Source organism: Physella acuta, unplaced genomic scaffold (genome assembly GCF_028476545.2).
Source record: "Physella acuta isolate Inbredline_101_S28 unplaced genomic scaffold, ASM2847654v3 ptg001273l, whole genome shotgun sequence".
NCBI lineage: Eukaryota > Metazoa > Mollusca > Gastropoda > Physidae > Physella > Physella acuta.
In genome coordinates this window covers 30,255-102,343 of record NW_026732788.1, presented here as the reverse complement: position 1 = coordinate 102,343, position 72,089 = coordinate 30,255, and the positions used below count along the sequence as shown (strand labels likewise).

The window sequence follows — 72,089 nt, the reverse complement described above, 5'->3', positions numbered from 1 at the left end:
TCAATTACTCTACCACAATCAACACTGCCATCCACATCACCACCACAACCAGCCCTACCAACAACATCTGCATCATCTACAACACCAAGACCGTGTCTATTTAACCCTTGTGAGAACCTTGGCCAGTGCATGTCGACGTCTCCAGTCAAATGTCTGTGTGTTGAAGACTTCGGTGGAGAGACTTGCCAGATTGTAAGTAATAGTCCATTTTTCTTCAGACAGTTGTTCACACAAAATTTAAACACATACACACACACACTGCCACACATACACAAACACACACATTGAGCAGGTTTGAGTATTAGGTTAACTTATGTTTTTATTTGTTGTATACATTTATGAAAATGAAATTGTATCCGATTAACGATTTTGTGGTTACAGACCTATAACAGCTAGAATGCGTGGGTACCTAATTATTTTTTGAGCTTGTTAGTGTTTTAATCATTTTTAAACAGCAATTAGCGCACGGTTATGATAAGATCGATGTTAATTATTCAAACGATATTTAACGTGCGGAGAAATCGGATATAGAGTGTGTTGGTGTGTGGCGAAGTATGTGTGGGTGGGTTTTGGTGTGGTATGTGTCCGTTCTTAGTGTGGGATGTGTGGGTGTTTGGTGGGTGTAATTAGCTATGTTTTTATATTTTCTATGGCATGTGTTAATAAGCAGTGTATAATAAAGGTCGTAGTACGTGTATGCATTATGTATGCACTACTCTCCCTTGTTCCATGTTCTACTAATGTTCCCTACTTTCCTAATTTTCCCTACTGCCCTAATGTTTCCTACTTTCCTACTTTCCCATACTTTTCCATTGTTCCCTACTTTCCTAATTTTCCCTACTTTCGTGATGTTCCATTCTTTCCTAGTGTTCCCTACTTTCCTAATGTTCCCTACTTTCCTAATTTTCCCTAATTTTTTAATTTTACCTAATTTTCTAATGTTCCCTACTTTTCTTAATTTTCCCTACTTTCCTAATTTTCCCTACTTTCCTAATTTTCCCTACTTTCCTAATTTTCCCTACTTTTCTAATGTTCATTACTTTCCTAATGTTCCCTACTTTCCTAATGTTCCCTACTTCCTAATGTTCCCTACTTTCCTAATGTTCCCTGCTGTCCACATGTTCCCCACAGAACCTGCTACTATATGAGGTCAAGAGCTGGAACTTTACCTGTATCCCTGTAACACCTGACCAGGTACAGGCGCTGATTGACAGAGCATTACGTCAGTTCTCAGTGTCTTCCACGTTCATTTTTGTGAGTAGCGATTTGTGTGTCTTATAGCAGTCAGCCCTGCCTATACCTATATACATACATATATACATATACATAGTTTTAAATATGTACACATATACATTATGTTTATATATATAACTATATATATATATATAACTATATATATATATATAACTATATATATAACTATATAACTATATATATATATATATATATATATATATATATATTTATTTATTTATATATATATATATATATATATATATATATATATATATATATATATATATATATATATATATATATATATATATACAAAATATACAAGACTATAAAATTTAAATTACGGCAATCGCAAGAAAACCCATAAAGCATTGTTTCAGAAGGGGCTAAGAAAATAATAATTCTATCAACGTCACGGTAAACAAATAGTGCATGATCTAAAAATAGAATTTTTCACCACCGACGCAAAGTACTCAATCTTATGGTATCGATACTATCATTACACTGAGGCGTTCAACCGAATAATCGATACTACGGTATCGATACAATGTTTACACGAAGCAATCAATCAAAGAGTCAGCCAGAATGCTGGACTTCTGAAGTTTCACTTTCAATAATTAATTAAAACCACGATCCAATCTAGATAGAAAAAACTAATTAATTTTAAATTTGTTTTAATGCATTGGTAGCTCTAAGAAGATGTTTAAAAGCCGTGAACTATTCCAGGAATAGCAATCTTTACGATGTTGTTTACCAACCTTCACCCCCCTACACGCAATATCTGCGTCATCCTGCACACCAACCTACCCACCGTCAATTAAATCTACAAATGTACCAAGCAAACCTTCCATGAGCTACTCTACCAAGACACCTACACATCAACCTAACCATCTAGCAACCTACACATCAACCTAACCATCTAGCAACCTACCGATCAACCTAACCATCTAGCAACCTACTCATTCACCAACTCTTTCGATCAGAAATTAACTCACCATGTTCAAACACCAACCGTGTCACCTAATTATTCGCTAACCAACCAAGCAACCCACCAACCAATCCACCAACCAATACACCAACCAATACACCAACCAATACACCAACTAATCCACCAACCAAACCACCAACCAATACACCAACCAATCCACCAACCAATACACCAACCAATACACCAACTAATCTACCAACCAATACACCAACCAATACACCAACCAATCCACCAACCAATACACCAACCAATACTCCAACCATTACACCAACCAATACACCAACCAATACACCAACCAATACACCAACCAATACACCAACCAATACACCAACCAATCCACCAACCAATACACCAACCAATCCACCAACCAATCCACCAACCAATCCACCAACCAATCTACCAACCAAACCACCAACCAATACACCAACCAATACACCAACCAATTCACCAACCAATACACCAACCAATACACAAACCAATACACCAACCAATACAACAACCAATACACCAACTAATACACCAACCAATCCACCAACCAATACACCAACCAATACACCAACCAATACAACAACCAATACACCAACCAATACACCAACCAATACAACAACCAATACACCAACTAATACACCAACCAATACACCAACCAATACACCAACCAATACACCAACCAATACAACAACCAATACACCAACTAATACACCAACCAATCCACCAACCAATACACCAACCAATACACCAAGCAATACAACAACCAATACACCAACCAATACACCAACCAATACAACAACCAATACACCAACTAATACACCAACCAATACACCAACCAATACACCAACCAGCCCAAACTCCAATCCACCAGCCAATCCCACGAACAATCCCTGATACATGCAGCACCAAATCCACCAACCAATCAATCAACCAATCCATACACCTAACCATTACCACACCCATTTACTAATTGACTCACTACCTACCTGTACACATGATAATCCTAGATGACCTCTGAGATTATCCTCACGGCATCCAGTAGAGCGGAGACCTCAGCAATAAGCTCATCGACAGCTGTCAACATAAGCACAAGTAAGTCCCCCACAATCACAATCATTAGTAACAATAAAGTAACCACAATCACAATCATTAGCATTAGTAAGTTTTTCACAATAACATGCAATAGCATGTGTAAGTTTCCCACAATCGCAATCATTAACACCAATTAGTTTCATATAATAGCAATCATTAGCGGCATTAGGTTTGAAACAATCACAATCATTAGCACCAATAAAGTTCCCCACAAACATTACAGCTCTTCAGCTGCTCACAATCACAATCACCCGTAAGTTCTAGAAAATCCATATTTTTGCTTAAAGCAAACATTTCGCCATAAACAGATAGACAAAACTAGTACATCAAGTTCTGCCTTTAGTTGTGTTGTAAACCAATTTTATACTGCTCAGGTTTGCTGGCTGCTGTCAACGAAATCGCTCAACGTCTTGGCTCAACCAACTGTTCCAGTACCGCTGCTATAAAATCTTGCCAGGTACGGCAGTTTCAGGTGTTTGGGGGAGATTTCTATTTTTACTTTCTCGTATATACGAAGTATAGAGAAATTCTTGTAATCGTGAAAAAAAAATCGAGATTTTAACAAATCTCGACCTTTTACACCTCACTGATACGGAAAAACATAATTTTGCAATCTTGTCCGTATGTGTGTGTGTCTGTGTGTCTGTCTGTCTGTGTGTAAAAACGATAACTTGAGTACCTTTACAGCTAGGTTGTTGAAATTTCATATATAAGTATTTTATCAAAATCGTAGATCCTGATCAACTTTTGAGCGATTTCCGATAACCGGAAGTGGTCATTTTTCTACTTTGAATTTTTCAAAAGCCTATAACTTGAGTACTATTTTAGATAGATAAATGAAATTTCACATTTAAGTAAAAGATCTAATTCTCTACCGTCTGTCAAATTTTGAGTAATGTCCGTTGACCGGAAGAACTAATTTACGCTATTTCCGATTTCTCAAAAAACGCATGTAAATTTATAAAGTACTAATATAATTCTTTTTTCTATGAGATTCTATTCTATTTTTAAAAGTTTAAGTAATTAAAAATCATGTCTATATTCCAAGTTATATAAGAATATTCGAGAAAGTTTAGGGGAGATCACTACCGGTTTATTTTTAGTGGGCTAAGTTAACTACGGTGTGACGAGTTATTAGGCGGGGGGCGGGGGGCGTGGCATATCACAAGTAATTTGTTGTTGACCTATGTTTGCTTTTAAAGGAATCTATAAGTCTTTTTCAATATTCTGTGTGTATGAGACATGCAGAACAAAACTTGAAAGGTGTGTAAATGTATAGTTTGGGGATGTTAGTATGTAGAACCAATGCATTTACCCAGCTCTGTACCCCTTGCTATACATGACCACCCCCACTACGGAATTAACATATCGATTAGTAGTACTTAGTACAAATAGTTATTTAGTACAATGGAATATAAAGATCGAAAACATTTTTTTTATGAGAATTATTCTTTTTTAGGAATATAGTTATATAATTCATATTGACATACATGTTTACCTAAGTCATGCCTTTCAAGTGTTTTTTTATATATCCTGCAACCGTCCTACCGATATCCATTAAATATCTTTCAATGTCCTCTTGTTGATTTTTTAATGTATTTTGACGATTTATTTTTCTATAAGTATCATGTAATAATAGCACTATCTAACTTACAGAATGTTACAGTAAACATTGACGAGTCTCTCGTTGCCATTGGCAACATTATGGCGTCAGCTATTGATACCAGTGGCACTACATCTATAAGTAAGTGTTCGTACCTACTTTCAATTGTTAAGAAGTTAAAATAATAAGTAGGCTATATTGTGTGGTATAGTATTAACTGTTTTTATAAGTAGACATATTTGTATAGTTATATAAATAACCTTAGTTTTTGATTTAATATTGTTTAAACTAAATTCAACAAATATACTAAAGAAATTTTAACTGTTTATGTACACGAGTTTTACTTTTGCTGATAATAAGCATTAATAACTTTGGTGTTTGGAATGTTCACATTAGGATCATTTACTTTCAGGGCTCATAACTTTCCCCCAATTAACTTTATGGGCTATAACCTTTGACCCAATGAACTAGAGGCAATTAAGTTTCACCCAATTAATTTTGTGGGTAATTAGCATCAGGCAATCGGTTTAGGAGTTAAAGAAATCTAGCAAAACCTCATGTCACACGAAAAAAAGTGAATATTTAAACAAATTATATCACTGGGCGCTATACATTTTGGGAATTTAAAGTTCCATTTTTACTTAAAGACACTACTCTCTAATTAACTCTGACAGTCCGCACTCTTTAAGCAAACTCTCCTGTGAGAGCTAGGTGTGTATGTTATGTCATCTTGATCTTGTGCGCAGGCGCAGTGGACGCACGTGTCACGGTGTCTAAATTCAATGACGTCACGAAGAGCGCTGGACAGAAGCTGGAGAGCTCTGACGTCATCGTCACACTTCCAGACAGCCTGCAGGACAGCGATGAGAAAGACGGGGTCATTGTCCAGGTGAGGTCAGACAAACAACTGCGATAATAACAGCAACCACAAACAGCTGTAACAATAACAGCAACCACAAAAAGTTCTAGCAATAACACCAACCACAAACAGCTGAAACAATAACAGCAACCACAAACAACTGTGACAACAACAGCAACCACAAACAGCTGTAACAATAACAGCAACCACAAGCAACTGTGACAACAACAGCAACCACAAATAGCTGTAACAGTAACAACAACCCCAAACAGCTGTAACAATAACAACAACCACAAACAGCTGTAACAATAACAGCAACCACAAAAAGTTCTAGCAATAACACCAACCACAAACAGCTGAAACAATAACAGCAACCACAAACAACTGTGACAATAACAGCAACCACAAACAACTGTGACAATAACATCAACCACAAACAGCTGTAACAATAACAGCAACCACAAACAGCTGTAACAATAACAGCATCCACAAACAACTGTAACAACAACAACAGCAACAACAAACAGCTGTAACAATAACATCAACCACAAACAACTGTGATAACAATAGCAACCACAAAAAGTTCTAACAATAACAGCAAACACAAACAGCGCTAAAAATAACAGCAACCACAAACAGCTATCATGAAACAGCTCTCTAAAATTGCTCTCTTGAAACGGCTCTTTGAAACTACTTACACATATATCCCCTAACCTTTGACCTCTCAATAGTCTCCACCTGACATACTTTTAACCTCTATCTTGTTATCCACAGATCTCTACGACATATTCATAATAATATGTATTCATTGATCTCCCTGTAATCTCCCCATGACCTCCCTAATCTCCTTCTGACCTCCACTTAATCTCCCACTAATCTTCCTAAGACCTTCCCTGATCTCCCTCTGACCTCCCCTTAATATCTCCCTTGTCTTAATCTTACTCCCCCCCCCCCCCCAATCTCTTTCTAACCTGCCTTTCATCTCCACCTTAATATCCCCATAACCTTCCCCTAATCTCCCTCTGACCTCCCCTTAATCTCCCCCTAATCTCCCTCTCAAGCTGTCCGTGCTAGAACACAACCTACTCAGCCAAGCCTCTGGACCCCTGAGTCCCGTGGACAAACTAGTCACACTGCGCTTGATCACCACGAAGGGGGTGGAGCTAGCTGTGGACAAAACGGATCCCTTCTTCATCCACTTCGGACATTACTCTGGTAATATTTTAAAAAATACTTTGTTACAAACTTAATGGATTATTCACTTGATGTAAAAAACTCAATGGATTATGCATATATATTATCCATCTCATTACTTGAACACTTTTGAGCTATTATACCTTGCATAATGATATTTACTACATCAGTGGTTCAAAACCTTTTTTAAGGTACCGAACCCCACCTGTTTCAAATACGCATTCACGAACACTTCTTAATAGTTCTGTCGTCCGCACCGACAAAATCCGATCGTGAATCAAATGAGACGGGTGTGGGTCTTGACCTCCGCCAATCACATGAGATGGACTCATCAAAACCCTGGGGTTCCATCGAACACATCACACATCAAACAATGTACCAGTTTCTGACACCATCTCACAACGCAATTAGCTTTTTAAAGAAACGCAATGTCAAGCCAAAAAGAAACAGGAATCCTTTTTTTATTTGATGTCTAAAAAGATTTCGTATTTTATTTTATTTAACACTTTACTTTACAAGTTAGTATTTCTTTTTCTTATTCTATGGTCTGAACTATACATAGTACTAATTAAATAATGATGCATTATTGTTGTATTTTAGATATTCATTTTATTTCTCTTCCTTTTAGAGCGTGTATAAATGTTTATTTTTTAAGTTTATTTTTTTCTCTCTTCATTTCGTACCATTTCTACATAAAGCATAAATCTGCTGAATCTGTGAAAGAAAAAAAAAAGATTTAAAAAAAAAAATTTCTTTCTTAAATTTTCTCAACACTAAACTGCTGCCTCTCAAAAAAAGTTTGCCTAGTTCCAAGCACTAAGCCAATGTAAAGTTGAAAAGGATAATTTTCCTAATTTTAAATCCTGAACTGCTTTTTATTGAAAAAAAAATGCCTAAAAAAAAAGTCCTAATCTTTGACTTTAAAAATAAATTATCCTTACTCTAGGCCCTAAATTTCTACTTTAAAAAAATAATCCTAATTCTAGGCCCTAAACTTCTACTTAAAAAAATTATCCAAATTGTAGGCTATATACTTCTACTTAAAAAAAATATCCAAATTCTAGGCCCTTAACTTCTACTTTAAAAAAGTATCCAAATTCTAGGCCCTAAACTTCTACTTTAAAAAAAAAAATTCCCCAAATTGTATCAGCCTCGAGACATCCTTCCGGTGGAGCACACTCACACAGCTTTGAGGCCGCGGCAGCTCTAGACATCCGCCAGACTGACGAGTACACACACTTTCCTAAATGGTGCGGTACTATGTATCAACCGCCCGAAATGGAGTCACCCGCACAGTTTCTGAAACTGTTTGGAGCTCTGTACATCCTTCAGAATAATTCTCAAGGCACTTTTTCTTGGTTTTTTAGGTGTTAATAGAAAATGCGCGTACGTTCAAGAACGCGCAACTTTTTAAATGCCGCGGCCCCTGATCAAAATCTGCATATAAAATATAACTAGAATACCCGTCATCCGTTGGATAACTGTGGGCTTCGGGGGTCATCCATCAAAAAACATCACGTCTGTCACTCAGAGGCATAGCGACCCTTCCCGGCGCCCGGGGACAAACTTTTCGATTTTAACCCCCCCCCCCAGATTTCGATTTTCAACCCCCCCCCCCCCTCAAACTTTTGATGTGCACCCCCCCCCCCCCCCATTCAAACTTTCGATTTGAACCCCCCTCAACCTTTCAATTTATTTTTCCAAACCATTTTGGCGCCCCAACATATGTCCCCCCGCCCCTCCCCTTCCCCCTCCACCTCCCCCCACCTCCCCTACCCCCCCCCCCCCCCGCCTCCCCTCCCGCCCCCCCCCCCCTCCTCGCTACGCTACTGCAGTGTCACTTATCGTCACAAAAAACAGACCCCACATTCAAAAATGTTTCTTATCTTTTAAAAACACCGAAAACACCGATTTCGGGCTATCCCTTCATATAGTGACGTCACATGTGACCTACTCAACTCTACTTCACCTGCCCAGTGTCCCGCCAAGTCTCAGACAACATGTTTTTATCGTTTAAAAAACGATTCCAGCCGAGCATGTCTCTGACCACACTATCCTTTCATATGCTTAGGACAAAGAAACAGATGAACTCTACTTCACCTGCCCTGTATGCTGCCAAGTTCAGATAGGCAACTTTATCATTCACATCTAAAAAAAAATTGAAAAAAAATATCATTGACATATTGGTCTAGAACCTGTGCCACCCGCATGAGAGCGGACTACGCTACCAACTTACCTATTTACTCGTGACGTCACAAATGAATTTTTATACTATACTTTTGAGTCTCCGCGCATAGATCTAGATCTAAGTGTAGCAGTAGTAACTTTCAAATTAAATTTTATCTTAAATTAGCCAAACAAAGATTTATATAAAATAATTAAGGCCTGAAATAGATTCTAGATGTATTAAGGCCTGAAATAGATTCTAGATGTAGAATTTACATTAAGTCTAGATCTAGAATTTACATTGAGTCTAGTGACCTAGATCTAGGCTAGATCTAGATCTAGGCTAGATTCATAACTTTCCTTCGACAGCTGATCTTTAGATCTAGAGAAATTTATTGTAAAACTAAATGAAAAAAGACAGTTGAAAATGGATATAAGTGTTGGAACGTAATAAATACAGCAAACGGACGTATTGTTAAAGTTATGACCGACAGAAAATTAGATTTAGAACGCGTTAAACTTTTGAATGGGAACACAATTTTCTTCGATAGACGCCGCCATTTTATTGTACTAAAGAGTAAACAAAAACCTGTGACGTCACTATTCCCACAAAGTTTAGTCAATGTTTTAACATTTTAAAAAAAAAATGGGTTACTCTGCGTATGAATAAATCAATAAATTAATTAACGTCTTTAAATAAATGTGTGATTAACAGTCTGTCTTAAAACAAAAAATTTTCTCTACCTACATACTATTTTACAGCTCTCCACGATGAGTGCAACCATGCGAGATAGTCAATCAGCCAAACAAACAAACAAACAAAAAAATAAATATTCAAACATGTAAACAAACTTGACTTTTAGTAGTATATAGATAGATAGATAGATTATCTAAACACTAGTTTAAACCGGCCAACCAAAATACGACTTCTCGACCGTCCGCGCCCAATGAGACCCGGAAGGACAAGCTACCTCGGCTTATATTATAGATTTTTAGTAACAACTGTTTATGTATGCACTAAATCGATTTTAAAAAGAAGATTTCTATTTTTTAAAATTAAATAAACCGGGAGTGATCTCCCCTAAACTTTCTCGAATATTCTTAGATAAAACAACAGGGGATGGGAAATCGGGCTATAGACATGATTTTTAATCCATTTTAAATACTTACAGTTTTAAAAATAGAATAAAATCTCGTAGACAAAAGAATTGCACACCAAGTGAACGCCAAATAAAAAAGTGCATAATAGTGCGCAAAATTATTAGTACTCAAAAAAATTACCTAAGTTTTTTTTAAAAAATCGGAAGTAGCGTAAATTACTACTTCCGGTCAATGGAAATTACTCAAAATTTAACAGAAGGTAGAGAATTAGATCTTTTACTTACATGTGAAATTTCATTTATCTATCTGAAATAGTACTCAAGTTATAGGCTTTCGAAAAATTCAAAGTAGAAAAAGTACCACTTCGGTTATCGGAAATCGCTCAAAAGTTGAAACGGATCTACGATTTTGATAAAAATACTTATATATGAAATTTCATCAACCTAGCTGTAACGGTACTCAAGTTATCGTGTTTACACACGGACAGACAGACAGACACACAGACATACGGACAGAATTGCATAGCCCAGTTTTTCAGACTGGATTACGCATAAAACCTCTTAAATTTGATAAATCTGGATTGATAATTTTTGCCCGATTAAGATAAGTCCTCTATACTTCGGATGTGATGAAGGACTGAGGTGTAATACGGTGAACATTGTTAAAATTTCAAGTGATTTTTGTGCACGATTACAATACTTTCTCTATACTTCGTATATACGAGAAAGTAAAATACATTCAAAATGTTTTCATAACATTGCAGGAGTGAAACAATTGCGCACTAAATTAATGCGAAAAAAAAGTGCCCATAAGAGCACAGTAACATAGTACTTATTAGTGTAGGACAATTTCATTAATTCTTTTAAATTATTTAAGCATCCTATTAAGTTAATTTTATATCAGATTGCATTGTCATCGGGTCTTGACCCACGTACAAAGTTTCACAGTAATTGGTCAAATAGGAGTGGTCGAAATTTCGATCGATCACGGACGAGAGACAAAGCACATTCAAAAGGCCGGTAGATATATAAAGGAATCAAGTTAAATCAAAGATTGCAATTTAAAAAAAAAAGTATATTTATACTCAATACAAAAAGTTTAGTGTCTATTTAAACTTTGAGAAATTTTTTTAATACTTGGCAATATTTTCTGATGATTTGTCCCTAGTCAAAACGGAAGAAATCAGCATGACCTCTGATGAAAGTTTTAGCGTCCAAGTTCAAGGCCAGGAGGTTTTCTCTGCCCGTTTTTCTGTAGGACTCGGGGACTTTGTCCTGGAGGCCAGGTTTGACCAGTGGCCAGTGTACAACAAACATGACCTGAGGGTCGCCATCACGGCGGGGAGGGTAAGGCTGGATTTGTTATCTTTCATTTGATTGGTTCTCTGGCCTTAGATAGACTGGTGAATTGTTTTGATGTGATTGGTTCATTTAGGACATGTAAAATTCGATTGGTTATAGTCAGTTCATTCGTGTAGGACATATGATATAAAATTGGTTCAATTAGGACATGTTAATTTTTAAAATTGTCTTCAGACAGTTAAGTTGACATTAACTTATTTAAATCATATTCAATTAGTTTAATTAGTATTTCTAAAATGCAATTAATTAATTAATTAAAGACCACATTGATTACAATAAGAAGGAGAACATTGGTGATTCGATGAGTTCATTATTGATTATAGGAGTTAAAATGTTATCTAACCTTACAAAATACACAACATTATACATTTAGATACAACTCTAACCATAACTAACGAAACATCATATGACCCACCCTTCACCTAACCATAACTATCGAAACATCATATGACCCACCCTTGACTTAACCATAACTATCGAAACATCATATGATCCACACTTGACCTAACCCTAACTATGTAAACATCATATGACCCACCCTTGACCTAACCCTAACTAACAAAACATCATATGACCCACCCTTGACCTAACCCTAACTATCAAAACATCATATGACCCACCCTTGACCTAACCCTATCTAAACATATGACCCACCCTTGACCTAACCCTAACTAACAAAACATCATATGACCCACCCTTGACCTAACCCTAACTATCAAAACATCATATGACCCACCCTTGACCAAACCCTATCTAAACATATGACCCACCCTTGACCTAACCCTAACTAACAAAACATCATATGACCCACCCTTGACCTAACCATAACTAACAAAACATCATATGACCCACCCTTGACCTAACCTTAACTATCAAAACATCATATGACCCACCCTTGACCAAACCCTATCTAAACATATGACCCACCCTTGACCTAACCCTAACTAACAAAACATCATATGACCCACCCTTGACCTAACCCTAACTAACAAAACATCATGTGACCTACCCTTGACCTAACCCTAACCCCGGCAGATGACCACCTACAAGACACGCCACCTGAGTGCTGACGTCACACTGGTCAGCAACGAGCTCCATGTGAACATTTACAAAGCTGGGAGCTGTGGACAGACTTTGAACATCAGAATTTCATACACGCCTTCAGTGGTCCAACCTATAGGTAGGTCGGGCTAGTGGGGGGGGGGGGGGGAGATGGGGGAGTAAGTAGAGAGGGGGGGTTGGGTTGAGGAGAAACGTAGAGAGAGTATAGAGGGATTTTGGAAGGCGTAAGGAGGGGACACGGTATGGGGAGATTGGATGGAGTAAGAAAGATGAGGATACATGTTAGGATAAAGGTTAGGATAAAGGTTAGGATAAAGTTTTCTATGGAGTGTTAGGAAGAGATGATCCAAGGATAAAATGATGATGGATTAAGGAATTAAAAGGTTAGGAGGAAATGGATTATAGAAGTGTTGATTTGGTGGATGCTGATAACTGGGTCAGGTAGGAACTACGTGTATATATATTACGAGCCGGCCCGCGGCATAACATACGCCGCTATTTAGTTGTTTCTAATTTTCAATAATTCATAATTTGTGAATTCGACAGTACCAACGCTGACACTGAAAATATTTCTTTAAAACACTATAAGTAGCTCGTTAAGGACCATAACCCCCCCCCCCTTCCTTCCCTCCCCCCCCCCCTCCTCCCCCCCCTACGTTTAAAATCGTTGGCTCTGCTTGTAAACATTTAGAGTGAACACAGCTCACTAAAACCATGTAGGGGTGGGGAGGTAGGGAGAGCGTTTGCAGCTTGTTTTCTAACGGCTCGAAGAAGAGAATTATATATATAGATTTTAGTCATACTGGATTACTGCTGACCACAGTTGTTTTTTTTTTTAAATTTAAAAAGCTATAAACTTCAATGGAAAAATAAAAAACTCGTGATTTCATTTTAAATTGAAATGGTTCATGTTCACTGAGAACAGGTATTTACCTGCGTTATACATTAACTTGAAATGTTTACCAAGATTGAGTAATGAAACAACAATTGTCTCACCTGTCTCTCCTGTCTCACCTGTCTCACTCGTCCCACCATTCTCACCTGTCTCACCTGTCTCACCTGTCTCACCTGTCCCACCTGTCTGACCTGTCTGACCTGTCTCATCTGTCTCACCTGTCTCACCTGTCTGACCTGTCTGACCTGTCTGACCTGTCTCACCTGTCTGACCTGTCTCACCTGTCTCAACTGTCTCACCTGTCTCACCTGTCTCACCTGTCTCACCTGTCTCACCTGTCTCACCTGTCTCACCTGTCTCACCTGTCTCACCTGTCTCACCTGTCTCACCTGTCCTACCTGTCTGACCTGTCTCACCTTACAGGTAACTCAACAAGTCGCAGACTTCTGGCAGACACCACTGCCCTCCCCGCCTCCATGAGTCTGTTGTCTGCCATCCACTGGAACAAGGCGTGTCTTTGTTGGTCGACCAGTCCAGATGTAGAGGTACTTTAGTCGATGGTACTTTAGTCGATGGTACTTTAGTCGATGGTACTTTAGTCGATGGTACTTTAGTCGATGGTACTTTAGTCGATGGTACTTTAGTCGATGGTACTTTAGTCGATGGTACCTTGGTCGATGGTACTTTAGTCGATGGTACTTTAGTCGATGGTACTTTGGTCGATGGTACTTTGGTCGATGGTACTTTGGTCGATGGTACTTTTGTCGATGGTACTTTGGTCGATGGTACTTTGGTCGATGGTACTTTGGTCGATGGTGCTTTACTCGATGGTACTTTGGTCGATTGTACTTTGGTCGAATGTACTTTAGTTAATAGTTCTTCAGTCGATAGTACTTTTGTCATAATAATTTATTTAATAGTAGTTTAATCAATTATACGTTAGTCAGTGCTTCTTTTGTTGAAGGTACTTTAATAAATAGAACATTTAGCCAACGCTACTTTAGTTGAAGGCACTTTAGTGAATAGTACATTTAGCCAACGCTACTTTAATTGAAGGCACTTTAGTGAATAGTACTCCTAGCCAATGCTACTTTACTCTTACATTTAATAAATAAATAAGATATCATATTATTCCTATTTTGCTTTATTTAGTCTTTCCTGTAACCAGATTGACTATATAATCCCCCCTATATTCCCCTATAATCCCCAACTTAATCCCCATCTTAATCCCCTCCTCCCCTCAGCTGACCCATGTGACCAGCACCAACAACGTGACCTTTAAGACCAACTTTTTCGGCAAGTTTTCTCTCAGCCAGCTACTGGTGGCACCAAACACCATCGACTTTAACGCCGTCTTCCTCAACTTCTCGGCCAAGCTGGAGAGCTCACCGCACGTGTTGGCCTTGAACCTTGTGGTTCTATTTTTAGCCGTGGGGGTGTTGGTGATGTTGAGGCGGTTGGACAACAAAGACGCTTACATGGTAAGCTGTTTAAGCTGCTTACATAGGGTCAATTTTAGATGCTTACATAGGGTCAATTTTAGATGATTACATAGGGTTAATTTTAGCTGCTTACATAGGGTTAATTTTAGCTGCTTACATAGGGATAGTCTTTGCTAATTACCTAGAGGCAGGTTTAGACGCCTTCATAGAGCCAGTTTTTAGCTGCTTACATAAAGCAAGTTTTAGCTGCTTACATAGGGCCATTTACTTACATCGGACCAGTTTTTAGCTGCTTACATAGGGCCATTTAGCTCCTTACATAGCGCCAGTGTTATTACTTACGTAGAAGCAAATTTAGCTGAATACATATATCCATTTTTAGCTGCTTACATCTTTTATAGAGCCGACAAAATATTGAAGTTATCAGAACTTCCGTATTAAACATTTGTTAAAAAGAAGTTTGGAACATCTAAATAATAATATTAAACAATTTGTAATCGTCTGTGCAGTGGAAGTACCTGCCGTTGCTAGGCAACAGGAGAAGAGACAAATGGTACTACGCCGTCTCTGTGAAGACGTCAGCCGGATCACCTGGACGTCTGGACGTCGTGCCGCGTCTTGTGTTGACTGGTCAGCTGGCCGAGAGCAGGTGTGTTTACCTTCAGGACGGTGCCAGACAGGTAGGTCAAGGTCAAAGATTTGTTTTATTAATGCAACGATCGCAGAAGTATAAATTGTTACGCGGCAATAAATGAAAGGTTTAATTAACTCTAGCATACAATCTCTGACGCGACAATCAATGAAAGATCAAGTACCATAAGATTAACTTTTTTTTAAAAAATGATTTACAGGGGTGACACCAAAATGAAATTTAACTTTAAAAAAAAAATTAATTACAGAACTTCCAGAGCGGTTGCACGAACAATTTTTTAATGTCGAGTGAAAAGCGGCTGGGTACGCTATTGCAGCTGAGCGTGTGGCTCGGCACGGGTCAGTTCAAGGGAGATCACGTTTGTAATAGAAAGGGGAACAACTCTTCAGGGGACATCAAGCTTAAGTGTGGTTGGAAGGTGGACCACATCACCGTCGTGGACCTACAAACTGGAGACAAGTAAGCCTTGAAACCACGCCTTCTTGTTGTGTAACCACGCCCATATGTCACTTGACAAGGTAAAATATGCTTAAGACCATATTCAGGTTTCATAACCCAACCTCCAATTGATGGAAACATGGCTGTAATAAGACAACTGTCAAAAATAGTACACTGATCCTGGTACTACCCTATATTCCTGTGTTCTAAAATATTTATTGATTTATATCTAATCAAAGACATAGAAGTACACGATTTTATATTCTAGAAATATTTTGTATTATTTTACTTTTTAAAAGTAACGGCTGTTGTTAGGATCTAGTTAGGATCTCGTTATAATATATTTAAACTTCTCTCGTATCACACTCTAACATTCGTCATCCCGTATCACACTGGAGTTTAAAAAAAAAATTTAGGGTGACAGGAAAGATGCGCAATGGAAAACTCCACACACAAAAAAGTGCGCAAAAGCATTATTTTCAAGAATATATCATTTAAAGATATTAACAAAGAATGACATCAGGGCATTGTTGCATAATAAAACATATTTCCACGAAATAGCATTAAATTAAAGTATATTAGTATAATTATGTTGTATTTGCGCATGTTTCTGCTTGCGCAATTTTCTGTTGCGCAGTTTTCAGATTGCGCATTATTCTGAGAACCCATTTTTAGAAATAAGCAAAGTTTATGTCAGTGGTGTAACTCATTCTATTGGTGTATACATCTTTAATCAGCTAATATTCTAGCTTGAAAAAGCAAATTTTATCATTAAAATTAGCTTAATTTCGTTTTGGTGTCACCCCCGTAAATGGTGTCACCTCGTGCGGTTTACCCCCACGCACTGTAAAGCCATTGAGCTGTAAAGACTTTTCAAATCATTCATTGATAGGCAATTCAGAAAGAAAAACACTAACACAACAAATGCTAATTAGAAATCATGAATATTAGACTAATGTACCTTTGTTGGCAATCTCGCTACGATCAGCATTATTTATAATTAAAAGTAGTCAACTGTGTGTGACGAACAACGTCAGTGCCATGTATAAATAAAACCAATGGGGGCGTGGTTATAGTGATCTACCTTGCTGATCTAGACAAAAGCTGATCCACCCGCTCACCAGATTAGGATCAACTGGGCTAATCTTGAAACCCTGATTCACCCCCGCACACATATTGTAACATACATTGTTCATCTAGACCCACACTAACCCCCCACCCCCATATCATGACTCATGTGTTAACCAAGACTTACCCTTACCCCCACCCCCATATTTTGACCCATGTGCTAACCCACACTGACCCCCCCCCCCTCCCCATATTTTGACCCATGTTTTAACCTAGACCCACCCTGACCCCCCACCCCCATATTGTGACCCATGTGATAACCTAGACCCACCCTGACCCCCCACCCCCATATTGTGACTCATGGGTTAACCCTGACCCCCCACCCCCATATTGTGACCTATGTGTTAACCTAGACCCACCCTGACCCCCCACCCCCATATTGTGACCATTGGTTAACCTAGACCCACCCTGACCCCCCACCCCCATATTGTGACCCATGTGTTAACCTAGACCCACCCTGACCCCCCACCCACATATTGTGACCCATGTGTTAACCTAGACCCGCCCTGACCCCCCCAGCCCCATATTGTGACTCATGGGTTAACCCTGACCCCCCCCCCCCACCCCCATATTGTGACCCATGTGCTAACCTAGACCCACCCTGACCCCCGCCTCCCACATATTGTGACCCATGTGTTAACCTTGACCCTCTGACCCCCACCCCCTATTGTGACCCATGTGTTAACCTTGACCCCCTGACCCCCCACCCCCTATTGTGACCCATGTGTTAACCTAGCCCCACCCTGACCCCCCACCCCCTTATTGTGACCAATGTGTTAACCTAGCCCCACCCTGACCCCCGCCTCCCCCTTATTGTGACCAATGTGTTAACCTTGACCCCCTGACCCCCCACCCCCTATTGTGACCCATGTGTTAACCTAGCCCCACCCTGACCCCCGCCTCCCCCTTATTGTGACCAATGTGTTAACCTTGACCCCCTGACCCCCCACCCCCTATTGTGACCCATGTGTTAACCTAGCCCCACCCTGACCCCCCACCCCCTTATTGTGACCAATGTGTTAACCTAGCCCCACCCTGACCCCCCACCCCCTTATTGTGACCAATGTGTTAACCTTGACCCCCTGACCCCCCACCCCCTATTGTGACCCATGTGTTAACCTAGCCCCACCCTGACCCCCCACCCCCTTATTGTGACCAATGTGTTAACCTTGACCCACCCTGAACCCCCCCCCCCCCTCCTACTACCACAGATCCACATTCCTCATCAAAAACTGGCTCTCCTCGACCCACGGGGACGGCTTGACCTTCCGGCACGTGCCCGTCCTTGAACCCAACATGGCCGACACCGGCACCCTGTTTGACCTCATCTCCGCGAAGAAGCTCTACGACGACCACCTGTGGCTGTCGGTTGCTAGGCGACCAGGTTACAGCGTCTTCACGCGCGTGCAGCGGTTCTGCTGTGCCCTGGCTCTGCTCTACCTGGCCATGATCACCAACGCCATGTGGTATCGAATCCCCAGAGAACCGGAAGTCACTGAGTCTGATACCTTGTCGATAGAGGTCGCTGGAGTGCATATAACATTCAGGTACTGGGGTTTCGTTCCACAATTACTATATTTACATTACATTAAGACGAAATTAAACTTTTTTCTCAATAAATTGTTAAAACAGGTAAAGACAAATCTAGCGACAGAAGATTTACATGTTATTCACCTTTCGCAGAGAAATATTATCTGATATTGTTATGCGTAGGAAAATATTTTAACAAATTATCATATTTCACCAATAGTACATTTTGTATGAAATATGCAATAAAAATAATCAAAATAGTCCAATTTTATTTACTCTAGAACTTTCTACGTGGGCGTGGCGTCGTCACTGATCATCCTATTACCTGGAGTTCTGATGACGTGGATCTTCAGAAATCGTCAGCCAAAGAGTTCCACTTCCACCGTGACCCAGAGTTCTGCTGACACTTCATCAAGAAGCTCCACCGCCTCTCCACCGGAAGTGATCCCAGAGTGTCCTACAGCACCACCAAGTAATACGGCGCCTGAAGCAGATGACTTTAAAAAATCGAAAGATTTATTTGAAATAAAAAACTCAAGGTGCGAGTTGGTGTCGAACCCAGAACATTTCCATGGTGAGATAGATATAGAGAATCTAAACTTAGACATTGAAGACAAACTTGTAGAAAAGTATAGAACAACAGATACCGTAAAGCCAAACTTTCCTCATTCATTGGCTGGTGATCCGGACATCCATCCTTTCAGTCCTTCTCGTGATGAAGAAGTTAATGAAATCGATATACTCTTGGACAGTCCTGCTCAATGTAATGCTCATATCGAAAAACTACCTAAAGATACAGATGGTGGTAAATCGCCTAAGTGTGATGTTTTCTTAGGAAAACCACCCACAGCCACCGCTACCATAGTAAAATTCCCTAAGGACAACACTACCTCAGAAAAAGCACCTAAAGATCTTTCTGTCAAAGTGGAATCTACAAAAGACAAGGGAATTTTAGAAAAAAAATCCAACAGTAGAGCAGATCCAGAAAAGTTGACTAAAGGCAACGTTTCTTTCCACATACCTTCTAAAGACATTGCTACTTTGCAAAAACCGTTCGAAGGCAATACTACTTTAGGGCATCTTAATGAAGGTAAGACAACGTCAAAACGTCTTACCAAAGACAACGCTTCTCTAGAAATACACAAAGAAAACAAGCAAGCACAAGTCGCCGAAGCAAACGTCTACACCAAACACATCCGGTCGGAGCCAGACCTGAACCTCCCGGCAACATGGACCAAGTTGTCGTCTGCCAACAGGACCAACCCTTTCCATCACATCCTCAGCCGCTACAGCAAGATACTCACGGCCAACGACCGTGACCTTGACCCACAACACGACCGTTACAAAACCACCAGACGACAGCGCCCATACACGGATACAGAAACCCCGTATGACGTCAAATATGCAAAAGAGCTTCTCCAAAAACAGGCCGAATATTCCGGAGAGTTCGCGAGACAGAAACAGAAACTACTACCGTGGTGGTCCATTTTCTTTGGGTACGCCATCGTGCTCGTTGCTATAGCAGCCTCGGCTGTGTTTACCTTCCTGTATAGCCTGGAGTGGGGAGGGGAGAAAACCACCAAGTGGGTTATCTCCCTTCTCTTCTCCACAACAACAGGGACATTTCTCCTGGAGCCACTAAAGGTGGGATTTGCTTTATCAAAACAGATACTTTTTTCCCTTTGTTTTTTCCTTTATATTTTACACATTGGTTTCATACAGAAACAACTGCATATATTCCAATACGTGTAATAGATTTTAAAAGGTACCGTTTAGGGACATGGCAATGAAAATTGCAGGTGAAGTAGTGTTCAGGTGTTTCTTACAGTCACGTGATATGTATAGTTTGTGTGGTCGGTTGTTCTGACTCTCTCTACAGTTTTGTGTTATAGTTTGCTGTAGATCTCGACTTTATATCGACCCAAACATGGAATCAAACCACAGACCTAAGTGATTGAAATCGATCTGATTGTCTAGTTTATTAACCCAATCTTCCGTCTGAAATTTAACTTAAAATCTAACCCTAAAACCATAGCCCTTAAAATCATTCTTTAACATAGTTGAATTACATCATTGAGGGTATTTTAAAGTAATAATAACGTTGACGAAAAGTATCGATACTCATGAACTGGAAAATTGAAGCCTACTATTCAAAAGTTTAAAATTATAAATCTCATATTTCACATAGTGTAGCAACATATTGCACATAACCTAACCACATATTCTACACCACCTAACCTGATAATGTTAACCAGTAACCCCCTAACCTGACACTTCTAACCACCTAACCCAACCTGACTCCAGATTGTGGGCGTGACACTGATCCTTGCCTGTCTTCTGCGTGACTCCGCCCATGACTTGCTGTCAGAAGTTGCTCCGGCTCCCGGCGACTACAGCTCTCTGTATGACAGCTTCTCTGGTAGGTTTACAGCTCTCTGTGACAGCTGTTCTGGTAGGTTTACAGCTACCTGTGACAGCTGTTCTGGTAGGTTTACTGCTCTCTAAGTGACAGCTGTTCTGGTAGGTTTACAACTTTCTGTGGCAGCTGTTCTGGTAGGTGTACAGCTCTCTGTGACAGCTGTTCTGGTAGGTTTACAGCTCTCTGTGACAGCTGTTCTGGTAGGTTTACAGCTCTCTGTGTGACAGCTGTTCTGGTAGGTGTACAGCTCTCTGTGACAGCTGTTCTGGTAGGTTTACAGCTCCCTGTTTGTTGAGTGACAAATGTCATGATGAAGTGGCCAGTGACAAATGTCATGATGAAGTGGCCAGTGACAAATGTCATGATGATGTGGTCAGTGACAAATGTCATGATGAAGTGGCCAGTGACAAATGTCATGATGATGTGGTCAGTGACAAATGTCATGATGAAGTGGCCAGTGACAAATGTCATGATGATGTGGTCAGTGACAAATGTCATGATTATGTGGTTAGTGACAGATGATATGATCATGTAGTCAGATGGCAGATATCTTAATGATGTGGCCGGTACGATTCTCTACCGTCCCTTCAAAGCCTAGTTGCTTTGTGTGACGACATGACAACCTGACATGTGTCAAAACTTGGCATTTTATGGCTGGCTGTGGCTACGTAATTCTATTGGTGATTTTGTTTTTATTGTTGTTGTTTTTTTTAGATACACCAACATCTGAAGACGATGTAAAACAATTCAGCGAAGACACTGACACGGATGTAACAAAAGAACACAAAAAGTTTAAGGTAACAGATTGTAAAATCCTATGCACACGCGTCATTGTATGAAAGAATAATTTATTAAAAATCGCCGATAAACCAATTGACACCTGAATTTTGCTAATATTTGCGTCAGATTTACGATTTTCGTGGCCTTCGATGCTCCTAGCAAAAAGAAGGCATTTGATATACACAGAAACCGACGAAAACTGAGTCATTTTAAAATATAAGAATTTAAAATTTAATTAATGATTGCTAGACTCTAAAAATATGTTTTGATATATATATATATATAAATATAATATTTAACAGTAAAAACTACTAAATGTATTTAAATATATAAACGATTAATATTATGCATAAAAAGACATTTATAATGTTATTTACAATTTTAACGTAAAGATTCGGTGCCAGAGTTTCAATAACACGATGTAATGCGATGCCATAATCAAAGACACACACTTCTCTTAGAAAGAGAAATTTTTCAATAAAACTGTAACTAACGACAACCGCATCAACGAAATTCGAAGCTACACCGTATTTACGCCTGGATCTGCCATACATAATTTGGATGCTGAAAACATGTATTTTTAGTCGTGTATAACATGTTGAGTACTATAATTGGTTGTTGTTTACATGTGTAGCGCACTATGATAGGTTGTATATAATGTGTCCAGCACAGAACTCAACAATTCCTTCTTCTATATATCGACCTCACTGTAGATACAGCAGCGTCTATTTGACGTTGTAAGGGGAATAACTGCTCAAATAGTTTACATTGTCATCGTCGGAGTTATCTGCCTTCACAACAATGTCCCAGCTGCCTTTTATCAAAACCAGACATTAAAGAACCAGCTCAGTGTAAGTTTTCCTTTTTTCTTTATGTTGATATATATATATAAATATATATATATATATATATATATATATATATATATATATATATATATATATATATATATATATATATATATATATATATATAGCCTATATATATATATATATATATATATATATATATATATATATATATATATATATATATATATATATATTATATATATTATTATATATTATATATATATATATATATATTTTTTTTTTTTTGGGAGTGGGTGACACCATTAGGTGCCGCACCGGGTGATACCCGAACTAGCGACGCCACTGAATTAACATAATTAATTAATTTCTCCCAGCCTGAGATGAAAGATTTGACCAGCCAACTCAATGTTTACGACTGGCTACAGAACACGACCATCTTGGTATCTAATTAACATATTTAATTAATCTCTGCCAGCCTGGGATGAAAGATTTGACCAGCCAACTCCATGTTTACGACTGGCTACAGAACACGACCATCTTGGTATCTAATTAACATATTTAATTAATCTCTGCCAGCCTGGGATGAAAGATTTGACCAGCCAACTCCATGTTTACGACTGGTTACACAACACGGCCATCCCCAGACTGATGCCCAAACGCTGGCCCAATGGCAAGGTCATGTCCGTCTACCAGCAAAAGTTCACCTCTGACCTCCAGATGTACCGACTGACCCCGCTGGTCATCACGCAGTTCCGGGTTCAAGGTGAGATTTGAACCCGCGTCCCGTCCTGTTTGGAGTGGCGAGGTGGTCGAGTTGGTTTCATGTAGATTAAAGTTAAACTGATTCATGAATATGGATAGAGCTTATGAGTATCTCAGACTTACGATAGTGAAGGCAATGTGTAGGTATCCCTAAATTTAGCCAACTATTCATTTTTTTTCACCTCTGTGAAGAAAGGTCAGAGTGTAAGTGGGGGAGGGGGGTGCAAATGTACAATTAATTGTTGGGATGGGTGAGGGGGTTGGGGGTGGGGTGCAGTGGGAGGCTTGGATCAGGTAATAATTACTCCTGGAACGGCGTAATCGGAGAGTAGATCAAACGACTTCAAACCCAAAAGTCTTGAGTTCGAATCTCGTTTGTGTTTATAGTACATCCATTTGTCCACCCAGCTCTGATCAGTGCCTGACTCAAGTTAGTAGAACTAACGCCGCCTAGGTATAATCCCTGAGGTCGTTGAAACAGGTGAACGCTACTTCACCTGCCCAATTCTAGAAAAGACACTCTACTTACTGTATTTAGTGTACTGACTTAAGGGTGTACGTAGGCGATTCTCTCACCTTTATTTTTCAGTTTACTCAGATTTTTACATTTCTTTTGGTACATACTGTTGGTATTGTACAATGGTGTACGATGTTTGTGTACATTGTAATTGAACGTAATTCGCTGTAGGTTCCTGTACACACTTTGCTTTCAATCTAAACGTGTACACAATACACAATATCAGTCTAATACATTCTATCTATATGAACTAATCCATTTTCAAATATGACTCCCAAAGTGTATTAACAACATGCTGAACGTAATCTTGAATGTTTAAACCTACAGCTGTTTGTGAGGCTACAATCTAATTTTAAACATTTGAGTAGCTGGCTGTCGTAGAGAGCTGTTCTTGTTAACTGTGTCATTGATGACCTTGACCTTTCCCCAGACAACTGCAAGGTCAACCAGGTGATCAAGGACAAGATGAAAATAAACCTGAGATGTGTGCAGCAGTACTCAAAGACGTCGGTAGAAAGTGGGAGCTTTTCTAAAGGTACTGGTCAGTTGGGGGGGGGGGGGGGGGGGGTAAAGGTACTGGTCAGTTGGGGGGGGGGGGGGTAAAGGTACTGGTCAGTTGGGGGGGGGGGTAAAGGTACTGGTCTGTTGGGGGGGGGGGCTAAAGGTACTGGTCAGTTGGGGGGGGTGGGGGTGTGTGTGTTAAAGGTACTGGTCAGTTGTGGGGGTCTAAAGGTACTGGTCAGTTGATGGGGGGGGGGGTCTAAAGGTACTGGTCAGTTTGGGGGGGGGGCTAAAGGTACTGGTCAGTTGGGGGGGTGGGGGTGTGTGTGTTAAAGGTACTGGTCAGTTGTGGGGGTCTAAAGGTACTGGTCAGTTGATGGGGGGGGGTCTAAAGGTACTGGTCAGTTTGGGGGGGGGGGGGGCTAAAGGTACTGGTCAGTTGGGGGGGTGGGGGTGTGTGTGTTAAAGGTACTGGTCAGTTGTGGGGGTCTAAAGGTACTGGTCAGTTGATGGGGGGGGTCTAAAGGTACTGGTCAGTTGATGGGGGGGGGTCTAAAGGTACTGGTCAGTTGGGGGGGGGGGGTCTAAAGGTACTGGTCAGTTGGGGGGGGGGGGGGGGTAAAGGTACTGGTCAGTTGGGGGGGGGGGGTTTAAAGGTACTGGTCAGTTGGGGGGGTCTAAAGGTACTGGTCAGTGGGGGGGGGGGTCTAAAGGTACTGGTCAGTGGGGGGGGGGGGTCTAAAGGTACTGGTCAGTTGGGGGGGGGGGGTAAAGGTACTGGTCAGTTGGGGGGGGGGGGGGGTTTAAAGGTACTGGTCAGTTGGGGGGGGTCTAAAGGTACTGGTCAGTGGGGGGGGTCTAAAGGTACTGGTCAGTGGGGGGGTCTAAAGGTACTGGTCAGTGGGGGGGGTCTAAAGGTACTGGTCAGTTGGGGGGGGGGGGGGCTAAAGGTACTGGTCAGTTGGGGGGGGGGGTCTAAAGGTACTGGTCTGTTGGGGGGTGTCTATAGGTACTGGTCAGTTAGGTGGTCTAAAGGTACTGGTCTGTTGGGGGGGTCTAAAGGTACTGGTCAGTTGGGGGGTCTAAAGGTACTGGACAGTTGGGGGGGGGGGGGGTCTAAAGGTACTGGTCAATTGGGGGGGGGGGGGTCTAAAGGTACTGGTCAGTTAGGTGGTCTAAAGGTACTGGACAGTTGGGGGGGTCTAAAGGTACTGGTCAATTGGGGGGGGGGGTCTAAAGGTACTGGTCAGTTGGGGGGGTCTAAAGGTACTGGTCAGTTGGGGGGGTCTAAAGGTACTGGTCAGTTAGGAGGTCTAAAGGTACTGGTCTGTTAGGGGGGGGGGGTGTCTATAAGTACTGGTCAGTTAGGGGGTCTGAAGGTACTGGTCAGTTAGGAGGTCTGAAGGTACTGCTCAGTTAGGTGGTCTAAAGTTTCCGGTCACTTACATGAGACCTAGTATATAGGTATTGGTCTCTTTATGTACTCTCCCTCTTTATTGAGAAGGTGTGGTATAACCTCTGATAAAGTCGGGTTTGTGTTTATGGGGAATGGGATGGTGGTCCAAAAGTACTGGTAAGCTAATGAAAAAGGTAGGGATTAAAAAATAATTTTCAGAATTTGTTTCGTTTGGTGGGGGGAGGTCGAAAAGTATCGTCACGAAAGTTTTGCCAATAGTCAGGTAACATTTTGTCAGTGTAAAGCCAGTTCTGGTCACTAAACGTACGTGTGCTGACTATATTAGGCTTGGTTGTTTAACTAAGACTTTAACAAAGCGAAACTAGGATTTTTCCATTTTAAGTTAAACAACGATTAAATAATATAAAAAAAGCAAAACTGAAACTCGAGCAATTGAACAAAATGTAGAAGATTACGAAAGATTGATTTCTTTATATCGATCTCGTCATCAAACTTTATCAACACTTAAACATTCATGGTAAGAATCGAACTCACGCATGCGATATTTGTCAACAGCTGTGTGTTCTTATCGACCAGGTGACCTAGAAAGCCGGTTACAATTCATACGATATTAGAGTGTGATGTGGCTCAGGAGCAGACCTATTGATTACTAACCTAAGTCCTGGGTTCGGATCGAAGGATTACGTTGGTAGTACATCAATGAATCACCCCTTCCCCCCCACGGTTCTGATGGGTACCTGACTCAAGTTGTGGGAATAAAGACGATTGGGCTGATCTATGTTAAGTCTACAGAGAAATAAGTATACACTCATCTTCCTCTGCCATATGGACATTCTCGCCTGCAGATAGCCACCGATCACACAATCTAGATCTGCCCAAAGATCGTCTGTTCTGCAAGGGTAGTCGATTCTTGTTGCCTGTCGAAAAAGTTGTTCCAATTTCGGACCTGGTGATGAATAGGACAGATGAAGTAGAGTTCATCTGTTTCTCTAACCCCGGCATATGACGGAACAGTGTAGTCAGCGCTATGTGCAGGACGGCCTTTACTTTCCCTCTTTACTGTAGTACTTTGCTATACAGTGTAGCCAATGTCGATAATGTAAACAAGAATTTCTCCCCCCACAGGCTGGGTGCCGTGTCTGGCCGATTGCACAGACCCTGAGTACCTGTACACAGAGGGGGACGAATGGAGCGTGGGGGAGGAGGGGGACTTTGCCTTCTACCAGCCCGGGGGGTACCGGGCGACGTTACCAAGAGAACAGAGCGACGCTTTGAGCTATGTCAAGAGGCTGAAGGCCGAGGGGTGGATGGACCGTTTGACCCGGGCGGTTGTGTTGGAGGTGACCGTGTTGAACCCTAACACCAGGCTCTTTACACAGGTGTGTCCTCTAACACGCTCTTTACACAGGTGTGTCCTCTAACACGCTCTTTACACAGGTGTGTCCTCTAACACGCTCTTTACACAGGTGTGTCATCTAACACCAGGCTCTTTACACAGGTGTGTCATCTAACACCAGGCTCTTTACACAGGTGTGTCCTCTAACACGCTCTTTACACAGGTGTGTCCTCTAACACGCTCTTTACACAGGTGTGTCCTCTAACACGCTCTTTACACATGGTGTGTCCTCTAACACGCTCTTTACACAGGTGTGTCCTCTAACACCAGGCTCTTTACACAGGTGTGTACCCTAACACGCTCTTTACACAGGTGTGTCCTCTAACTCCAGGCTCTTTACACAGGTGTGTCATCTAACACGTCTTTACACAGGAGTGTCCTCTAACACGCTATTTACACAGGTGTGTCCTCTAACTCCAGGCTCTTTACACAGGTGTGTCCTCTAACACGTCTTTACACAGGTGTGTCCTCTAACAAGCTCTTTACACAGGTGTGTCCTCTATCACGCGCTTTACACAGGTGTGTCCTCTAACACACTAATTACACAGGTGTGTCCTCTAACAAGCTCTTTACACAGGTGTGTCCTCTAACTCCAAGCTCTTTACACAGGTGTGTCCTCTAACACGTCTTTACACAGGTGTGTCATCTAACAAGCTCTTTATACAGGTGTGTCCTCTAACACGCTCTTTACACAGGTGTGTCCTCTAACACGCTCTTTGCACAGGAGTGTCCTCTAACACGTCTTTACACAGGTGTGTCCTCTAACACGCTCTTTACACAGGTGTGTCCTCTAACAAGCTCTTTATACAGGTGTGTCCTCTAACACGCTCTTTACACAGGTGTGTCCTCTAACACGCTCTTTACACATGGTGTGTCCTCTAACACGCGCTTTACACAGGTGTGTCCTCTAACACGCTCTTTACACAGGTGTGTCCTCTAACACCAGTCTCTTTACACATGTGTGTCCTCTAACACGCTCTTTACACAGGTGTGTCCTCTAACACGCTCTTTACACATGGTGTGTCCTCTAACACGCTCTTTACACAGGTGTGTCCTCTAACACCAGGCTCTTTACACAGGTGTGTACCCTAACACGCTCTTTACACAGGTGTGTCCTCTAACTCCAGGCTCTTTACACAGGTGTGTCATCTAACACGTCTTTACACAGGAGTGTCCTCTAACACGCTATTTACACAGGTGTGTCCTCTAACTCCAGGCTCTTTACACAGGTGTGTCCTCTAACACGTCTTTACACAGGTGTGTCCTCTAACAAGCTCTTTACACAGGTGTGTCCTCTATCACGCGCTTTACACAGGTGTGTCCTCTAACACACTAATTACACAGGTGTGTCCTCTAACAAGCTCTTTACACAGGTGTGTCCTCTAACTCCAAGCTCTTTACACAGGTGTGTCCTCTAACACGTCTTTACACAGGTGTGTCATCTAACAAGCTCTTTATACAGGTGTGTCCTCTAACACGCTCTTTACACAGGTGTGTCCTCTAACACGCTCTTTGCACAGGAGTGTCCTCTAACACGTCTTTACACAGGTGTGTCCTCTAACACGCTCTTTACACAGGTGTGTCCTCTAACAAGCTCTTTATACAGGTGTGTCCTCTAACACGCTCTTTACACAGGTGTGTCCTCTAACACGCTCTTTACACATGGTGTGTCCTCTAACACGCGCTTTACACAGGTGTGTCCTCTAACACGCTCTTTACACAGGTGTGTCCTCTAACACCAGTCTCTTTACACATGTGTGTCCTCTAACACCAGGCTCTTTACACAGGTGTGTCATCTAACAAGCTCTTTATACAGGTGTGTCCTCTAACACGCTCTTTACACAGGTGTGTCCTCTAACACGCTCTTTGCACAGGAGTGTCCTCTAACACGTCTTTACACAGGTGTGTCCTCTAACACGCTCTTTACACAGGTGTGTCCTCTAACAAGCTCTTTATACAGGTGTGTCCTCTAACATGCTCTTTACACAGGTGTGTCCTCTAACACGCTCTTTACACAGGTGTGTCCTCTAACACGCGCTTTACACAGGTGTGTCCTCTAACACGCTCTTTACACAGGTGTGTCCTCTAACACCAGTCTCTTTACACATGTGTGTCCTCTAACACCAGGCTCTTTACACAGGTATGTCCTCTAACAAGCTCTTTATAGAGGTGTGTCCTCTAACACGCTCTTTATACAGGTGTGTCCTCTAAAACGCTCTTTACACAGGTGTGTTATCTAACACGCCCTTTACACAGGTGTGTCCTCTAACACGCTCTTTACACAGGTGTGTCATCTAACTCCAGGCTCTTTACACAGGTGTGTCATCTAACACCATGCTCTTTACACAGGTGTGTCATCCAACTCCAGGCTCTTTACACAGGTGTGTTCTCTAACACTCTCTTTACACAGGTGTGTTCTCTAACACGCTCTTTACACAGGTGTGTCCTCTAACACAGTCACATTTTAACCTTTTCTCTAGCTTAAAACTTAACTTACAAGATTTCTTTACATATTAATCCAGTACCAATGCTTACAACTTAGGGTAGCAAAAAAAGTCCCCACCCCCCTTCCACCCATTGAAATGAGAATAAGTTTGAGCGATATCTATTGTTCGCCGGCCATTAAAGATAATTACTAAATTGGTCTGTTGGTATTAAGTCTCGTACTATTCTATCCTCTTAACTGCAAAGGTTTATAATTCAATAATGCAGCTGAAAAAAATGGGACCATTAATTTGTTCTACCCTCTCTAGGGCCGATACATAATTTAATTATAATTAAAGAAAAGTATTCTCACCTTTGAGTACCATCACATTTACTCCAAATAGCCACCAGATTTTAATGTTTGTTTCATTCTTCGTTCTTAGTGGGTATTTCCGTCAACTCAGTTAAAGTAATTCGTGTCAAAATTTTGTGCACCTAATGACCCCTAACTCTGATTTCAGCCTGCTTTTCTTTCTGTATTTGCTTCCACATAATTTGTCCAAGCAAGACCATGTTGTTTCATTTTTGAGTTTTCTTTATAACTAATTACAAAGTACTATTTTACCGCACACTTATGGGGGTTCATTTAGTGCGCAATTGTTTCACTCATATAAATATACTTTTTTTATTGCAATCTTTTATTTAACTTGATTCCTTGATATATCAGCCGGTCTTTTGAATGTGCATTGTCTGTCGTCCGTGATCGATCGAAATTTCGACCACTCCTATTTGACCAATTTCTCTGAAACTTGGCACGTGGGTCAAGACCCGTTGACGATGTAATCTGATTTCAAATTAACTTAATAGGATCCTTAATAACTTTTAAAGAATTCATTAAATTGTCCTACACTAAGTTCTATTTTACCATGAACTTATTGGCACATTTTTCGCGTTCATTTAGTGCGCAATTGTTTCAATCATGCAACGTTAACAAAACGTTTTTAATGTATTTTTGAATTTTACAAAAGTAGAAAACTTTTTTTAAAAATCGATTTAGTGCATAAATAAAAAGTTGTTACTAAAAATGTATAATATAATATGCCTAGGAAGCTTATCCTTCCGGGTTACACTGGGTGCGGACGGCCGAGAAATCGTACTATTCGTTGGCCGGAATAAACTAGTATTTCTATAATTATATTTTCTATGCAGATTTTGACCAGAGGCAGCGGCATTTAAAAAAATTGCGCGTTCTTGAACGTTCGCGCATTTTCTATTAAAACCTAAAAAACCAAGAAAAAGTGCCTTGAGAACTATTCTGAAGGATGTACAGAGCTCCAAACAGTTTCAGAAACTGTGCGGGTGACTCCATTCAGGCGGATGATACATAGTACCGCACCATTTAGGAAAGTGTGTGTACTCGTCATTCAGACGGATGTCTAGAGCTGCCGCGGCCTCAAAGCTGTGTGAGTGTGCTCCACCGGAAGGATGTCTCGAGGCTGATACAATTTGGATAATTTTTTTTTTTAAAGTACAAGTTTAGGGCCTAGAATTTGGATACTTTTTTAAAGTAGAAGTTAAGGGCCTATAATTTGGATAATTTTTTTTTTTAAAGTACAAGTTTAGGGCCTACAATTTGGATAATTTTTTTTTAAAGTAGAAGTTTAGCGCCTATAATTTGGATAATTTTTTTTTTTAAAGTACAAGTTTAGGGTCTACAATTTGGATATTTTTTTTAAAGTAGAAATTTAGGGCCTAGAATTAGGAAAAAAATTTTTAAAGTAGAAGTTAAGGGCCTAGAATTAGGATGATTATTTTTTAAGTAGAGGTTTAGGGGCTAGAATTAAGATATTTTTTTTTTAAAGTAGAAGATTAGGACGTTTTGTAGGCATTTTTTTTTTCAATGAAAAGCAGTTCAGGATTTAAAATTAGGAAAATTATCCTTTTCCACTTTACATCGGCTTAGTGCTTGGAACTAGGCAAACTTTTTTTGAGAGGCAGCAGTTTAGTGTTAAGAAAATTTAAGAAAGACAATTTTTTTAAATCTATTTTTTTCTTTCACAGATTCAGCAGATTAAAGTTTTATTTAGAAATGGTACGAAATGAAAAGAAAAAAAATAAACTTAAAAAATAAACAATGATACAACACTTAAAGGAAGAGAAATAAAATGAATAGTTAAAACAAAAAAAAATAATGCATCATTATTTAATTAGTGCTATGTATAGTACAGACCATAGTATAAGAAAAAGAAATACTAACTTGTAAAGTACAGTGTAAATTAAAACAAAATACGAAATATTTTTAGACATCAAATAAAAAATGGATTACTATTCCTATTTGGCTTTGCCTTGCGCTTGTTTAAAAAGCTAATTGTGTTGTGAGATGGTGCGAGAAACTGGTACATTGTTTGAAGTGTGATTCTTAATCTGGGAGCGATGGAGCCCCAGGGTTTCGATTAGTCCATCTCATGTGATTGGCGGAGGTCAAGGCATACACCCGACTCATAATGACTCACGATACACCTCCCTAAGTCGGAAAAACATTATTTTGCAATCTAGTCCGTATGTCTTTGTGTGTGTGTGTGTATGTGTGTCTGTAAACACAATAACTTAAGTACCGTTACAGCTAGGTTGATGAAATTGCATATATAAGTATTATATCAAATTTGTAGATCCATGTCAACTTTTCAGCGATTTCCGGTAACCGGAAGTGGAACGTTTTCTACTTTCATTTTTTCAAAGCCTATAACTTGATTACTATTTCAGATATAATTTCACATAAAAGTAAAATATATAATTCTCTGTCTTCTATCATTTGGTGTGCAATTCTTTTTTTACGAGATTCTATTCTATTTTAAAAAGTTTAAGTAATTAAAATTGGATTAAAAATATTGTCTTTGTCCCGAGTTGCCATCCCCCGTAGTGTTATATAAGAATATTCGAGAATGTTTAGGGGAGATCACTCCCGATTTATTTTATTCACCAGGTGAAAATTGTTTTCGAATTCCCCACGACGGGCGGAATGTTACATCAAACTGTGGTGCGATCCGCCGTGTTGTATCCCTACACCACAGCTTGGGACTACTTTCTTCTACTGGCACAAATTGTGTTTTATATATCTGGTAAGTTTTGGACAATATATGTTAACAGATAAATAATTTAAAGGCTACTAAAATACTTTTTACCACGTTTTTCTTAACTCGGCTTCGCGTTTGTTTATGGATTTGTTTGTTGTTAAAATTGACAACGAAAATTAGCCCACTTCTGATTGCTCTAGAGATATGAAATTCGGCACGCAGGCTATTTTCGCCTATCAATTTCAGATGCAATCATAAACACTAGCAATTAGAGTTAGCAATTAGAGACCTAAATTAGCTTAATTAAATTACGCCTCTTCTCTGTTTAAAGCGTATCGGTCGCTCAAGATTTGAAAATGGGCCTTTCAATAAAAAGTGTGACGCGCATTGTGAAGACCCCCTAGTGAAAAAAATAAACAACGCCGTGAAAGTGAGAAATTTGCGACAAATTACTAAAATATAATTGGCTACTTAGAAAATTTGCGATATCATTGGGTAGGCGTTTATCTTGAAAGACGCTATTAGAAAATTAATTTACGAGTTTTAACTTCAAAACACACCCACATAGAAAAAGTACTTTTGTCCTTGTTTACTGTTTTGATCACCCACCCACTCTGCCCAGCATACCAACCGTGTCACCGTTAACAATGTGTTACCGTGTCCGTGTGTTTGTTGACAACCCCAGACCATCACGTGATTCGTGAGTAGATCTCCACGCCAGCTACGGTAGCTACACACCTGTGTGTGTCCATTCCATTCTATACGTCGCATTTTGTGCTTCCTCGAGCTGTGCAGGTTCTTGTGATGACTGTTCATACATTTGATGACAAAAAACATGGGTCGGGCAGATTTATGATTAAAGCGAAAAGCACACAACACACGAATTTTGGAAATTGATGGTGAACGTAACCACGTTTTTTGTCATCAAATGTATGAACAGTCATCACAAGAACCTGCACAGCTCGAGGAAGCACAAAATCTACGAGCAGTCATTGGTAGATCCCCTAGGGTCGGAAGAAAAATTTATTTTCTACTTTTTTAGTCCACAAGAAAAACGTGTTTTTTTTAAAAGTTTTTTTAAAGTATTTTATTAGACCTTTTCACCTGTTTCACTACGTATAGTTTAAATATACCCATATGCGTATGCTTAGTATCGTCTTAATTCTTATGGAACATAATCTTAACACAAACCTTAACACAAACTTTAACACAAACCTTAATACAAACCTTAACACAAACCTTAACACAAACCTTAACACAAACCTTAACACAAACCTTAACACAAACCTTAACACAAACCTTAACACAAACCTTAACACAAACCTTAACACAAACCTTAACACAAACCTTAACACAAACCTTAACACAAACCTTAACACAAACCTTAACACAAACCTTAACACAAACCTTAACACAAACCTTAACACAAACCTTAACACAAACCTTAACACAAACCTTAACACAAACCTTAACACAAACCTTAACACAAACCTTAACACAAACCTTAACACAAACCTTAACACAAACCTTAACACAAACCTTAACACAAACCTTAACACAAACCTTAACACAAACCTTAACACAAACCTTAACACAAACCTTAACACAAACCTTAACACAAACCTTAACACAAACCTTAACACAAACCTTAACACAAACCTTAACACAAACCTTAACACAAACCTTAACACAAACCTTACATGAGATGGAGTGGACGAGAGGTAGAGCGTATGATTTATAACCTAAAAAACAAGAGCTCGGTTATCGGACTTAAGTCATCGAGTCAACCCAGCTCTAATGAGTACTCGACTCGAGCTAGATGTTGTAAAATTACTTAGCCTAGAACAGACTAAAATAGCCCTTGTAATGCGAGGTGGGAAAAAAAACACAGGCAGACTACCTGATTCCTAGTTTTAAATGGATATTTAAATTTAACCCAAACTCTAGCCTAGTTGTGTGAGTGTGGCCAATAGGGCATAAGTAATATAGAAACATAAAATTGTCTTTGTGAAGATCAATAGAAAGTAAAAAAAAATAACGCTTGAATCATACGGTCCAACCAAATCTAAAGAAGACAATTCCAAAAAGCGTTCGTTAAAGAATATGATTCGCCATTTTGTTGTATGTGTAGGGCTGATAAATTTGATTTTTTTTTAAAATTACAATAATGAAATATCTAATTAATAAACTATTCTGTAACAGTACCTGTACGTGTAGGATATCTGCTGTACTCGGCGTTTTGTCAAAAGATGAACAGCCCTGTCACTCTGGGCTATAACGAAGCTGTTGAAACAGCCGAGCTGTTGCTGTCCGTAACAGCACTGACCGTGTACGTCATGAGGATCATCCGCACCATCAGTCTGGTGGAGTTCATCAACAACAACCCAAGTAGGTTTAGGTTTAGGTTTAGGTTTAGGTTTAGGTTTAGGTTTAGGTTTAGGTTTAGGTTTAGGTTTAGGTTTAGGTTTAGGTTTAGGTTTAGGTTTAGGTTTATGTTTATGTTTATGTTTATGTTTATGTTTATGTTTATGTTTAGGTTTAGGTTTAGGTTTAGGTTTAGGTTTAGGTTTAGGTTTAGGTTTAGGTTTAGGTTTAGGTTTAGGTTTAGGTTTAGGTTTAGGTTTAGGTTTAGGTTTAGGTTTAGGTTTAGGTTTAGGTTTAGGTTTAGGTTTAGGTTTAGGTTTAGGTTTAGGTTTAGGTTTAGGTTTAGGTTTAGGTTTAGGTTTAGGTTTAGGTTTAGGTTTAGGTTTAGGTTTAGGTTTAGGTTTAGGTTTAGGTTTAGGTTTAGGTTTAGGTTTAGGTTTAGGTTTAGGTTTAGGTTTAGGTTTAGGTTTAGGTTTAGGTTTAGGTTTAGGTTTAGGTTTAGGTTTAGGTTTAGGTTTAGGTTTAGGTTTAGGTTTAGGTTTAGGTTTAGGTTTAGGTTTAGGTTTAGGTTTAGGTTTAGGTTTAGGTTTAGGTTTAGGTTTAGGTTTAGGTTTAGGTTTAGGTTTAGGTTTAGGTTTAGGTTTAGGTTTAGGTTTAGGTTTAGGTTTAGGTTTAGGTTTAGGTTTAGGTTTAGGTTTAGGTTTAGGTTTAGGTTTAGGTTTAGGTTTAGGTTTAGGTTTAGGTTTAGGTTTAGGTTTAGGTTTAGGTTTAGGTTTAGGTTTAGGTTTAGGTTTAGGTTTAGGTTTAGGTTTAGGTTTAGGTTTAGGTTTAGGTTTAGGTTTAGGTTTAGGTTGGACAAATATTAAAGGTCACACAATCTTCTGTATAGACATGTTTTGATTGGACCATTTCAGTGAGTGCCGTCTCCTTCGACTCCGTGTTCCTCTGTGACCTGGTCTACACCACCTGCGTCAGCGGCGTCTTGTTTGTCCGCACGTTGCGACTCCTGGGCCCGTGCGCCGTCAACACCCAGCTCTACTTCATGCGGCAGACGCTGCTGACGTCACGCGGCCACCTGCTGAGCGTGGGCGTGATGCTGATAGTGCTGCTGTCCGCCTTCTCCTGCTTCTTCTACCTGCAGGAGAGTCTTAGTGAGAGCAAGTCAGGTGAGTCTTAGAGAGTCAGGTGAGTCTCAGAGAGTCAGGTGAGTCTCGGAGAGTCAGGTGAGTCTCGGAGAGTCAGGTGAGTCTTAGAGAGTCAGGTGAGTCTCAGAGAGTCAGGTGAGTCTTAGTGAGAGCAAGTCAGGTGAGTCTCAGAGAGTCTTAGTGAGAGCAAGTCAGGTGAGTCTCAGAGTCAGGTGAGTCTCAGAGTCAGGTGAGTCTTAGTGAGTCAGGTGAGTCTTAGTGAGAGCAAGTCAGGTGAGTCTCAGAGTCAGGTGAGTCTCAGAGAGTCAGGTGAGTCTCGGAGAGTCAGGTGAGTCTCGGAGAGTCAGGTGAGCCTCAGAGAGTCAGGTGAGTCTCGGAGAGTCAGGTGAGTCTCGGAGAGTCAGGTGAGTCTCGGAGAGTCAGGTGAGTCTCGGAGAGTCAGGTGAGTCTCAGAGAGTCAGGTGAGTCTCAGAGAGTCAAGTGAGAGTCTCAGAGAGAGCAAGACACGGGGGTCTCAGAGAGTCAGGTACGGTGCTGCTATTTTACACCTTCACATTTCTACGGAGTCAGACACAATACAATATTTTACTTTCCACCATAGTGGGCGTATCATATATAACAAGACGATGGGGGGGGGGGTGGATACTTGGTTGAGTGTTAGAGCGAACTAACTCCAAGCCCACGGCATCTTAGGGTTGATATAGTATCTTAATATAGTTTGTTTATCATCTTTAAATCTGTATGGTAATGGCACCGTGGTATCTCTGTATAGCATCTTGCATTTTCTGTAAAGCTACTTGGAGTCTCTGTATAGCTACTTAGTATCTGTATAGCTTCTTCCATTCTCTAAATAGTTCTTTCGGCCAGTCTGTGTATCGCTACTTGGAGTCTCTGTATCTCTACTTGGAGTCTCTGTATAGCTACTTAGTCGCTGTATAGCTAATTAATCTCTGTATAGCTACTTGGAGTCTCTGTATAGCTACTTGGAGACTCTGTATAGCTACTTGGAGACTGTATATAGCTCTTTCGTCCAGTCTCTGTAAAGCTTCTAAGAACGTGTCAATATTCTTCTAAAAAAGCTAAACAACCGTTTTCACAAGTCTATCTTTGTAAACAAACTTATCACCGCAGTTGACCATTAAATAGTACCTTAATTAAAACTACATCATCTAATTGCTGCACCTTTTCCCATCAGTGCTTGCAACATTTATGAAACTTTTGGCCGCCTTGCTGGGGATGTTTAAACAAGAGGATATGATCAACTACAACGGTAACTACTGGCAGGTAATGTCATATTGTTTTACCTGACGACAGGAAGGCTAAGTTATTTTATTTTTTATTTCAGCAGCGAATTTTACATTTATGTGCTTTGATGTGAGGGAGAAAGTAGAGTTCACCTGTTTCTATTACTTTCACATATGAACAGATAGTGGTGTCAGCTATGCCCAGCGGCCTGTACTTTCCCAAACATGGATCAGGTATTGATCAAAGTTGGACAGATTCTACATATCCTGTCCATACGCACACAGACACAGAGAGACACATACGGACAGGATAGATAGCGAAAGTGCAGTTTTTCGATTCATGAAGAAGTAAAACGTCAAGATTTGTCAAATCTTGAATTGTTTGCACATCTTTTCCCCTAATCCGTGTACGATAATAAACAAATCTGTACTTTCTCGTTACTATTGTGAACGAGCTCAAATAAAATCATCTTTACTCACCTCACCTTTCCATGTTCGCATCAACCGGTTAACCGGTTAATCTTTGCTCTCTTCACCTCTCCAGGTCCGCCTCAACCGGTTAATGTTCGCCCTCTTCACCTCACTAACCACCATCTTGCTCACCAACTTCGCCATCAGCGTACTCGACTCGGCCTTAAACTTCATCAAATCAACGGAGTCTGACACAGGTCATGACGACCGGCAGGACAGTGCCGGCAGACCGGAAGTTCCGGGTACCACGAGGAACCCCCTGGACAAAGAACTCTCCGGTTACTTCCTGCGGTCTGTGTTGTCGTTCTTTCGTCCAAGATCCCGGAAAGTTGCACCGGAAGTGGAGCAGCAAACACAAGAAACGGGGAACTAACCCGGAAGTCTCGATAACAAATTTACCCCCTTACTACCTCATAGTTGCACATTATTTTTTTAAGATAACGTCCTTACCGCCCGGATTTTATTTTGTGATGTACATAAAATGTTTGGTTAAACATGTTTTTATTATATTTTTTTATTTTTTTTATGAATAGTTGTTGTTGACATGTTGAAAATTATTTGAGCGAATTGTTATAATAAACCGGGAGTGATCTCCCCTAAACTTTCTCGAATATTCTTATATAAAATAACAGGGGATGGGAACTCGGGCTATAGACATGATTTTTAATCCATTTTAAATACTTTAAGTTTTAAAAATAGAATAAAATCTCGTAGACAAATTAATTGCACACCAAGTGAACGCCAAATAAAAAAGCGCATAATGGTGCGCAATATTATTAGTACTTTTAAAATTTACATTAGTTTTTTGAGAAATCGGAAGTAGCGTAAATTACTACTTCCAGTCAACGGAAATTACTCAAAATTTAACAGAAGGTAGAGAATTAGATCTTTTACTTACATGTGAAATTTCATTTATCTATCTGAAATAGTACTCTCTATCTGAAATAGTACTCAAGTTATAGGCTTTTGAAAAATTCAAAGTAGGAAAAGTACCACTTCCGGTTATCGGAAATCGCTCAAAAGTTGATACGGATCTACGATTTCGATTAAATACTTATATATGAAATTTCATCAACGTAGCTGTAACGGTACTCAAGTTATCGTGTTTACACACGGACAGACAGACACACAGACACACAGACACACAGACAGACACACAGACATACGGACAAGATTGCAAAATTATGTTTTTCCGTATCAGTGAGGTGTAAAACGTCGAGATTTGTAAAAATCTCGATTTTTTTTTTTTGCACGATTACAAGACTTTCTCTATACTTCGTATATACGAGAAAGTAAAAAAATAACAAAGTAATGAAACAGACTTGCTCAAAGCATCAATTGACCACAAACACACACACACAATCACACACACACACAAATAGTTCACCGTGTTGAGTGCATTTAGTAAGACGGTACATGTTTATGCCTATATTGAAAACATTGTAATCAGTTTAATTGTTTATTGTTATTTATCTAATTGTTTGACTCTTCTAAAGCTAATCAAACTTACGATTTAATTAACATTTCTACCTTCAACTAAACCCATAACAGATTTTTTTCATGGGGTCCACCAAATTTTTTTTCAGTGGGCCCACTGAGATTTTTTTCCTGGGACACCCACCAAGATTTTTTTTTCCTGAGGGCCCACTGAGATTTTTTCCCGAGGGCCCATCAGGATTTTCCCCGGTAGACCGGCGGGCCAGTTTACTGTATACATGTAAATCAGAATATAAATCTGTAATAAATAGCATCGTTATTATTATCAATTGTTTTGTTAAAGTGAGTTTGTAAAACGGAGCTAAATTTGCGAATGGAGTCCACAAACACTACGATTTCAACTGAAAATACTTGAATTATACTCCAAGTTTGTCCAAAATTCCTGGAAATTTGCTGTTTCTAAAATAAATTGACTACTTCAATACTTTAGCTACTAGTTCTTCCAATACTCTTCCAGTTTCAATCTGCCATTTACAGAGTATAAAGTCTGAAGGTGGCAGGTTGGTTAGGGACTTTAGGGGAATAATGGCTGTCACACCACTGAGGGTTAACATGATACAGCTTTAAAATAGCCAAATTTGCTTCAAGGTCATATGTATTTTCATTTGCTTGCATATCAACATATCGTTCAAGAATTCGAAGATTTTCAGGAATGCACCAGTCACTTTCTTTTAGTAAGGAGGCCACTGTTGCTCGCATAGCATCAGCAAATATTGAACTTTAATTGAATGAAGAAAGTAAAATGGCATAAGAACTAGACTAAAATAGATTTGGCAACAAAATGATTTTTTATCGGTTTTTTTTTTTTTTTTTTTTTTTTTAATTATTGACTTTTTATTCAATATCATACATAAAGGTTTTTCAGGACAAAATAGACTCAAAGTAATAATTTGACAAAAAGTACAAGAACTGAGAAAACTCCACTGATGTATCTTTTTAGGCTATACATGTTCAGCTGTAACAATGTGGGCCAGTATACTAATGATAAATGCCTTATGTTCTTGAATGACAATCTTATCGAGAAGTTGGGTCCCTGAATCTGGAAGCCTGCAATCTCACGTGTCTCTCATACTCTGCACGATTTTGACAATAAATTTTGTATGCCTTTGCTTGAGCAGGGTCTTTTATGTTGGGCTCATTCAGCAACTCCTGGGTACCCAGTCAAATCTGTTTTAATGTGACTGCAGGAAGCCAATCTTTTTCTTCATCCAATAATGAAAGACATACTGTACCAGATTGGGGACGGAGTGGTCTAGCGGTAGAGAGCTGGACTGCTAACCCTTAAGTCTCGAAGTTCGAATCCGGGTTCAAGTCAGTAGCCCATCTCTGAGTCCACCCAACCCTGATGGGTACCTAACACGTTAGGGGGAGTAAAGGCGGCTGGGCATAGTGCTGACCACACTATCTCTTCATATGCCGAGGTCACAGAAACAAGTGAACTCTACTTCACTTGCCCTATAGACCGTCAGGTTTGAAAAGGGAACTTTACTTTTTACTGTACTAGATAGATAGACATGAAACAAAGGTGGCTCAAATTTACATTTTGGTGGAGAACTAGGATAATCATCTTTAAACAGCATTCGCAACATGTACAAGCCACCCTCCCATTGTGTGCCCTTCTTGCCTGGTATTTTACACTCCCAATTTAATGGATTTATTGTGCCGTCTGGATTTTTTGTTGGTTTGGCTACACATCCAAATGGATGATCTTTTCTCCATGTTTTCCTTTCTTCACCCAAACGACAAAGTGCAATGCCAAACGTTTTTTTTTTGTGTGTTTTAATTCCTTTAACTCAGACAACACGGTCAATTTATCGTAACTTTTTAAATATTTTTATTTTCGAATAGAAATAATTACATCAGCATATAAAATGTGTGTGAGCGTTATTCTGTAACATAATTCAAACATTTTAAAAAATTATCATCACATGAAGAAAAATGTGAACAGTACTAAAAAAGGATTTGTCGATCAAAATTCAAATGAAGGTAATTAGAAATAAAGAAATACAAAAAGGTACTTTTACTATAATAGTCATAAATGTTTTCACAGATTTGTTGAGATTTTTCTTTCAATTTATCGTAAAGCATTAACATGAAATTTCCGTTGGGTAGGATGATTAACCTATGATAAATTCTCTAGCAGTGGCAGTAAAGCACGATGCGCAATATACATATTAAACACCTTTATAAAGGGGGAGCATCTTTAGCCAGTAATGTTATTATTTCTGGATAAGGTTTCATAATTTAAAATATAAAAACAAGTTTTCTTACAAAACCAAAACAAAATGATAATGGTATAGTTTATAGTAAAAATATATTTATTTATACAAAATGTCACGTAATTTATTTACTAATTAATTTTATACATTGTTACATGTATACATTTGTGAATATTGCAACGTACTTCTAAGTTATTTCCCTTAAACAAAATCCATAAAAATATGGGAAGTAAAGAGCACTTTACAAACCTTTTATAAACATAAATAGCAAAATGTAATAATATAATTCGAGAGAATAATACTACATTGAACGCTGAAACCATTTTTTAAAATGGTAGTAACTATTGTAAATTAACAGTGACATTATGCTTTATATGTATTGCTTTTGTTGTCGATAGTTATGAAGACAATTATAAAAATAACCTAATAATAATAAGCTTGAAAATGCATAGAAGAAAATGCAACATTATAATGACACCAACATCTATCGGCATCGCTAAAATATGTAACAGATTTCTTTTTCTTTTAAATTTTCATTGCATTTGAAAGTTAATCATTTTAAAGTTTTTTTTTTTTTTTAAATTACATTTTCAACATTTTATTAATTAGTTTTAATGAAATCAACACGACAGACAACTTAACAATCTATATATATAATTCTCTTCTTGGAGACGCTAGAAAACAAGCTGTAAGCGCGCTCCCTACCACCCCACCCCTACATGATCTGGTGAGCTGTGGTTCACGCGAAATGTTTACAATCGTAGAGCCGGGTTTAGTGACGGCTATTAGGGGCAGATAATTTAGTTTGAAACGATTTTAAACTTAGGGGACGTAACTAAGAGGAGGCTGCTTTCACGGGGGTGGGGGGGGGGGGGTGTAGAGTAGGGTTTGGGGGAAAGGAGGGTGGGGGTAGTATAGTCCTTAACGACCTACTGATAGTGTTTTAAAGCAAATATTTTCAGTGGCAGCATTGGTATTGTCGAATTCATAAATTATGAATTACTGAAAAGTAGAAAATAAAACAACTAAACAGTGGCGTATGTTATGCCGCGGGCCGGCTCGTTCCTCTAAAACCTGATCAGTAGCCAGGAATTGAAGCCAGGACTATCTTGGGCGTGAAACCGACCATCCGTGAGCAACAGTTCACTGTTGGAAGCAGGCGGATTGTTTGCCTAAGATTAGTCATGTTGATATCCTGTTGATATCCCGTTGATATCTTCCCTTGTATTAAAGTATTGAACACAGCAGCCATTTAACTAAATATTTAGGACTAATTTAACATCTAATGAGATTGTGAAATCGCTGCGTAAATAGAGCAAAAGTATTTAGCAACAAGATTTGTCTAAATACACAAATAAACAAACAGACATTGTGACCTAAATGAAAGCTTAAAAATGGTAATCCTGTCGCGTTGAATCTTAATTTTCTTCAATTCATCGATCATCATTTCCGTTAATGCCATGTAAACTGGGCGCAGATAAAGTAGAGTTAAGCTGCTTCAGAGACTTTGGCATACAAAAGCATAGTTTGTTCAGCACTATGTCCAGTCGCCATTATTTCCCTAACGTAAGTAAGGTACCCATAAGAGCTGTGTGTACTACTGTGTTTTACTGATTTTAACCAGGATTCGAAATCAAGACTTTCGTGTTAACAGTCTTGCTCTCTACCGCTAGGCCACGCCGTACCCTAATATCCTCAACTGTTAGACAAAATGATAAACATAAATATTTTTTTCTTTCAATAACGTAAAAAATTATTCAATTCTTACACAAAATCTAGCATTTGACCATTTAGCTTTGACGATCTACACAGTGCTTATTTGAAAGATAAAGAATTAACGATGCTTTCGTTTAATATAATTTATTTTTAAAACATTGAATTGTTGATTGGTTTTTTACAGGTTGGCTTCTTCTTACTGAAAAAAGGTCAAGGACTGGTCATGTGACCTTCATGGACTGGTCATGTGACCTTCATGGACTGGTCATGTGACTTTCATGGACTGGTCATGTGACCGTCATGGACTGGTCACGTGACCTTCATGGATTGGTCATGTGACCATAATGTAATGGTCATGTGACCATAATGTAATAGTCATGTGACCTTCATGGACTGGTCATGTGACCTTCATGGACATGTCGTGTGACCTTCATGGACTGGTCATGTGACCTTTATGGACTGGTCATGTGACCTTCATGGACTGGTCATGTGACCATAATGTAATAGTCATGTGACCGTCATGGTCAAATATTGTGACCGTCATGGAGTGGTCATGTGACCTTCATCAATAATCATATCGTCTGAAGTTGAATTTTGAAAATTCTGATGATTAGTACTGGTCGTTAGTAAGCTGAATACGACTGCTATTAAGCTAGGTGTATACTTCATGACATAAATCTAACTATGCACACAACATAGTACACACTAACCACAACACAGAGCTCTCTACACACTACACACAACACACTACATAGGTCACACTAAACACTACACAGAGCTCTATACACACTACACACAACACACAACATAGTACACACTAAGCACTACACAGAGCTCTATACACACTACACACAACACACAACATAGTACACACTAAGCACTACATAGTACACACTACAGACAACTGACAGCACAGTACCTACCCACACACCATAGAATACACAACACTTTACCTACAACGCACGTCACAGTAAACACAGCTCACAATACTCTACCCACAACACAATACACAACACAATACACATTGCACACAATACTCAACACACACCACACATCACACATCTTGTACTGTTGGCTTTGTTTCAATAATGAAAATATTTATTATGATTAATTCGTGTTATTCATTCATTCACTTCACACATTTTCTAAACTTAATCTCGCTCACATAACTGTCTAGATTTACGATCTATTTGTCATAAAATATATTCAGTAACAAAAGAATTTTTTTAAAAAATATTTTAACCCTACAAAATGTGTATACGTACAACAAATAAAAAATTAAATAGGGACCTCAAAACTTAACTCCCCCAACTCATGTTTGTTGCGCCACTTCCGGTGCAACTTTCCGGGACCTTGGACGAAAGATCGACAACACCGACCGCAGGAAGTAGCCGGAGAGTTCTTTGTCCAGGGGGTTCCTCGTGGTACCCGGAACTACCGGTCTGCCGGCACTGTCCTGCCGGTCGTCTTGACCAGTGTCAGACTCCGTTGATTTGATGAAGTTCAAGGCCGAGTCGAGGACGCTGATGGCGAAGTTGGTGAGCAAGATGGTGGTTAGTGAGGTGAAGAGGGCGAACATTATCCGGTTGATGCGGACCTGGAGAGGGGAGAAGAGTAAAGATTAACCAGTTAACCGGTTAGCCGGTTGATGCGGGGGTGTAAGAGGAACAAAATAAGTAGTGAGATATTGGAGATGAGGAGTCAGAGTCAGATGGAGTTGCGTCAGAGTCCGGTGGAGTTGCGTCAGAGTCACTCGGTTTTCTATCTCTGCAACAGAAGATAAACAAACGAAAATAGAAACTATGTACATAAAATACGCGGGTGACGGCGTGGCCCAGCGGTAGAGCGCTAGACCGTTAACGTGTAAATTTCAAGTTCAAACCCTGGTCCTAGTCGTGAGTACGTCTCTGAGTCTACCCAGCTCTGATGGGTACCTAACACAAGTTAGAGAAAGTAAAGGCGGTTGGGCATAGTGCTGACCTAACTATTCTTGCTTTAGCGAAGGTCACAGAATCGGGTGAACTCCCATTTTACTTGCCCCATAGACAGTCAGGTATGAAAAAGGAACATTACTTGTATTTTATATGTAGAAAAATATATGCCAAAACGTAGACAGTGTGCGATAATCTGGTCAAATGTAAACAAGTGACAGTGACCTATTTAACACGAAAGGCCTAGGTTCGAATCCCAAGCTCTGACCCGCACTTGGGGATGTAAAGACGGCAGGACATACCACTGACCACACTATCTCCTCATACCCCGGGGTAACAGAAACGTAATGAACTACTATATCTGCCCCCAATTACTTACACGGGCAGTATGGACGAGACAAAAGAAAAAAAAAGATTATCCAGAAAAAACAACGATTTGACTGTCTCGTAAAGCAGCTAAAATCTGAAGGATTTAATCCAGTATAAAATTAAAGGCATATATACGGCAAAAAATCTTTCGTTGTCAGGGTGATACTGTTCCTTAAAAACTCAGCAGGTGTCCGCGTGACGTCAGCAGCGTCTGCCGCATGAAGTAGAGCTGGGTGTTGACGGCGCACGGGCCCAGGAGCCGCAACGTGCGGACAAACAAGACGCCGCTGACGCAGGTGGTGTAGACCAGGTCACAGAGGAACACGGAGTCAAAGGAGACGGCACTCACTGAAAAAATCTTTCGTTGTCAGGGTGATACTGTTCCTTAAAAACTGTAAAATTACCTGCTCAATTATGAAACCAGAAATATTCTACCTGCCGACAGGTAAAAATCTGCACATTACCTTCCAGTAGTTGCCGTTGTAGTTGATCATATCCTCTTGTTTAAACATCCCCAGCAAGGCGGCCAAAAGTTTCATGAATGTTGCAGGTACTGTAGGCAAAAGGTGTAGCAATTAGCAGATAGGGTTTTAATTAAGGTACAAATTAATGGTCAACTGTAGGCTGACTCAAGATGGCGATTGAGCAAACCTTTGTTAAAGTTCTACAAGAAATTTCTAAACTAAAAATTTAATTTGCATAAATTTACGTTCTAAAGAAGAAATTCTTTTTTTTTTAAATATAATCACAGCGAAAGATAATCAACAAGTACAAATGACAAATCAATATATCGAACCATTATAAATTAACAAAAATAAAATATTTATTCCGCCATGTTAAAAAATTTTTCTCATGATATCACCTGACTCTGAGACTCACCTGAGTCACTAAGACTCTCAACTGACTCTCTGAGACTCGCCTGACTCTCTGAGACTCACCTGACTCTCTGAGACTCACCTGACTCTCTGAGACTTACCTGACGCTCTGAGACTCACCTGACTCTTGTGACTCACCTGACTTGCTCTCACTATGACTCTCTGAGACTCACCTGACTCTCTAAGACTCACCTGACTTGCTCTCACTAAGGCTCTCGGAGACTCACCTGACTCTCTGTGACTCACCTGACTCTCTGAGACTCACCTGACTCTCTGAGACTCACCTGACTCTCTGAGACTCACCTGACTCTCTGAGACTCGCCTGACTCTCTGAGACTCGCCTGACTCTCTGAGACTCACCTGACTCACTAAGACTCACCTGACTCTCTAAGACTCACCTGACTCTCTGTGACTCACCTGACTTGCTCTCACTAAGACTCTCTGAGACTCACCTGACTCTCTGAGACTTACTCTCTGAGACTCACCTGACTCTTGTGACTCACCTGACTTGCTCTCACTAAGACTCTCTGAGACTCACCTGACTCTCTGAGACTTACTCTCTGAGACTCACCTGACTCTTGTGACTCACCTGACTTGCTCTCACTAAGACTCTCTGAGACTCACCTGACTCTCTGAGACTTACTCTCTGAGACTCACCTGACTCTTGTGACTCACCTGACTTGCTCTCACTAAGACTCTCTGAGACTCACCTGACTCTCTGAGACTTACTCTCTGAGACTCACCTGACTCTTGTGACTCACCTGACTTGCTCTCACTAAGACTCTCCTGCAGGTAGAAGAAGCAGGAGAAGGCGGACAGCAGCACTATCAGCATCACGCCCACGCTCAGCAGGTGTCCGCGTGACGTCAGCAGCGTCTGCCGCATGAAGTAGAGCTGGGTGTTGACGGCGCATGGGCCCAGGAGTCGCAACGTGCGGACAAACAAGACGCCGCTGACGCAGGTGGTGTAGACCAGGTCACAGAGGAACACGGAGTCGAAGGAGACGGCACTCACTGAAATGGTCCAATCAAAACATGTCTATACAGAAGATTGTGTGACCTTTAATATTTGTCCAACCTAAACCTAAACCTAAACCTAAACCTAAACCTAAACCTAAACCTAAACCTAAACCTAAACCTAAACCTAAACCTAAACCTAAACCTAAACCTAAACCTAAACCTAAACCTAAACCTAAACCTAAACCTAAATCTAAGCCTAAACCTAAACCTAAACCTAAACCTAAACCTAAACCTAAATCTTAACCTAAACCTAAACCTAAACCTAAACCTAAACCTAATCCTAAACCTTAACCTTAACCTTAACCTGAACCTGAACCTGAACCTGAACCTGAACCTGAACCTGAACCTGAACCTGAACCTGAACCTGAACCTGAACCTGAACCTGAACCTGAACCTAAACCTAAGCCTAAGCCTAAGCCTAAGCCTAAGCCAAAACCAAAACCAAAACCAAAACCAAAACCTAAACCTAAACCTAAACCTAAACCTAAACCTAAACCTAAACCTAAACCTAAACCTAAACCCAAACCCAAACCCAAACCCAAACCCAAACCCAAACCCAAACCCAAACCTAAACCTAAACCTAAACCTAAACCTACTTGTGTTGTTGTTGATGAACTCCACCAGACTGATGGTGCGGATGATCCTCATGACGTACACGGTCAGTGCTGTTACGGACAGCAACAGCTCGGCTGTTTCAACAGCTTCGTTATAGCCCAGAGTGACAGGGCTGTTCATCTTTTGACAAAACGTCGAGTACAGCAGATATCCTACACGTACAGGTACTGTTACAATAAAGTTTAATATTTAGATATTTGATTAATGTAATTAATTTGATTTAATTATTTCAAATTTCTAAAAAAAAAGTACACGTGGATCTATATGTCATTGGTTAGCCGAGATTAAATAATAATTTTGAACCCAAAAAAAAATTTATGATTTTTGTTTTTACTAATACATTTTTTTCCCATGCCATGCTGCATTAGGGTGAGATTAAATCAATGAACTAACTAAACCTAGAAATATCGTATGCAGCTTCGGCCAAAAAATGGAAGTTCAAGACAGTTTTAGTTTTTCTTTTATTTAGCCTTGTGGGCTACAACCAACTATACGGCTGGGGTTAAATTAAAGTTACCCCTTTGTCGATAATGTACGGCAAATGAGGGGATGACTGCTAACTTTAAAGTCTTGAGTTCGAATCCAAACTTATCTATCTCTGATGGGTACCTATCTCACGTTATGGATTCAAAGGCGGCTGGGTATAGTGCTGACCATATTATCCCGCTGTATTCATTCTGATAATTGAAACACATGAACTCTGCTTCATCTGCCTCATGTGTCTTGGGCATAAACGAGAAAAGATGACGATGAAGGCAGATGAAATAGACTTCATATTTGTTACCTCCCATATAAGACAGTAGTGTGGTTTGTAATATGCCCAGTCCATAGTTTGTGGCAGGAACTCTACAGAGACTCTACCACTCGACCACTCAACCACGCCATCACAGGTATGGTTTATACTTAGGTCATTTTAAGCTTATGTTAAGTTAGAAAATAGACGACACTAAGTGGGTATTTCTAAATGATAATTAATATCATAGGTATTAGTTACATAATGTAACTATAATTTTTTTTTAATGTTTTTAATTGAAAACAGTGAGTCAAAAAAGAAATATAGATCGACACGCTCGTATGCCAGATAAATTTGAATTAGTTTAAAAAATGTCTAGAGAGTAATTACCCTTCAATAATTAATTTGCATATATAGTATTAAGTCGAAACTTACTTGACATAAAAAACACAATCTGTGCCAGGAGAAGAAAGTAGTCCCATGTTGTAGTGTAGGGATACAAATCGGCGGATCGCACCACAGTGTGGTTTAACAATGCGCCAGTCGTAGGAAATTCGAACACAATTTTCACCTGGGGAATAAAATCAAACAGGTCTGACTATCAATTAACCGAGATTCGTTGGATTACGGTATTAATTGCTAAAAAATAATGCTCCATTACATTTTCTTTCAGTGAAGGCTAATAAAACTAAGACTGTAGGTGCATTATGGGACTGCATGGCCTAGTGATAGAGCTCTAGACTGCTAACCAGAAAGTCTCATTAAAGCTACCATTTGTATATTTACGTTTACAGCCAGCCATGAATCATTCCTACTTATTCCAAATGTAAAGGTGGCGCTTTTCCAACAACGTTAATCGTAAGAATTTTTATCGGATTGGTGTGTAAAAAAAACCTGTTTAACACTTTGACATAAGTTAAAATTAAAAAGGGTGTTAAAATGTGAATGTGTTAGAGGACACACTTGTTTAAAGAGCGTGTTAGAGGACACACCTGTTTAAAGAGCGTGTTAGAGGACACACCTGTTTAAAGAGCGTGTTACACACCTGTGTAAAGAGCGTGTTAGAGGACACACCTGTGTAAAGAGCGTGTTAGAGGACACACCTGTGTAAAGAGCGTGTTAGAGGACACACCTGTGTAAAGAGCGTGTTACAGGACACATCTGTGTAAAGAGCGTGTTAGAGGACACACCTGTGTAAAGAGCGTGTTAGAGGACACACCTGTGTAAAGAGCCTGGTGTTAGATGACACACCTGTGTAAAGAGCGTGTTAGAGGACACACCTGTGTAAAGAGCGTGTTAGAGGACACACCTGTGTAAAGAGCGTGTTCAAGGACACACCTGTGTAAAGAGCCTGGTGTTAGGGTTCAACACGGTCACCTCCAACACAACGGCCCGGGTCAAACGGTCTATCCACCCCTCGGCCTTCAGCCTCTGGACATAGCTCAAAGCGTCGCTCTGTTCCCTTGGCAACGTCGCCCGGTACCCCCCGGGCTGGTAGAAGGCAAAGTCCCCCTCCTCCCCCACGCTCCATTCGTCCCTCTCTGTGTACAGGTACTCAGGGTCTGTGCAGTTGGCCAGACACGGCACCCAGCCTGTGGGGGGGAGAAATTCTTGTTTACATTATCAACATTGGCTACACTTGATAGCTAATTACTACAGTAAAGAGGGCAAGTAAAGGCTGGTGTACATAGTGCTGACTACACTGTTACTTCATATGCCGGGATTAAACAGATTAACTTAACTTCATCTCTTACATTTATCTCCCCGTCTGTAAATGGTTAATTGATTTTTACTCATTGTTACAAGAATCGGCTACACATGTATACCAGAGGGGGCAGAGGAAGTAGATTTGGCATGTTGATTTATCCCTTGTAAATAATAGGTTGGTTTTGTGATTACCCTTTCAGATGAGACGGACCATGTGTTTTTCAGAATTGGCCAATGGACTTTGATTTCTTTTAATACGAGTCAGGTACCCATCAGTGCTAGTAGAGACGAACAGACTCATAGACGCCGCGTCAGCTTGAGTCTCTGGTCCGAACAACATCGAAAGACCCCCTCAACTGACCAGTAGCTTTAGACCCCATACCTAGTAAGTAACCTAGTACCTTGGATCCCAGTAACTAAAAAGTACTTATACTCCTTTAACTGACCAGTGCCTTTTGACATCCCCCTAATTAACCGCCAACTGACCAATACCCTCAGACCCCCCCCCCAATTCAGCAGCATCTTTAGACCCTCACCCCCAAATCAGTATGTTTAGACCCCCAACTAACCCTCCCCAAATGACCAGTGCCTTTAGACCCCCCCTCAACTGACCAGTACCTTTAGACCCCCCCCCCAACTGACCAGTACCTTTAGACCCCCGTCAGCTGACCAGTACCTTTAGACCCCCCCCCAATTGACCAGTACCTTTAGACCCCCCCCCAATTGACCAGTACCTTTAGACCCCCCCCCCCCAATTGACCAGTACCTTTAGACCTCCCCCCAACTTAACATTACCTTTAGACCCCCCCCAACTGACCAGTACCTTTAGACCCCCCCCCCTCAACTGACCAGTACCTTTAGAACCCCCCCCCCCCAACTGACCAGTACCTTTAGACCCCCCCCCCCCAACTGACCAGTACCTTTAGACCCCCGTCAGCTGACCAGTACCTTTAGACCCCCCCAACTGACCAGTACCTTTAGACCCCCCCAACTGACCAGTACCTTTAGACCCCCCAACTGACCAGTACCTTTAGACCCCCCCCCCCAACTGACCAGTACCTTTAGACCCCCCCAACTGACCAGTACCTTTACCCCCCCCCCAACTGACCAGTACCTTTACCCCCCCCCCAACTGACCAGTACCTTTAGACCCCCCCAACTGACCAGTACCTTTACCCCCCCCAACTGACCAGTACCTTTAGACCCCCCAACTGACCAGTACCTTTACCCACCCCCCCAACTGACCAGTACCTTTAGACCCCCCCAACTGACCAGTACCTTTACCCCCCCCCCCTTCTAACTGACCAGTACCTTTAGACCCCCCCCAACTGACCAGTACCTTTAGACCCCCCCAACTGACCAGTACCTTTACCCCCCCCCCTTCTAACTGACCAGTACCTTTAGACCCCCCCAACTGACCAGTACCTTTAGACCCCCCCAACTGACCAGTACCTTTAGACCCCCCCAACTGACCAGTACCTTTAGACCCCCCCAACTGACCAGTACCTTTACCCCCCCCCAACTGACCAGTACCTTTAGACCCCTCCCCCCCCCCCCCCCAAATGACCAGTACCTTTAGAAAAGCTCCCACTTTCTACCGACGTCTTTGAGTACTGCTGCACACATCTCAGGTTTATTTTCATCTTGTCCTTGATCACCTGGTTGACCTTGCAGTTGTCTGGGGAAAATGTCAAGGTCATCAATGACACATTCAATATTTACAACTCTCTATAATTGCTTTCTTAACACATAGCCCTACTTGTAAAAATATATTCTAAGTTTCCAACAGCAGAAAGATCTAAAACTTCTAAATGGCATTTAAGTGCTTTTAGTAAATGCTCTATGTAAACTTTTGTAGCTTACCTAGTATGGGTTATGTGAAAACGTTTTTTGTGCAATTCCAGCACACAAAAAAGCAATATATATATATATATATATATATATATATATATATATATATATATATATATATATATATATATATATATATATATATATATATATATATCCCATAGGAACCTATAGCAAACACCGTTCACAAACACATTCACAAACACATTCATAAATAACTAGCACCAACATCAAGCAGTATCAGCCTCTATGTTAAATTCTGAAAGACAAAGAATAATTCGTTGGAACCGAGTTAACACAACAAATTACAGTGAGTACTGTGAGTCACCTCAGCTGTAATAAGTACCTGACCGAAACTTTCCCTCACCGATACTAACGACTACATTTAACAGTTGAATTTTTTTTTTTAAAGTTGGCTAATTTGGATTGCAACCACCAATCCCTTCATAAGCCCAGTTGTAAAAAAAAAACAATTAAAAAAAAAAAACTCTACTTCACCTGCACTAAAACTAACCATCTTATTGTGTACTAGATTTAACATCAGCATCATGTACCTATCCCCAACACGAAACCGACTCGATCACCCCGCCACTCCAACCAGGACGGGACGCAGGTTCAAATCTCACCTTGAACCCGGAACTGCGTGATGACCAGTGGGGTCAGTCGGTACATCTCGAGGTCAGAGGTGAACTTTTGCTGGTAGACGGACATGACCTTGCCATTGGGCCAACGTTTGGGCATCAGTCTGGGGATGGTCGTGTTGTGTAGCCAGTCGTAAACATTGAGTTGGCTGGTCAAATCTTTCATCCCAGGCTGGGGGAGATTAATTAATTATGTTAATTAGATACCAAGATGGTCGTGTTGTGTAGCCAATCATACACCTCGTGTGGGCTGGTCAAATTTTTCATCCCAGGCTGGGGGGAGATTAATTAATTATGTTAATTAGATACCAAGATGGTCGTATTGTGTAGCCAGTCGTAAACCTGGGGTAGGCTGGTCAAATCTTTCATCCCAGGCTGGTGAGATTAATTAATTATGTTAATTAGATACCAGGATGACGTAATGGGGTGGGGAAGAAGAGGCAAACAATTATCCGGAGAGTTCCTCATGTCAGTGTCCGATATGTGTGTTCGGTTGTTTGTACAATTTTAGCATCTTCTTCACGTTAGGGTCTAGATTAGGGTTAAGGCTAAAATAGGAGATTGGTAAAGTTTAGGTCGCAGAGAGGTGTTAGTGTTGACACTAGTTATATAAGTTATATTATTTTATACTGTAGTATCAGTCACCACGCACATACATTATTATGTCATTGTCTGACAGTTGTACACCACATATATTATTATGTCATTGACTGACAACCACATACATTATTATGTCATTGACTGACAACCACATACATTATTATGACATTGTGTGACAGTTGTACACCGCATACATTATTATGTCATTGTCTGCAGGTGTACACCGCATACATTATTATGTCATTGACTGACAGTTGTACACCACATACATTATTATGTCATTGTGTGACAGTTGTACACCACATACGTTCTTATGTCATTGACTGACAACCACATACATTATTATGTCATTGTCTGCAGGTGTACACCACATACATTATTATGTCATTGTGTGACATTTGTACACCACATACATTATTATGTCATTGACTGACAACCACATACATTATTATGTCATTGTCTGCAGGTGAACACCACATACATTATTATGTCATTGTGTGACATTTGTACACCACATACATTATTATGTCATTGTCTGACTATTGAACACCACATACATTATTATGTCATTGTCTGACAGTTGAACACCACATACATTATTATGTCATTGTCTGACTATTGAACACCACATACATTATTATGTCATTGTCTGACAGTTGTACACCACATACATTATTATGTCATTGTCTGACTATTGAACACCACATACATTATTATGTCATTGTCTGACAGTTGAACACCACATACATTATTATGTCATTGTCTGACAGTTGAACACCACATACATTTTTATGTCATTGTCTGACAGTTGTACACCACATACATTATTATGTCATTGTCTGACAGTTGCACTCCACATACATCTACTGTCATAACGCCTTTGATCTTTATTTTAAAAATTTTCAAGTCGATAAGTGTTTAGCACTACCTGACCGTCGAATGTATACGAAACAGATTTTTTTTTCAGCCTCAGACATGTAATTTAAAGCGTCAGTTTGCGTTGCATGTTCGCTTTAGTATTACAGTTTTCATCATCGGCTTGTGAGGACTGATACAGATTTACAATAGTAATACTTCTTTCTAACTTGTAGCCTACTTTCATTATTTTTCCTTATACATATATCTAATACAAAACGTCTTATTAAAATTTAATTTTATAAAAAAAATTCATAAAAATACTTTAATAACAAGCTTTTATGTAATAATGCACTAAAAAGGAGAAAATAAATTATACACTACTACTTAAATAACTATAAAGTAAAGCGTGGGTCACTTTAGTATCTATTGGATACCTTTACTAATATTTAGGAAGAGACCCACGCTTTTCTTTATAGTAATTTAAATAGTAGTGTATAATTTATTTTCTCCTTTTTAGTGCATTATTACATAAAAGCTTGTTATTAAAACGTTTTTTATGAAAATTTTTTAGTACTTAACATGTTTTTTTTTTACAATATCTTACTTAAAATTATAAATGTAAAGTAGCTAGCAAATAATTCACTATACAAATAAAATCACTTTTATTTTTATAATATTATTAAAATATATTATTTAAAATATAAATTTAAGTAAAAAATTTTTTTTTAAGATACCGTTTAATGAGTATGAGATTTCATGAGCAATCAGTGCCTTTATTAAACAAATCAAGTTAGTTGTATTTACTTATTTTATTGCATTAAAAAGCTTTGTTACTTGTATTATTTTCCACAATTTAGTTAGTCGTTTTAATTGAAGTTGATACCGCATGCGTCTTCAAATATTTGATTAAAAACCAGATCTGAATCTTGCAATCTCTAGAAGACAATGACCTGCCCCTTCTTAGTATATGTAGTCGACGCTAAAAACAAGTTAATAAAAAGTCTAGTGACAATTTAAGCGCAATTTCCTTATGTTATCCATAACAATTTTAAATCGAGATAAATCATATATTCAGCAACGGTGCCCAAATATTAAAACGTTTATATCAGTATTTGACTTCTCTCTCTCTCTCTCTTGCCGCGTGCAGTGACGCGAACGACCCCACTTCGCGACAGGCTAGCCTCCCATATCAGTCGAAAAAAAATAATTTCGAACCTCCGCTCATTCGCTATGGTAAAATCCTTTCGAAACTCAGCGCTTTGCGCTAAATCATCCTAGGCCTACACGACGCTCAGTTTAAAAATTCTTAATTAATTTTTTGTGGCCGAACGAAAGGATATTTTTGAAAACTTTCTTCGGCAATATTGTTCTAAATTATGGCAGGAATCGATTGGTAAATGTTTCAAGTCGCTAAGTGGTCTGGTTGCCGAGATATGGGCCAAAACTGCATTTTTTCGAGGTTTTTTGGCTTTTCCGGTAAATCCAGGAAGGAATTCCGGGAATTTTTTTGGCCTATGTTCATCCTCGGAACTTGCTTAACATATTTGCTTTTGGAACTAGTCCTCGATATTGCTTCGTTGAGGAGGAGATACGACTTAAAGACGACTTAAAGCTGCGGACACACATCCATCCATCCATCCATCCATCCATCCATCCATCCATCCATTCATCCATCCATCCATCCATCCATCCATTCCCAGAAATGACGAGTTAATAAACGCAATTCTCCAAAATGGAAATTGCGCTAAAAATCAAATACGCAAGATAAGATAATTCATGTTCGTGGTATAGCTACTTAAGCTACCGCTAGCATTTAATCTTTTCATTTCCCTTTTATTATTGCATTTCGCAATCTTTTAATTAAATTATAAAAAAATATCTTACTTAAAATTATATTTTAAATAATATATTTTTATAATTTTAAAAATAAAAGTGATTTTATTTGTATGGTGAATTTTTTGCTAACTACTTTACATTTAAAATAAAATATTCTGTTAGGGGAGACTACCTAGTACTATTTTTCCGAAAAGCATGTAAAATGCAAATAAATAAAACACTAACGTAATAGAATTAAGATTGATTTCTATTATTTAACGAAATATAACTTTAAAACCTAAAACAAAATTTATTCTTCCTTTTTAAATTTTACAGATTTTAGAATGACTATTTAACATTTGTATAAAAGCTTAGCTATTTTCCGACCCTTCTTTTATAAACAAGCGAACAATTACTTTAATGCCGTTCGATACACATCAACGTTGCGGTTTTTCTGCTCTTATAAAACAAAAAAGTTTTTTTTTGTTTCTTTTTTTTTTTAAATAATTATAAAACAAAAAAGTTTGTTAAAAATTGTGAAAGTTTTATATACCCCACGCATTTAAAATTTTAATAAATAATCTGTGCGGAAGAAATGTTTCTGTTTCACGATGATTTAAAAAAAAAAAATAGTTATTTTGAGCAGTTCATCAATCTCACACAGGCGCTCAACATGAACATTAATTGCCTTTCGAAAGCAGTTTGTTTTTTAAAGTTCACAGACTGTAATCTAAATTATTTGCTTAACTGTTGTTTTGTATTACGAATGTTCAAGATAAAAAATGTCTATACTATGTGGAAATCATTGAATTTAATCATTTAAATTGACTATACCCTTGAAAAAAAAATAATAATATTGTCAAAAAAAAAAAAAAAGTTTCATTGTCTGCTTGACAGGGGTCGGCAACCTTTTGAGATTGACGAGCCAAAAGTTTTAAAAAAAAATTTTTTTAAGTTTATTTTTTGTCCACAGAACGTTGAGTCACTATTTAATTACACATTTAAATTTTCAGGTTTGGAATAAAATTGAAATCAGACGTTTTTATTACGTATAGTAAACCATATTAAATCAATGAGAGAACCAGTAAGAAAGAAGTGTTACTATTGTTTGTAAATCTGTATCAGTCCTCACAAGCCGATGCTGAAAACTGTAATACTAAAGCGAACGCCTGTAAATTACATGTCGGAGGCAATTAATAAAAGTTAAAAAAAAAACTCTATCTTGAAATGTAGCTTCTAAAATATGTATTTAAGTAATCTTGTACATTTTAAGATTTTAGATGTTATAGTCACTTTGCAATCTGTTATGATACGTATAATTTATGATTGCAGTGATTGTTGTTCTAATATTGTGTAATGCGAGGTCTCCACAAGTGTTTTCGAACTCAAATCATTAGTGTTTGGTGAGTCAAATATATATATATATATATATATATATATATATATATATATATATATATATATATATATATATATATATATATATATATATATATATATATATATATATATATATATATATATATATATATATATATATATATATATATATATATATATATATATATATATATATATATATATATATATCAACATAAAGAAAAAGTTAACCTTACACAGAGCTGGTTTTTCAATGTCTGGTTTTGATAAAAGGCAGCTGGGACATTGTTGTGAAGGCAGATAACTCCGACGATGACAATATAAACTACTTGAGCAGTTATTCCCCTTAGAACGTCAAAAAGACGCCTCTTAATCTGCAAGAGGATAAAACAAAAACACGCGATCATAAGTTGAATGGCAGATAACAGTTTAAAATACAGTGTATCCTCGGTATTCGCTGTCTTCGTTTATTGTTTGTTTCGTGTTTTTAATGCGAGGTGTAGGTGTCTGTTTTCGTTTATTGCATAGAATTCCGGAGAAATTTAGCTATCCCGCACCAAAATCGCAAGAACATAATTTTCGTATAACATGACTATTTTTCATAAAATTCGTCGTTTATATTTGCTATTTACAACTTTTATCACTTTACAGCTACATTAAATAAATATTAGAAAATGATAATATTTTTTTAAATTTTGAATCTGTTCTAAAGTTTAATAGGATTTACGTAGATTCATATATTGTCGAAATACCTCGGTTTGCGTTCGATTCGGATTTCGCCTATTGTTTTTTCAAATTCTTATCATCGAAAATCGAGGTTTTGCTGAAAAAATATATACTCTCTACATGTTCCTTCAAAAATCCGCTGTGTCTTTTGGGGTAACACTGACGCAAATCTTGGAATAATTTATTTTTCAAATCGAAACAAGGACAGTTTCTAATAAACTTTAATTCTACTTAAATATACATTTTTAATGACAAAATTTTATGAGTTTTTGTTACCTTAATTTTTTTCTGTTCTTGTGTTACATCACATGACTTCTCAGTGTCCATGACATCGTCGATTTGTTTGTCGTCATCCTCAAATGTTGTTTTATCTAAAGTAAAGTCCAATACACAAATTGAATTAGATAGACATCAGTGTTTCTTCCAGACTTTTTTCTCCGGGGGGGGGGGCACTTGAAATTTTCGGGGGGGGGGAGCGGTAAACTTTCTTCGGGGGGGGGGGGGGGCGGACACTGTTAAAAGTATATATTTTCTATATAAATTATATAAATTTCATTTGGTTCGGGGGGGGGGGGGGCGGTAAAAAAATTTCGGGGGGGGCTTAGCCCCCCCCCTACCACCCAAAAGAGATGCCTGGAAGAAACTCTGTTAGACATACACATATTGAATTAGATAGACATACAAAAATTGATTTAGGTAGATATACTCAAATTGAATTAGGTTGTCATACTATATTTTAATTAAATAGACGTGTATACATTGAATTAGATAGTCATAGATGATAGCAAAGCAAAAACAATGAGTAGCCATAGAAAGTAAGGAAAGTAGCCAGATTTCCAACGAAGATAGGGAGCCATTTTTTTCATAGAATTCAACTCGCAATTCACTAGGAGGTTGGGAAAAACCTACCAGAGAATCTGTCACAGAGAGCTGTTAACCTACCAGAGCAGCTGTCATACAGGGAGCTGTAAACCTACCAGATCAGCTGTCATGGGGAGCTGTAAACCTACCAGATCAGCTGTCATAGGGAGCTGTAAACCTACCAGATCAGCTGTCATACAGAGAGCTGTAAACCTACCAGAGCAGCTGTCATACAGGGAGCTGTAAACCTACCAGATCAGCTGTCATAGGGAGCTGTAAACCTATCAGAGCAGCTGTCATAGAGAGCTGTAAACCTACCAGAGCAGCTGTCATACAGGGAGCTGTAAACCTACCAGAACAGCTGTCATACAGGGAGCTGTAAACCTACCAGAGCAGCTGTCACAGGGAGCTGTAAACCTACCAGAGCAGCTGTCATACAGGGAGCTGTAAACCTACAAGATAATCTGTCATACAGGGAGCTGTAAACCTACCAGAGAATCTGTCATAGGAGCTGTAAACCTACCAGAGCAGCTGTCACAGGGAGTTGTAAACCTACCAGAACAGCTGTCATACGGGGAGCTGTAAACCTACCAGAGCAGCTGTCACAGGGAGCTGTAAACCTACCAGAGCAGCTGTCATACAGGGAGCTGTAAACCTACCAGAGTAGCTGTCATAGAGAGCTGTAAACCTACCAGAGCAGCTGTCATAGGGAGCTGTAAACCTACCAGAGCAGCTGTCATACAGGGAGCTGTAGTCGCCGGGAGCCGGAGCAACTTCTGACAGCACATCATGGGCGGAGTCACGCAGCAGACAGGCAAGGATCAGCGTCACGCCCACAATCTGGAGTCAGGTGGGGTTAGGTGGGGTAAAATGTATGGTAAGGTCTTGTGAGGACTGAGTTATATGTTGTAATATGTGTCTTAAATACGTGTAATATGGGGTTGATATTCTCAAAACTGCTGTATTATAAAAATCATCATTTTATTGAGCTGCGAGTTTCTTGTTCAGTGTGTCGATTCTTTACTTCAGTAGTAATGATACTTCAACATATCATGGGGCTGTGACTGTAGGTTTAGATTGTGGCTCAGTTGACTTTAGGGCAGATACTTGGTTAAATAAACGTGACAGCATGGTCGATTACTACCACTCAAATCTCTGATTCGATTCCATGTTCTGATCGATATAAAGTCGATATCTACAGTAAACTGTAACACAGAACTGTAGAGAGAGTCTAAACAACTGACCACACAATCTGTACATGTCACGTGACTATAAGAAACACCTGAACACTACTTCACCTGCAATTTTCATTGTCATGTCTTGAAACGGTACCTTTTTAAATGTATTACACGTATTGGAATACATGCAGTTGTGTCTGTGTGATGTTACCAACCTGTAAAATATACGAAGGAAAAAAAAACAACGGGGAAAAAATCTACTGTTTCGATAAAGTAAAACCCACCTTTAGAGGCTCCAGGAAAAACGTCCCTGTTGTTGTGGAGAAGAAAAGGGAGATAACCCACTTGGTGGTTTTCTCCCCTCCCCACTCCAGGCTATACAGGAAGGTAAAAACAGCCGAGGCTGCTATAGCAACGAGCACGATGGCGTACCCAAAGAAAATGGACCACCACGGTAGAAGCTTCTGTCTCTGTCTCGGGAACTCTCCGGAATATTCGGCCTGTTTTTGGAGAAGCTCATTTGCATAATTGACGTCATACGGGGTTTCTGTATCCGTGACGGGGTGAAGGCTTTTGACGGTTTTGTAGCGGTCGTGGAGTGGGTCAAGGTCACGGTCGTTGGCCGTGATTATCCGGCTAATGCTGTTGAGGATGTGATGGTATGGGTTAGTCCTGTTGGCAGACGACTTCTTGGTCCATGTTGCTGGGATGTTCAGGTCTGGCTCCGACCGGAAGTGTTTGGTGTAGACGTTTGCTTCGGCGATTTGTGCTTGCGTTTTAGATTCAGAATGTATTCCTAAACTAGTAATATCTTTGGTAAGGCGTTTTGAAGTAGTCTTACCTTCATTAAGATTCCCTAAAGAATTATTGCCTTCGAAAGATTGTTCTAAAGTACCATAGTATTTTGCAGATTTTTCCTTGACAGAATTGACTTTAGGTAAATGTTTTCCTATGGCAGGGGTGTCTTTATTGGATTGGCCATGGTGTTCTCTAGGTAGTCTTCCAATCACAGCAGAGCTTTTATGTAGTTTTCCTGTCGCAGCATTGCATTGAGCAGGACTGTCCAAGACTACTTTGATTTCCTTAACTTCTTCATCACGAGTTGGACTGAAAGGATGGATGTCCGGATCACTAGCCAATGAATGATGAAAGTTTGGTTTTGCTGTATCTGTTGGTCTATACTTTTCTACAAGTTTGCCTTCAATGTCTAAGTTTAGATTCTCTATATCTATCTCACCATGGAAGTGTTCTGGGTTCGATTCCAACTGGCACCTTGTGTTTTTTACTTCGAAGAAACTTTTGGAATTTTTTAACTCATTTGATGCAGGTATCGTAATGCTGGACGGTGCGTTAGGACGTTCTGGTATCACTTCCGGTGGAGTGGCGGTGGAACTTCTGGATGACGTGTCAGCAGAACTCTGGGTCACGGTGGCAGTGGAACTCTTTGGTTGACGATTTCTGAAGATCCACGTCATCAGAACACCAGGGAATAAAATAATCAGTGACGACACCACGCCCACGTAGAAAGTTCTAGAGTGAAAAAAATGAACTTTTAAATAATGTATTTATTTATTTTATAGAAAGGGTATCTGATTAGTGGAATATGATACTTCGCGAATACTTTTTAAAAAATGTTAACAATTTTGGAAGAAGGGGAGTTTTGTGGTGCACACAATACGAAAGACACTGATAAGTTGGAAATTAATTTTAAATTAATCATTTACCTATTTTATACATAGAGCATCTGATTACTGAAATATGAAACTTCGCGAATAAAACGTTAAAAAATACATCAGCCATTTTGTTTTCACTAAAATTGATTTAGGCAACATTTCACAAAAAAAAATTAGTTGAAGTCAAAACCATTTTCTAATTATTATAGCAGTTTCTGATTTACCTACCATTAAAGAATTGGGGGAGAAATATATCAATTATTATTATAGTTTATTTACGATATTAATAATGGATTTGGGATAGTTTTAAGTGAAACAAAACTACAGCACCTGTATGTTATACGCACGCCAGCGACCTCTATCGACAAGGTATCAGACTCGGTGACTTCCGGTTCTCTGGGGATTCGATACCACATGGCGTTGGTGATCATGGCCAGGTAGAGCAGAGCCAGGGCACAGCAGAACCGCTGCACGCGCGTGAAGACGCTGTAACCTGGTCGCCTAGCAACCGACAGCCACAGGTGGTCGTCGTAGAGTTTCTTCGCGGAGATGAGGTCGAACAGGGTGCCGGTGTCGGCCATGTTGGGTTCAAGGACGGGCACGTGCCGGAAGGTCAAGCCGTCCCCGTGGGTCGAGGAGAGCCAGTTTTTGATGAGGAATGTGGACCTGTGGTAGTTCAAATACCGTGAGACACAATAGGTGTGGAGGGGGGTGTTCATAGGGGGGTGGCTAGACATTCAAACTAGATCAATATTGGTGGTGCATGGGGATGGGGGCTAAACACGGAGTATCACAGCTTACACACCCACTTGATATGTTTTTTCTTCTTAATTCCCAAGAGGAAGATTCCGTTTAATTAAAAGTGATGCTAATCGAAACTAGACGTCTTTTATAATTATATTCATCTCATATTCATAACTGCTAATTAGTCGTTTCGTATTTATAAGGCATTTTCTTAATGGCCTATTAATTAGCCATATTAAATTTCTTCTGAGAAATGGTGATGTGTGTAACTTCCTTTTTCTTCTTCATTGACCTAAACAGCGGGAGTTTAGGTCTATGTCTAAAGGTGGTTTACTTAATGTAAGAGCCTAGAACTGGTTGGAATGTGCGTGATCAGTGAAAAAAAAACGAGAGATGTTATTACAAGAGGCGTTACATTTTACACTTTCAATTTTTATAAAACCGATAAATCGTGGTTTTTTTTTTTTTTAAATAAAATGTAGAAAAAATATAAATTGTTTCAAAAGTAAGTATTTAATCGTTGTTAAAGTAAAATTAATATTGATAGCCTAAGCAGGTTCTCATAAAGTGTGGGCGTGGTTATATGATAAGTGGGCGTGGTTATATGACAAGTGGCCGTGCTTATATGACAAGTGGGCGTGATCGCATAACAAGTGGGCGTGTTTTCAAGGCTTACTTGTCTCCAGTCTGTAGATCCACCACGGTGATATGATCCACCTTCCAGTCACACCGAGGCTTGTTGTCCCGCCTACAACAGCGCCACGAGTTGTCCCCCTTGATATTACAAACGTGATCTCCCTTGAGCAGGCCCGTGTCGAGCCACACGCTCAGCTGCAATAGCGTACCCAGCCGCTTATCACTCGACATTAAAAAATTGTTGGTGCTGCCGCTCTGAAAGTTCTGAAACAAAACGTTTTGGAAGCTCATACTAGCTAATCATTGTTTCATGCGAAACAAATTGTATTTTTGTAAATGTTCAATTAAAAAAAAAGTCTTTGACCTTGACCTACCTGTCTGGCACCGTCCTGAAGGTAAACACACCTGCTCTCGGCCAGCTGACCAGTCAACAGAAGGCGCGGCACGACGTCCAGACGTCCAGGTGATCCGGCTGACGTCTTGACAGAGACGGCGTAGTACCATTTGTCTCTTCTCCTGTTGCCTAGCAACGGCAGGTACTTCCACTGTACAGAGGATTACAAATTGTTTAATATTATCATTTAGATGTTTCAAACTTCTTTTTAACAAATGTTTAATACGGAAGTTCTGAAAGCTTCAATGCTTTATCGGCTCTACAAAAGATGTAAGCAGCTAAAAATGGATCAATGTAAGCAGCTAGATTTGCTTCTATGTAAGCAATAACACTGGCCCAGTGTAAGCAGCTAAAAGTGGCATTATGTAAGTATAAGGCTGTATGTAAGCAACTAATACAGGCCTTGCGTATGCATATGTCTCTATGTAAGCAGTTAAATTTGGCCCCATGTTAGCAGCTAAAACTGATCTGATGTAATTATATAGCTATGCAGCAATAATAGGCCATGTGTAAGCAGCTAAGACTTGCTTTATGTAAGCAGCTATAAACTGGCTTTATTTACTTATCTAAGACTATCCCTATGTAAGCATCTAAATTAACCCTATGTAAGCAGCTAAAATTGACCCCATGTAAGCAGCTTAAACAGCTTACCATGTAAGCGTCTTTGTTGTCCAACCGCCTCAACATCACCAACACCCCCACGGCTAAAAATAGAATGACAAGGTTCAAGGCCAACACGTGCGGTGAACTCTCCAGCTTGGCCGAGAAGTTGAGGAAGACGGCGTTAAAGTCGATGGTGTTTGGTGCCACAAGAAGTTGGCTGAGAGAAAACTTGCCGAAAAAGTTGGTCTTAAAGGTCACGTTGTTGGTGCTGGTCACTTGGGTCAGCTGAGGAGGGGATTAAGATGGGGATTATAGGGGATTATATGGTCTATCTGGTTTATAGGGGATTATACGCATGGTTGTAGGAATGGTTAAACTTAGGATTATTTACGTGTTTATAAACATAATTAAATCTAAGAATAAAGTAAAAATCGACTAATTATTACGATTAAAGTACCGCTGACTAAAGTATCTTTGACTAAGTACAATCGAGTAAAGTAGTATTGACTAAAGTACCATCGGCTAAAATATCTCTTATATAAGGACCATTGACTTGAGCACCATTTACTAAAATACCATATACTAATGTATAATCGACCATAGTATTATTGACTAAAGTACCATCGACCAAAGTACCATCGACTAAAGTACCATCACCAAAGTACCATCGACTGAACTACCATCGAATAAAGTACCATCGACCAAAGTACCATCGACTAAAGCAGGGGTCTCCAAACTACGGCCCGCGGGCCGGATGCGGCCCGCGACGTCCTCTCGTCCGGCCCGCGGAGATCTTTTTGTCCATGGAAAAAACGTTTGTTGTTGATGTCTGAGGAAGTTTGACCAGAAAAATCAAAGACATGCCTGGAAGAAACTGGCCCCCGAACTGAAATTTGATAGTTAATGCGGCCCTCGGACTGAAAAGTTTGGAGACCCCTGGACTAAAGTACTATCGACTAAAGTACCATCGACTAAAATACCATCGACCAAAGTACCATCGACTGAACTACCATCGAATAAAGTACCATCGATCAAAGTACCATCGACTAAAGTACCATTCAATAAAGTACCATCGACCAAAGTACCATCAACTAAAGTATCATCACCAAAGTAGCATCGACTAAAGTACATTGACTAAATTACCATCAACTAAAGTACCATTAACTAAAGGACCATCGACTAAAGTACTATCAACTAAAGTACCATCGACTAAAGTACCATCGACCAAAGTAGCATCGACTAAAGAACCATCGACTAAAGTACCATCGACTAAAGTACTATCGACAAAAGTACCATCGACTTAAGTACCATCGACTAAAGTACCATCGACTAAAGTACCATCGACCAAAGTACCATCGACTAAAGTACCATCGACTTAAGTACCATCGACCAAAGTACCATCGACCAAAGTACCATCGACTAAAGTACCATCGACCAAAGTACCATCGACTAAAGTACCATCGACTAAAGTACCATCGACTAAAGTACCTCTACATCTGGACTGGTCGACCAACAAAGACACGCCTTGTTCCAGTGGATGGCAGACAACAGACTCATGGAGGCGGGGAGGGCAGTGGTGTCTGCCAAAAGTCTGCGACGTGCTGAGTTACCTGTAAGGTGAAACAGAAGAGATGGGTGAGACAGGTGAGATGGGTGAGACAGGTGAGACAGGTGAGACGGGTGAGACAGACAGGTGAGACAGACATGTGAGACAGGTGAGACAGACAGGTGAGACAGACAGGTGAGACAGACAGGAGAGACAGACAGGTGAGACAGGTGAGACAGGTGAGATAGATGAGACAGGTGAGGCAGAGAGATGTGACAGGTGAGACAGGTGAGACAGGTGATGCAGACAGGTGAGACAGATGAGACAGGTGAGACAGACAGGTGAGACAGGTAAGACAGACAGGTGAGACAGACAGGTGAGACAGACAGGTGAGACAGACAGGTGAGACAGGTGAGACAGACAGGTGAGGCAGACAGGTGAGAGAGGTGAGACAGGTGAGACAGATGAGACAGGTGAGGCAGACACGTGAGACAGGTGAGACAGGTGAGACAGGTGAGAAAGATGGGACAGGTGAGACAGACAGGTGAGACAGACAGGTGAGACAGATGAGACAGGCGAGGCAGGTGAGACAGACAGGTGAGACAGGTGAGACAGACAGGTGAGACAGACAGGTGAAACAGGTGAGACAGACAGGTGAGGCAGACAGGTGAGACAGGTGACTCAGACAGGTGAGATAGATGAGACAGACAGGCGAGACAGGTGAGACAGATGGGACAGATGGGACAGGTGAGACAGGTGAGACAGACAGGTGAGACAGACAGGTGAGACAGACAGGTGAGACAGACAGGTGAGACAGACAGGTGAGACAGACAGGTCAGACAGGTCAGACAAGTGAGACAGGTGAGACAGACAGGTGAGACAGACAGGTGAGACAGACAGGTGAGACAGGTGAGACAGACAGGTGAGACAGACAGGTGAGACAGGTGAGACAGACAGGTGAGACAGACAGTTGAGACAGGTGATACAGAAGGGACAGGTGAGACAGGTGAGACAGACAGGAGAGACAGACAGGTGAGACAGGTGAGACAGATGGGACAGGTGAGACGGGTGAGACAGGTGAGACAGGTGAGACAGGTGAGACAGGTGAGACAGTCGAGACAGGACTTAATGGTTTATAATTACTAAACGTTGGGTTAAAACGTAGTCAACGCTGAACTTTGAATATATTTAATTTATTATTTAAAATTATGTAATAAATTATTATTACAGATAATTTATTATTTTAATTATTTCTAAACGAAAACGTCATCGTTTATCCCTGTTTAATCAATCCCTAAGCCCTATATTTTAACCTATTTCCTACTATAATGCTTTTTTATTTACCCCACTCTCTCCTTCCACCCTCCCATCTGGCCACCTACTCCACCCAATCTAACCTACTTCCTGCTAATTACCCCTATACTATCTGCCTACCTTCATACATATCCCCTTCTACCCCCCCCCCCCCCCCCCACTAGCCCAGACCTACCTATAGGTTTGACCACTGAAGGTGTGTATGTGATTCTGATGTTCAAAGTCTGCCCACAGCTCCCAGCTTTGTAAATGTTCACATGGAGCTCGTTGTTGACAAGTGTGACGTCAGCACTCAGGTGGCGTGTCTTGTAGGTGGTCATCTGCCGGGGTTAGGGTTAGACGAAGGGTGGGTCATTTGATGTTTTGTTAGTTAAGGTTGGAGTTATATCTTATGTATACTGGTATTACGTTATGAATTTCAGAAGGTTAGATCAACTTTGAAGACATCGAATCAAATTTAAATTTGAACGCAAAAAATCCAATTTTAACTTATCGATCTAATCACTTCTGTTCTTAGCTATAACTATAATTTCCTTTTATAGCAATAGATCTAACGTGTGTTTAATTAATGCTAATTAAACTATCCGAATCGGTTTTATATAAACTAAAACTTTTTATTAACCTAAGTAAAATTATCAACAGGGCTTGGTGTGTGTGTGGGGGGGGGGGGGGGGGTGGAAGAGCATACGACTGCTAACCCAAAGTCCCGGGATTGAATCCTGGGTTCCCAGAGTCAACCCAGCTCTGGTGGGTACCTTACTCAAACGATTGGGCATTTATTGACCACTATCCTTTCAAATGCCGATGCCTATGATACAGGTAAACTCTACTTCACATGCCCTATAGACCGTCAGGTTTGAAAGTATACTCTCAAATCAAAGATAAGAAATCCAGCCTTACCCTCCCAGTACACCAGTCTATCTAAGGGCAGAGAACCAATCAAATCAAAGATAACAAATCCAGCCTTACCCTCCCAGCCGTGATGGCGACCCTCAGGTCATGTTTGTTGTACACTGGCCACTGGTCAAACCTGGCCTCCAGGACAAAGTCCCCGAGTCCTACAGAAAAACGGGCAGAGAAAACCTCCTGGCCTTGAACTTGGACGCTAAAACTTTCATCAGAGGTCATGATGGTGTCTTGGGTTTTGTCTAGAGGCAAATAATTGTCATCTTAAGTTAACAAGTGGAAAAAAAATATCTTTCTAGTGAGAAAATTTTTTAACGAAGTATAAAAACTCATGATTTTTTCTTAAACAAAATCCTCTTTAAAAGCGCCTTTAAAAAGTAAACAGTATAAATTCTCAACGGCTAACGTAAACTTAATTGTTTAAAAATGCGAAACGAAATCTTGAAACGAAATCAATATAAAATAACTCAAACAGAATATAAATAGTCCATTGGCCTCTTTCGTGCCGCGTATTGATAACGATGTGATAGTATTGTTTGTTCTATATTGTGTTCTATATTGGTCAAAATTGTTTGTTCTCTAGGATCAATAGTGTATGTTCACAATCCGTTGCGTTCGGTGTTTCTTTCTGACATTTGTCTCCGATATGGGGCTTATGAGGTTGGGTTTGTTTTTTTTTCTGGAAGGGGGGGGGGGGTGGTGAGGGAAAGGGGGGGGGGTGAACACAGGTAAAACTATATTTTTTTTTATATATAAATTATATTTCTTTCTTGGTGGCGGTAGATGTCTTTGTGAGAATGGGGGGGGGGGGGGGAGGGTACCTTGCCAAAGAGATGCCTGAAAGAAACTGTAGTGACGTTTGCCGTGTAAATAGTACATTTGTTTGTTTGTTTGTTTGTTTGTTTGTTTGTTTGTTTGTTTGTTTGTTTGTTTGTTTGTTTGTTTGTTTGTTTGTTTGTTTGTTTGTTTGTTTGTTTGTTTGTTTGTTTGTTTGTTTGTTTGTTTGTTTGTTTGTTTGTTTGTTTGTTTGTTTGTTTGTTTGTTTGTTTGTTTGTTTGTTTGTTTGTTTGTTTGTTTGTTTGTTTGTTTGTTTGTTTGTTTGTTTGTTTGTTTGTTTGTTTGTTTGTTTGTTTGTTTGTTTGTTTGTTTGTTTGTTTGTTTGTTTGTTTGTTTGTTTGTTTGTTTGTTTGTTTGTTTGTTTGTTTGTTTGTTTGTTTGTTTGTTTGTTTGTTTGTTTGTTTGTTTGTTTGTTTGTTTGTTTGTTTGTTTGTTTGTTTGTTTGTAAAAGAAAACTTTACCAGCATAGCGTCCAAAGTCGACGGTGATTGGATCTGTTCTGTCCACGGGTACCTCCACCCCTTTTGTGGTGGTCATGCGCAGTGTCGCTACTTTGTCTATAGGATTCAGGGGTCCTGAAGTGTCCGGTATGTTAGACTGGTTGTGTTCTTGTACCGTCAGCTTTATATGGAGATTAGAGGGAGATTAGAGGGAGATTAGAGGGAGATTATATGGAGATTAGTGGGAGATTAGTGGGAGATTATATGGAGATTAGTGGCAGATTAGTGGGAGATTATATGGAGATTAGTGGGAAATTAGTGGGAGATTATATGGGGATTAGAAGGAGATTAGAGGGAGATTATAAAGAGATTACATGGATATTAAAGGAGATTAGAGGGAGATTTTGTGGGAGATTAGTGGGAGATTATATGGGGATTAGAAGGAGATTAAAGGGATATTAGAGGGAGATTAGATGGAGATTAGAGAGATTTTGGAGAGGTCATAGGAGAATCTGGCTGGAATGATAGGGGATCATGGGAGATTTATAGAATTACAGTGAGAGCAGAGGAAGATTCGACTGGCACATCAGGGGATATAAAGAGAGGTGATGAGATAGAATAGGGGGGGGGTTAAAGGGGTATCAGATGGAGATGAAGACACGTTAGAGAAATATTATAGGGAGGTCAAAGATAGATGTATAGATATCATCTGGGTGGTTAGAGGATAGAGATCAAAGTTCAGGGGAGATCAGGCGAGTTTATTTAAAAGCTGTTTTGTGATAGCTGTTTTGTGGGAGCATTTTTGTGGGAGCTGTTTTGTGAGAGCTGTTTAAGAAGGTTTATTTTTATTACAAACTTTTATTTTGTTGCGATTTCTGTTTGTTTCTATGTTTGTGGCAAATTTTGTGACTAAATTTGAACTACCTTCTAAGGCGATTTGCCGTCTCCGATGACAATGCAAAAATATAACACTTTTAACCTACTTAGGCATTATATTAGTTTTTAAAAATCAATTAAAAATAACTGCGTTTAAAAAAGCACATTTATAAAAATAAATTTTGAAAAATAATAAAGAAAGAAACTTGATTTATTTTTTAAAAAAGCAGTAAGTGCTATTTAAATCTCTTACATATTTTCCAGACCACTGCTTTTTATTAAAGTTTTTTTCTCTTCTTTACAGCGCATTCAAAAGTTTGTTATGGTCAAAGTTTTTCTGTTTGTTGTGTTGGCACTGTTAGTCTAGCGTTACCTGAAAAAGTACCCCGTCCTTCTCCTCGCTGTCTCTCAAACTCTTGGGTAGGCTAACTCTGACGTCAGAGCTTTCCACGTTTTTTTCGGCGCTCTTCGTGACGTCATGGACCTTGGACACCGTCACGTGAGTGCCCCCAGCACCTGCACACAAAGGTCAACATGACACAGCTAGGCACGCGACCGTACAACAGTAGAACCTCTGCTTTTATTACGCGAGATTCACGTGTTGCAGTCTATCTTTCCCAGAAGAGTTTAACTTAAAGAGTTGGGACTGGGATACTGAGATTTCTGTTTAGGTACCAAATGTGTCTTTAACTAACATTAGACCGTAACTTCCAACTCCTTCAGCGTTTAGGGTTGTAATTAGCCGTGTTGCTGAGCGATATTATTTACAACTCGAAAACCAACTGCCTGCAAGCTAATTGCTCATTAAGTTAATTAATTCAAAGTAAAAAAATGCCCATAAATGTTACTAGTTAAAAGTCAATTGCAAATAACGCTAAATTACCCAGAAAGTTAATTGGTTAAAACTAAAATACACAGAAAGTTGACAAGTTGAAAGCTAATTGCCCATACTTAAATGGGTTAAAGTTCAGTCGCCCTGAAAGTTAGTTTGCCTAACTCTATATGAGAACTTGTTAATGGCGAATATCTGTAATCTAAGTGACAAAAAATATATGAAAGCTAAGTGTCAAAACATTAAAGCTCTTGTACTTAAATCGAAACTGTCTAGAAAAATTGTTTAGTTTATTTCAAATGTGAATACAAAATTAATATTTATGTTAACTAAATAGTTCATAATAAATCATACAATAAAAATAAATACTTATTATTTTGGCTTTTTTTTTACAATTGACTAAATGTACGAGTACTTACTTAAAGATGTAGTGCCACTGTTATTAATAGATGACGCCATGATGTTGCCAATAGTAACGAGAGATTCGTCAATGTTTACTGTAATATTCTGTAAATTGGACAACATGATCAACATTCGCTCGTTAAAAACAAACTACGGGAAAACCCAGTGGCATTGATAGTCAACATGTAAGAGGAAGATTATCAGAAATCGATGAAAAGGCATGGTAGGGGGGAAT

The 72,089-nt window shown here is 39.6% G+C and overlaps 1 pseudogene; it reads right to left on the bottom strand.

Moving 5' to 3' along the window:
* Positions 1 to 40,572: 40,572 nt before the first annotated feature.
* On the bottom strand, positions 40,573 to 44,069 carry LOC131957863 (SUMO-conjugating enzyme UBC9-B-like; annotated as a pseudogene).
* Positions 44,070 to 72,089: the final 28,020 nt, after the last annotated feature.